Raw genomic sequence first — 72,089 nt, 5'->3', positions numbered from 1 at the left:
AGATTTCGGTATTGCGATGCATTACATGCATTACTCATTTGTAAGTAATAAACGTCACAAATCGTTACACGCGTAACTTTTTTTGGTGTTACAAAACGTTGCATGTGTTACATTTTCCAAAGGTTACGAGTCGTTACATCCGTTACTCTATTGTTAATTCTGTGTGTTACGAAGTGTTATATGTGTTACTTTTTGTAAGGTATAGGTTGAAAAAAGCGTTACAAAAGTTTTGGCATTATAATTTTAACATATTGTAGAGTGATCTACTGGAAATGTCAAAATTATTAAATGATCAGGAATGATCCTACGACGACATGGAATACACAGATCAAAAATTAGCACGAAAACATATCTTTTTTTTTTCATAAATACGATTATTTCTTAAGGCAGTTTACATAAGTTTTTTTTCGCCGTAGCATCACTTTTACATAAAATTCTTATCCTAATATAATTCTAAAATAGTTACAACGATTTAAATTTATTAAAACATATTTCTCTCATTACTCAAATATCATATTAGTTAATTCGTCATTAATTATGAATTCTATATTATTATTTGAACCAAACCTATTAACTTCTATTAATTATAAAATAAGCTGTTATTTTCAGACATTTTGTTGATAATTTCATAACTATTTCGAGCTTGTTTGTATTTTGCTACATAATTTCTATTCTAATCTAACCAATAGCTAGGTTGAACTCATGGACGCAGCTGGAATCCGAACTAAGTCTTAAAAGGGCCATTTATTAAATTGAAACTCCAATTGTCTTTATGAAATGATAAAGAAGTTTCATGTATGGAAGGCGACGACAAGCAAGAATGTCTTGAACTGGAACATTGGATAGTCTACCTTGGGTACGCAAAGAATTTATTAGTAGAGATCTGACATCACGATACTCCACGCATATCTAAACGACATGATCAATATCCCGATATCCTTCACCACAAGCACAATGATTAGTCTCGGAAAGTCCATTTCGAAGGAGATGTGCGTCTAACGTGCAGTGATTGGACATGAGTCTGGACATCATACGAATGAAATCCCTACTTACATCCAGTCCTCTGAACCATGCCTTCGTGGATATTTCGGGATAATTGAGTCCATCCACCGACCCAGATCATCTCTATCCCAAGAAGCTTGCTAGCTGGCTAGTATTCTTTGGCGAAATGCGCTATAGAATTCGTTGAAAGCAATCGGTAGCTCATAAATATCACCCTCAATAGCACCACACTTGGCTAAAATATCGACTCTTTCATTGCCAGGAATGGATCAATGAGCCGGGACGCAGACTATAGTGATTTGATAATTATTGTTCAATATGTCGTTCAGTCACTGTTTAATTTTGCCCAAAAAAAAACGGTTCATTCTTGCCAGTCATGATTGAGCGAATGGCTTCAATAGCACTCAGAGAAAACATATCTTAACGAGATTAAAAATTGTATCTAGCATAATTAGTTTTTTTCTTGATTGTTTCATTTTTATTAGTGCTGGAACAAAACCTAGTGATCAATAATAGTATAAAAAATATTAACGAGCAAGTTCTAACCAAGTAAATAATTCTAACACATTGTCAGCCATTTTGATGAATTTGAAGAGTTTTTATTTATGTTATTATTCCCTAATAATTTTTAAAATAGCAAGTCATTTCCTGTCCAATTTATATTATTAAGTTAAACCTTTGAAGTATGAATATAACATTCTATGACCCAAAGTACTTCACTATAATTACCCTTTAATTATTCATCCATACGAGAAAGAATTCCAGTACTTTCAATAAAAAAGCCATAATCCTCAAAATAGTCGAACCTATGAACCAGACTTGCAGGCATCTGCGTCATTCACCGCTCATTAGCCGTTTAATTAGTAATCCTCCGAATGTCTCATTAAAGTCGAATCTTGCCACCATCGGAAACTAGACCAAGCGGGGCGAAAGTCAGAAAGCATTTGTCACCGAAAAAAGCAGGCGACGGACCACTGTTTCATCGTGTGCGTAATTAATTACAGGCCTACTAAATTCAAACTCCTTTGCATAGCTCAGAGCATAGAGAGCCGACCCCTTCACCGGTGCAGCATTCATCTTGTTAACCGGGAAGTTTGGTGGTTGGTATCGTCGTTGAGATTCACTCGTTTAGCGGAATAAAAAATATCATATCGTCGGCTTCCTTTGAGTACGCCACGGTGAAAGAAAGGAGACATCTGCCACAATGCGTTAGCGGAATAAATTCCGAAAAACCACATCAGCGCGGTACGATACCAACCGGCCTCAGACGATTTCCTTCACGGAACGTCGCGATCGTTGATGGTTCCACCGGGGACAGAAACCTACCTTTAGATACCGAAAGCCGCGCGTGGCCTTTTCGCGTTGGGTCGATTGTGTAGCAGCCGTCCGTCAAAGGGAAAATCCCGGTGCCCGCGTACACACTCATTCATGCCGGTTTAAATTTAATTCCTGGGTAATTAATAAAGCCGACGCACTCGTTTCCTTCAAGATCAGCGTTGGCCTACGCTGTCACATTTGTCTGGTTTAATGGTAAGTACTTTAATGGCAACGGGAGATAAAAGAAAACAGCGGTTTTAACGCAAATACACAGAGAGAGAGAGAGAGAGAGAGAGAACTATTCGCTGGTGGCGGTGAATCACACTCGATTAGTTTTGAATGGACGAGCAAAGGTCGAGATTTGGTGCAGGTAATTGCGGATGCAGCATGATTCGTTTCATGATACTGAGGATGGTTCATTCATGCTCCGCGAACATTTACGAATAAGGTACGAACAGTTTAAATAATATAAAAATATAACTTCTAGTAGGGCAATTGTACCGATAATCATCTCATTAGAAGTCACCATGTTATTTTACCGATTATTCTACTTTCAATCAATGAATTGTGATAAAGTCGAATACAATTTCTTTGATTAGGCATTAAGAAGCAATATCGTAGAAAAAAAAGTTCGAAAATTGATCAATACTGTTGTTATAGCGACACAAAAACTCGAATCCAATGCTCTTAATTTTATATTACTCTTGAAGTCAATCTATCGAACAGATCTCTCTCTAACTAATGGTTTTCGTATATGAACTGGCTAATGAAGCTGAGATGAATAGGGGTACCGTTGCCCTATTATACCGCGAGATAGGATATTTTTGTATTTTGTTTTTTTTTTTGTGATAAAAAATAGCCGAATTACATAAAGCTTTGAAGATGTTATCTACGAAAATCTTTGAAGCCCTAAATGCTCAGCACAACTAAGTAATTCTTTAGCTATTCTCATCATGATTTAAAAAAAAATAAACAGAAATCAAGAATTTTTTAGAAGCCTTCAATGCAATGTTATTATGAATAATAATAATGTTACGAACTATCGATTATTGGGTGGCCGCAAGTAGACGTGTTCTATAAAATTTTCGAATTTGCTCTTCAATTCAAATGACATCGGAGCAAGATGAGTAACGGGTCAAAATTTTGCTCTCTCTTCGCGACTTCAAACAGTTGCTTCTTTCTGATCATTATACAGCAACTGGAAGAGGGAAGGTAGAAAAATGATCAAACGCATTATTTCACTAAAAAGTAGCTTGAAGAGCAACATTTAAATCGTAACCAGAGTCGTCAACCAAAAACGTTATGTTCTCCTGTGCTGGAAAAACATCGATTGCTCTTATTAAAATAGCACAACTGTTCCGTTGTGGTAGGTTTTGGCATCTTGCTATTAGAAAAAAAGACATAAAGTGCAATGTCTCAAAAACACCTGGAGGTGTTCACGTACATAATTAGTCACCTTCAAGTGGAGCTTCAAAAATACCATAAAACAATTATCAGCGAGATGCAGTTCATTGAAATAGACCGTATGAAGACAGAAGAAAGTATGAAGAAGGAAAAAGGAAGACAAAAGTAGGAAGAAAGAAGCATGAAAAAAGGCAAAAGGCAAAGTGTAGAATGCAGAAGGCAGAAAGCAGAAGGCAAAAGGTAGAACGCAGGAGGTAGAATGCATATGGCAAAATTCAGGAGCCAGAAGGCAGAAAGAAACAAACTGAAGGCAAAAGGTAGAACGCAGAAGGCAAAATGCAGGAGTCTGACGGCAGAAGTCAAAAGGCAAAAGGCAAAAGACAGAAGACAGAAGGTAGAAGGCAGAAAGCAGAAGACAGAAATCAGAAGGCAGCCTACAGAAGGCCAAAGGCAGAAGGCAAAAGGTAGAACGCAGTAGGTAGAAGGCAGAAGTCAAAATGCAGGAACCAGAAAGCAGAAATCAGAAGGTAGAGAACAGAAGTTGGAAGGTAGAAAGAAGAGAACAGAATGCAGAAGGTAGAGAACAGAATGAAGAAGGAAGAAGGCAGAAGGCAAAAAGTAGAAGGCGAAAAGCAGAAGGCAGGAGGCAAAACGCAGGAGGTAGAAGGCTGCTGTTAGAAGTTAGAAGGCAAAAGGCAGAATTCAGAAGGCATAAAGCAGAAGGCAAAAGGTTGAATGCGGAAGGAAAAATGCAGGAGCCTGAAGGAAGAAGGAAAAAGGCAGAAAGTAGAAACCAGAAGCAGAAGACAGACAGCAGAAGGTAGAGAGCATAAGTCGGAAGGCAGAAGGTAGAAGGCTAAAAGCAGAAGGCAGAAGTCAGTAGTAGGGGGTAGATGACAGAATACAGAAGACAGAAGGAAAAAGTCAGAAGGCATAAGGTAGAGAGCGGTAGACAGAAGGAAGAGGGAAGTAGGAAGAAGAATCAAGCAAGAAGCAAGAAGCAAGATATAATAAAGAAATTTAACCTGATATTCAACTATATCACTAACATTAATGTATAAACCAAAACCCATTTATTGATAACAATAGGAAATTATTTCTGTTGAATCGATTACAGTAACAAACGTGAATTTGAATAAAGATTTGGCAACGTTTTCTTGAGGTAACAAATGAGATAAGTTTGCAACCTTTGCATATTAGGAAATTTCGTAGAAATTAAATAAATCTGTCATTCCTAAGACAGAAATCATATACTCACTTCCGGGATAACTGCCTACCATAAAAAGTGAATAATTTATTTTCTAACTCATCTCGACTTCTTAATATTTACCATATTATTCCAAACACCGGTAGGATGTCCACTTCCCATTCGAAATTCTCCATCGTCGTACAAACTATCCATACTTAAACTGCTACTATTCCCACATCGCTCTCCGCCAACTTAATAATTCATTCACAGTCCGGCAATCAATCAATAATGGCGAAAAGTGGCTGAAAAATAGCGTTTGCATGCTAATATACCATCACATCCTCCCACGACCTCGCGAAGGTGCCCGTCACCGCGGTGTCGAGAGAGAGCTTCGCTCCAAGGAATGCCAAATGAAGTTTTACCCGGACCAACGATGGCTTATTAGCGATTGTTGGTAGACAATTTGATTTATCGTTGTCTTGTTATGCTGTTCAAAACGACGTACCACCGGCGGTATCGCCATTTGGGGTGACACCTTGAATCGCGTCGACGTCGTGGCTGGTTTCTAGATCGTGGCACCCCAACAACTTTCGGCAAGAAACTAAGCCGGTAAGATTGTAAGCAGAACAACAACCACGACGGCGACGACGACGACAATAAACTAATTAGAAATTCCCAGATTGAAAGTTTAGCATAATAACATTCAAGTGACACTAATTGAGTAGATGATTGCGTCCGCGACCGACAGAGAACAACAAAATGATGTTTTAATGATTGTCCACAAGGTATACGTATTTCAAACTATAGTAGAATGTTTGTTAAGAGCCGGTTGAGAACCATTCTGAAAGAGCTTATAGACGTATCGTTCAAAATGACGTAACCAGCTCTTTCGTATTGACCTTCACATATTGGAATAACGAAAACCATTGCAAATTATAATCATGAAATTTTAAAGTAATAACAAATCATCGAACTTGAGTTTGGCCAATCAAGCTCTCCGTTGGATTTGATTTTAATCACATCTAGGTCCCATTCAACTGCTGCCCGCATGAATGGCTGGTATGCTCATAGTGCTTCATTTATTTCGCCTCTCATTATCTGCTCTGTCAACCGCCAAAAACATGAACGAGGTTCACCGAGATGACAATGGTGAGTCGGTTGCCTGGTTGTCATTTCAATTAAAAATTCAAATTAGTTGTGATTGATAGTGTTTTAATTTCGAGTTCAACAACATACGAACACGATTCCAGATGGACGCCACGCGGTCGGCACGGTCGAACAGCATTGATGGCCTCATTATTGGCAACGACACTGTTTGCAGAGTGTGAAAATTAAGCAATGGTTGCACCCTCATTTGCACCGAAAGAGCACAACGAACAAATAACCAGAAATCGGCTCTTTTACATCAGTTTTGGGTGTTTTGATGGTTTGTGAAACTTCATGCCTGACTGAGTGCCAACAGTTGGCATCAATGGTTTCATGTATTTAACGTCGTTTTTTTCAATTGCTATTTGAGAATAAATACTATTAAATTGTATTCTATGAATGGTACGAATATTTTATGCATCATAATCGAAACGCAAATATACGAAATCGGAGAGAAATACATAACTCGAGGAGCATGATAGACAAACATGGTACTCGTTGATAGAAATTGATTATCAGTATCTCAGTTCTTTTAATATAATATATTTTATCATATTAATGTTTTTATGTACACACTTGGAAAATTTCACAGAATTCGATAATTTTTTACCGAATTTTCAACAGCTGAACGTTCGGTAATCAGTTCGATAATTAAATTGATTACCGATCGTTCGGTAATTGCTGAACTGTCATACAACTACCGTAAACTGTAAACCAAATGAATCTAACTGATTGTTCGGTAATTTTTTGTTTCTTTGTTTTCCTTTGGTTAAAATTCTGGATTTTCGGATTGAAAAAAAAAATACAAATTCACAAAAACGAATGAAGAAAATTCCAACCTGTTGTGGCTATGGTTTTATTCCACGAAAAATAGGGTCAAATGTTCCGGCTGACCGGAATTATGAGCGCCTTCCTAAACACTGCATAATCCGTCGAGTCCACCGGAAATTACCCTCGAACGATTTGTGTAGTCAGCAAGTGGACAAGTGATACGAAAAAGTTTTTCTGCCTATAAGTAAACAAAAACTTCTAGTGGTTCAAATATTTTTAAAATTTTAGCACCTGTATCTCAATCCATTCGATGAACTCTTCAAAAATTTTTTCGTTTGGTTAATAAAAAAGACACTGAATATTTTAATTGTTTTACAGTTAGTTTCACGACAATCAGTTTTCACAGAAGTTAGGTTATTGGAAGATAATTTTACCATACGGACGGTATGGTTTTTACCGTACTCGGCAACTATTCAGATTTTCCGTATGAATTGTATATCTATTTTCAGAATTCTGTAATAAAATTGCCCGGGTTGGCGGTTCAATGCATAGGACGCTGGTCTTACAAGCCAGTTGTCGTATGTTCGAGCCCCGACCTGGAAGGATTCTTAGTGTCAGTAGGATTCATTGTACTAGCCATGCAATGATTCTGTACAACTAGGGTCGGCTGCGAAGTCTGTTGAAACAGAAAGGCCAAATTCCACAAAAGGAATGTTAATGCCAAAACTTTGCTTTTTGTAATAAAAACTTGCGTAAAACTGATTGATTACCGAAAGTTTTCGTCAAAAAAATTACCGAACAACGGAATCAAATCTTAGTGTGTAGGTTTGCACGTTTTAAATGTGGCTTGACACAATGGCTGAGATGCTTGACTTTCTCTTCAGGTGGATTTGGAAGATTTATTCGACCCTAGAGACATATGACCACATCTCAAGTAGCAAACGGAACTCATCGAAATTTCAAGACGTTGTACAACTGTTCTAGAATTATTATTTATGTTGTATATGATCAGAAAGATTTTAAAACATATTAAAATCGGTTGTGCAACTTATCATTGTAAAGTTTCAAAATACTACCAAAAATCACTGTAGAACAACTTTAAGTACGCCTGAAACAATTGTGCAGCAAATCACCAACTTGCCCTTGTTGCACTAGCAGTTGTAGAAGTTCTGCAAAAATTTTCACATCGTCGTGTAAAAATGAAGCAGCTATAACATTTGTGCAACTTATAAAATATTTTCCAAATGTCTTTCATAATTGTCATAATGGTATTGGACACAATATATGTCGAAGTGGCTATTAATCTCTTGAAAAATTATTAAATCGAGGCCCTCCTCAAGGTTGAAATTGATCAACCGAATTATAACCTTTTTGTGAATGAAAAATTTCTGCATAGTCTGCATAGTTTTCGCTCACTTTTGAAATTTTGGGTCAGTGTGAGTAGTTTTTTTCATTTTTAGAAAAACAACGATATGAAATTCAAAACTTACAAGAAAGTTGTGCAAGATTTATCTGTTTGAACTAAGTCTAAAACTAAACTAAACAAAACTCAATCAGAAAACTTGTCTTTGGTTTCATCTTGCTGAAATAATAAGCAAATCTGACATCACTTTTGAACGAAAGTTACTCTCATATTACCGCTTGGTCAACTTGTTTGTACAACTGCAGTACAAGGGCTTGCCAAAATAATACCTACAGTGCGTATCACAAATGCCGGACCCGTTGAGAATCACTATACTTATTGGTGTTTAATTCAAATAGTTCGAAAAAATAAAAACAAAACTAGAATATTTTTTCTGAAATATTTACATGTTAACGTTTCCCGTTATTTAGATAATATAAATCATTATGTTGCGTGAACCATTTCCTAACCAACCCACTGTTACTGTCGATGCTATATTAAAAAAATCTTGTAGCTCTTTTGAGTGTTACATCAGAAATCCCGAATGAAAAATTGAATTCTGTAAATGAATTATCAGTACCGTAGTGAGGTTGAGGCGACCGCCTCGGGCTCTAGATCGGACTCAAATCGCGTAGTTTCGCTCTGAAAATTTTCTCGGGTCGCACCACGCATCCATGCGAGTTTGTTTATTTTTTCTTTTTTATATGAGTTGTTGTGTAGGGCGCGTACCACGTGTTCGTTTTACTCGGAGTCAGAGTCGCCCGTGTGTAGGATCTAAAACGAAAACGGTATTACATTCCCGTATCAACGAAAATTTGTGTTGAATCGACTTGCATTCTGTGCGATTCGTTTGTGCCGTAGAAAAAGATTCTATGCTCATCAGATTTCTGTGGGTTTTCAATGCACTTGTTGTCTTTTTTTCTAGTTCTTGAAGTTTAAGATATTTTAAAGACATTCGCATCAAAAAAGAGAATTTTCGACTTCGAAAATCTCAAAATTCCAGTTTCGGAAATCTCAAAATTCAAAGTTCCAGAAAATCGATTTTAAAAATAATTTTGTTTTATATTACACTAGATCTCGACGTTTCATGCAATTCAAAGACATTTTCCATAAAAAGATATTTAGATTTCTGAAATTTCAAAGCTACCTTCAAATTATTTTCGAGATGAAACTAGATCTCGATGTTTCTTGCGATTTTATTACATTTGGCATGAACATAATTACTTCAACCTCAACCAGTCACCGGCTGACAATCTCTTTAATAAATAAAACTAACTAACTAACTACTTCAACCTCAACATTTTTCCAACATTTGGAGTCAATTTTGAAATTTTAGTTCTCGATTCAGGAAAAAAAAAATCTTTTTTCAATTTTAGTTCCCTAAGTTTCAAATTCTAAGACATTTGGCATAACAAATACCATATCGTTCTAAGATTTTATCCAGAATCATAGCATGCTTCGGGAAGCATGAACGAATAAAAATAAAACGAAAAAAATATTTTCTAAAACTTTTGGTCCTGGTTCAGATTTCAGCTCTGAAACTCAGGTTCAGAATCCAGTTCCCGAATTCGGGTTTAGTATCTAGGTTCCAGATTTCATTCCCAGAACCTAGGTACAGATTCAAAATGCAGAATTCTGGTTCATAATCCATGTCCAAAATTCATTTCCAGAATCCTAGTATAGGGTGAAAATCTAAAATTTATGTTCAAAATCCAGTCCTATTATTCAAATCCAGAACCCAGTTCCCGAATGCTGGTCCAAATTCTAGGTTAAAAATTCAAGTCCAGAATTCGGATACAGAGTCCAGGTTCTGAATTAACATTCAGTAGTCAAGTCCAGAACTCCGGATTCTAGAACCTGAATCCAAGTTCAAAATCCAGTTCTTAATCCAGAGTCCAGATCCAAAATTTATTTACAAAATCCAATTCCAGAACAGATTAATGATTCATGTCCAGAGTTCAGATACAGAATCCAGTTATAGAATTCTGGTCTAGAATCAAGGTACCGAAATCAGATCCAGATTTATTTTTAAGATCTAGAATTCAAGTCCAGAATCCAGAACTCTGGTCCAAAATCCAAGTCCACACACTTAAAACCGATCCTCGAGCTAGACATATTGAAATGCCGAATTAGACAGGCAACACGACAATTTACTGATTCTTTAGTAATTCACATGCTCTTTTTCGAAATTCGTTAAAGTAATATACTGATATCTCGGTAAAGCGCATTCTTTTGCCGAAGTTAGACATAATACTATGCTGAGCTTGTCAGTAAACAACAAATATACCGAAATCAGCAAATTCATTTTCCGAGATTTCGAACAGTTAGCTTTTACGGAAACTCGGTGAGGCACTTATCATCTAATGTCTCTTTTCGATTTTCCAAAGCACCACGTCGCCGTTGCTCGTGGAGCTAGAAAAATTGGAGTGAGGAAATAGATTTGTACATTTCGTGCAAAGATAAGTGAAATAAAAAACTACCTACAATGCATATATACTTATAAATACTTGTGTGCAAGAATCAAGATTCAGGATCCAGAGTTAATGTTCAGAATTAAGATCCACAATTCATTTCCAAAATCGAAGTGCAGAGTTAAATTTCACAATTCATGTCCGAAATCCAGTTCCAGAATTCATGTTCAAAATACATTGCCGGAATCCAAGTACTGGTGCAGAATCTAAGATTTGTGACCAAAATTCAGCTCCTGAGTTCATGTCCAGAATCCAGTTCTATAGTACCTTTCCAGAACTCTGGTCTCAATTACAGGTCCGGAAATCAGATGCAGAATCCAGGTCCTGAATTAAACCCAGGTCCAGTATTCATTCTCAGGCGCCAGAACCAGAATCCAGGTCTGAAATTCAGTTCCTGATCCAGAATTCATTTGCAGAATCCTACCCCAGAATACAGAACTAAAATTCATGTCTAGAACTCAGTTACAGAATACAGTCCTAGAATTCTGGTCCAGAACCCAGACTCCCAATTCAGGTCCATAATTCAAGTCTAGAAATCGGATGCAGAATCCAGATCCTGAATAAAAGCTCAGATCTAAGGTCCAGAATTCATTCAAAGAACCAGAATACAGCTCCAGCATACAAATTTGTAATTAAGATATCGAATCAAATTCTATAATTCAGAATCTAAAATTCAGGTCCATAATCAAAGTCCAGAATGCAGGAATAAGTCGAGAGTTCAATATTAGGGCTTAGATTCATAATTCATTTTCAGATTTCAGTTTTTCATTTGGGATTTCTGATGTAACACTAAAAAGAGCTAAGTATTTACAAAAACTGAAAATATTACTTGAGATAACCTTACAGGAAAATGAAATAATGTGTGTTCGTCTTTATGGTGTTTGTTAAAAAATTGAAGAGCGATTATTTTTGAGTTCGCCTCGGGCGCCGGAAATGTTCACTATTGCTCTGAATCAGTACTACGAACGTTTAAGCTTTTATGCGGAATTCAAATAGATGTAGCGAAAAAACTGCAGTTTAGTAAAATTTTCGTGCAACACACTAAAAACGTACGCGTGTACAAAAATCGAAAGCAATTGAATCACAAATAACAGCAGAATAAGGTGGAAAAACACGTGTACGGAAGCTCTACACCCACATTTTGACAAAACCGCATTGTCTAACTATGAATGACAGGACGTCCACAAAAGCAAACTTCCAGGACTCCTGTTTTCACCACTCATCATAAGTTTTTTATCTCAGAGCCGGTAGGTTTAATAGGCACGAATTAATAAAAAGATTCCTCCAAAAAGCGTCGACTTCCACCTCTTAGGTCACACAATGCTCCTACGCATTTCTGACCGGATTTAGCCTTGTACCATTACTCAAAAAATGTTTTGGAGTTATACAAGGCTAATTAGGTCAACTTCATTCCGAAGGACTTAAATCCCCCGAACGCGCCGCAACTATGGTCAGTTAAAAAGTACTGGGTCATCATTAGGCAGACGCTATGGAAATATCTCAAAAAAGGCGGGTGGGTAATGTCAGAGACATAACTGGACGTCGTGAATACGAAAACAACTGACATGTTCCTTAACACTTCCGAATATCAATTAGTTGATCAATTGTATGAATTATGCAAACATTCCCCTTTTCCACATTTTTCGCAAAAACAAAGAGTCTTCACTTGATCTAGATTACTGTGAATTTCACACAGCGAAAAGTGCACAAATTTAACCAAACTGTTCTAGATTTGCACTAAACTGAGGATATTTCCCTTCGATTTGCGAACAACAAATCCTAATAGTTCCTTAGAAAACTTTTAGAGTCATCAGAACGGCTGATTTTGTGTAATGCTCTCCACCGTTGCTTTTTCACCAATGCAAACAAATGACTGGCAGCTGTGACGTAATCGCTCTTGTCGGAGGCGAAACTAGCTTTGCAAACGACACAAAATACATCTGCTCGCAGTGGCGATAGAATCCAAACTGATTCAATGTTTGATAAGAGGTTTCTTTTCCCGTGATTTCGTTTGTAGCTTTTTCACTAATGGGCGGTCCTTACAGCTATAGAAATAGCAGCATATAGAATATTAATTTCGATATTTCATTTCGGATTTGTATTTCATTGAAAGAAACTCTCCGGATGCTGTACGGGGTTCATTCCTGCCTTTCAGAAGGACCAAATTGTGGAACTCACTACGATATTAAACACTGTACGGAACATTTTCTCGAAAGATTTGTTGTACAGCAGCAGATATTTTATTCTCTTCCTCAGAACGCGTTCTGATTGGTTGGTGTTGACATGGGTCAAATGAGACAGGTTTTTCAATAGTGTACTATTGAAACACTTCAATGATTTTTCTTTACACGCTTAAGTTGAAAAATTTCGATTCTATTGGTAGTTAGATTATATAAATCCTTTCACAGATAACTGAGCTATTAGCTTTAAAATACGAGATAGGCAAACGCGCCTTATGAATTATCCTCTTTGATACTCGTTTATACCAAACATTTTAGAAAAGATTAATTTTGAAATATTTGAGATTATGTCACACAACTGAATATTTTATCATAAAATTGTGATCATATTTCCGATGGCATGTAGCAAAAATTATGTTGATTCGTTAGATATAACAATAGATATTCACAATCAAAAACTTATCACTCTCTCAGCGGGTAAATTTTGAAAAGGTACCCCATAGTAAAGTAAGTCGTATTCGCGACAAAAGTAAATCGAAGATATGAAGATAAAATTGATTTAAAAAAAATATTAGTCCAAGCGTTGTACAAGACATCATAGGTAGTGCAAAGACGCATGTTCGTGTATTTGAATATGGTATTGAAACAAACATGGAAAACGTTAATTAATATCTTCGATTTGATTCCCTGAAAATTTAGAGACGATCGGTTGAATTGATGAACTTTACTGAAAAATGCTTTAATATAAATTTAGTTTATATAAGAAATAGATTTATATAATTTGACTAAATTCAGTTTAGTTTTTCAATGTTATGGTGTATATTTAAATGTCGAGCTTGAAGGCTTCAACAAGATGCAATTGCTACGTCCTACTTGATATTGATATTCCTGAAAGCTTTATAAAAAAATTGTTCATACCGAAAATTACACGTCTTACTGATCATCTTACCAACAATGAAAAGTAAAAATCATACCAAGCACCCACCATCGCTCATTATTTACGATATTGTTTCCGTACCAATATCGACAGAAATGTTTTCCACGCTTTATGTAACGACATCCAATCTAGACGACAGTAACATTTTCCACGTTGACCAACAACAACCTGGACCAAGCAAACCACAAATCGACACTGGCAACCCACCTACCATCGATGACCGCCGTTGGATGGTGAAGTAAAATATGACTTGTCTTATTGGTTTACCCTCTGATGCGATTTCTGATCATTTCACACTTCTACCGGCACCCAGAGAAGCCCTGGTCCCAGGATCCAGGATGGCTCGTTATCCCAGGGGTCACACAAATATGTGTACGTTCACCCGCGAGCCTGCGGACAGCCCGACAATCAACCGACCGACCGGTCGACCGATGGTCATTGCCAAGGCGAGATAATGAATTGTAGTCCATAAAAATGTCGCCTACACGTGTACTTGATGGTTGCTGTTTCCAGCATGGTGCAGAGGAACGCAGTCCAAAAGGGTGAAATATTTTTATGATATCTTGTTAAAGATGGTACGGCGATTAGGAGCGAAACTTGGGATATTAATGACCCCGTAGAACCAATCATTTTGTGGAAAACATTTTGCTACAAAGATAAATATGGATATGGTTTTGTCAGTAGTAAAAACATTCAATTTCCTGACCCACATTCATCTGCTAGCAGTGCCATTTGCCGAATAAGTGCTAGATTGGTCCAACCGCAAATTTCATCTCTTCTAACTTTATTTTTTTGTCTTCCACTTTTCCATTAGTACATCGAACAGCAGGAAAACCAGAAAAAGTATCGAACTTTTACTTGACGTTCAATCCTAAAGCAATTTGGCAAATTGACTTGCTTTCCTTTTAGCAGAATTAAAACCTCTTTACCACCAGTGCACTATGGGTTTAGTTCTTTCGCCGATTCCCGAGAAACCATAATGCGCTCCCCGTGCAGTTAAATAGAACTTTTAGGGAGCACTCATGTGGTACAAATTATTTACATTGGATTTTCTGCAGGATCGCATTCTTTCCTACTTCATCGGCATCAGTTTTCGATCTGCGCCATTTCCTGGAGCAATATCCGTTGGAATCCGGATGAAGCAGATGAGTCAGATCCACATAGGGGATGTTGCAGTTATTTGTGTTTCTGTTTTCATCTTCAAATTTTCAAAAAATTTTCACATGTTGTGAAATAGCATGTTTTTCAGATATTTCACTTAATCCAGCTTTTAACGGTTCTCTGCTAAAAGAAAAAAAAGCTTATCTCACCAAAATTACTAAATCCAAAATAGGGTGAGAACTGCTGTCTCTGTTCGATAGATAAGATGAAGTTTGGTGCATTTGATTCGAGTTTTCGCGTCACTATAACAGCAGTGTTGCAAAATTTTCTAACTATTTTTTCAGCGGTATTGCTTCTGGTATAGCCGAAGCAAATGTATTGTATTTAATTGTATCACAATTCGTTGATTGCAAGTCGAGGAGTCGGAAAAATAATAGGGCGACCCTACTAATGAGATGACTATTGGTGCAATACCCGATCAGATATTATTACCAAAATCATATCAAATTTTGATAATAAAGAAAAAATGTTGTTTTCAACATTTGTATCTGATTATATCTAAGATTATTTTTATGTAAAACATAATTGTTGTACCTTAACTGGTTTAGAATTTGAAATAGAATTATTTATGTACTGGAAGCAACTATTATAACGGTACATATCAATTGTATGTCTTTTTATTTTTTTCATGTACATAAAATAATATTTGTCTCATTTGCCTTCCGGTCGTCAAAGCGAGAAGAGGCATTAAACCAGTTTTCGCATCATTTGGCACTGCGAGCGGAAGATTGTTCATTATTATTGATGAAATCGATAACTTATGGATAATTTTTGTAAGCGAATTCTTCAGCATTTTGCCTCAAACAATTCGGGTCGTTTTTCCTCCATAAATATGAGACGATATATTTGACGATTTTTCTATAAAATTGCAAATACATCGTCTTTAATAGAATTAATTTTAGATACCCCAATGATTGGCAAAGAAGTTCACATCGTCTTCCTCACCCTAGAAAATTACTATGGAACGAACATCAGAAATTACTTATAACAGAGACATAATTGTTTTTTTTTAAATTTTCCAGATATGATTGAACCATCGCTACCAAAATTTTATAGTAATCTGTTGTTAATGGGGACTTTCAGTTTCATTAAAATTCCAATGAAAAAAATTTGTAACTTTCGAGAAAAGCAAAAGGTGCATTATGCCTCGAGGGTGCGTTTTACCCCATCTTCCCCTAATCGACATCAAAATTCTCTATGGTGCCATAATTTTATACCCAAAAAATTATGCGAAATTTTACTTCACTATACTGTATACGACCCATTTTTCAACCAGTTCTAGTTTATAGTAAACTTTCGGCTGATTTGCTATATAAAATGCATAGCACCGACTCACAAGCCATTTATTTCGAATTTGGCTGTCGTTGTCATCGTGTTAATTATGGTGCGATCGAGGAATCTCCAAGCGAAATACAAAGCTTGTTACCGTAAGCGAAAGAACTCCAACAGAACACATATCGGTATCGCACCCACGGACAACAGGTTAGCCTGGAAATAGATTACGGTAGTCAGCGGAAGTCAATGGTATCCATCGGACTTTGAACTCAACTCGTAACTCTCCATCACGAACGCCTTCATAAAAGGTTCTTTTCAGAAGCACCATTATTTTATCATAAAAAACTACCATTATTTTATCATAAAAAAGCTAAAAAACTTGTTATACTGGTAATATTTGTGTGTCAGAATGTTGTTTTTTTTTAAAGGTGAAATGCATTTATGCACGGAGTGTGGGACTCTCCACAGGACTACCCAACTGTTGATTGGAACTACCCACTAAAACACCTTGGATCTCCAACCCTACCTCCCCGGCACCACCGCTAGGTATTACTTCGGGGTGGAAGGCTATTGGTGCTCACAGCACCCTCCCCATATTTATGCAGAATGGGGATCAGCATCCTGCTCTCGAGGGATCGACCAGTTGGATGACGAGGTCGATCCAGTGATGCCGATTGGAGGGTAACTTTCGGTTCACTGGCGCCTCGACGACCCTAAACTGATGCTACGTCGCGGAACTACTCGACTAGTCTCCGCCTAAAGATCTAGTCTACACCGACGGAGGGTTCCCCGACGAGGGAAGTCCTCCCGAACCGACGCTTACGGTACGCGTCTACGACCCGACCGAAAGGATGCCTAAGTCGATCCAATGATTCCGGTTGGAGCGTGACTTCCGGTTCACTGGCGCTCAGACGATCCTAGCGGTACCACGCGACGATCTACTCATCTAGTCTCCGACGGAGAGTTCCCCGGCGAAGGAGAATCTCCCGAGTCTCTTACACCACACGGGGCACCCGATGGAGTGCCGAGGTCAGTCCCGCGATTCCGGTTGGAGCATGGCTTCCGGTTCGCTGGCGCCTCGACGACTCGAATCGGTGTTGTGACGGCTACTCGACTAGCCCCCGCCGAAGGATCTAGCCTACACCGACGGAGAGTTCTCCGACGAAGGAGGCCCTCCCGAAACCGACGCTTTCGATACCCGGCAACGTCCGACCGAGAGGATGCCTGGGTCGATCCAGTGATTCCGGTTGGAGGATAGCTTCCGGTTCACTGGCGCCCCGACGATCCTAGCAGTTTTACATACTACTCGTCTAGTCCCCGACGATGGATCTAGACTACTCCGACGATAGATCCCTGTGATACTCCAACCGTGATTGGAGTGTTACGTGTGCCTTCGTCGGTCTCGTAGAGTAATACTCGGTTCTGGAAGTAGCTTTCCAGAATCTTGTACAGCCCTTCCGGTACTCCCAGTCGAAGTAGGGAATCAGCAATGTCTGCCCAACAAGTACTATTGAACGCGTTCTTAACGACTAGCATAACTATCGCATAGTAGCGGATTCCTCGTCGTTTGCGCTGGATATCTACCTCTGCCGTGGTTACCATTGATGTTATGGCGTCCGCCGTCGACCTGCCTCTGCGAAACCCGTACTGCTGGCTGGACAGTCCTCTGCCTCCTCTATGAAGGGGGATAGCCTGTTGAGGATGATTGTCTCAAGAAGCTTTCCCACAGTGTCTATCAGACAGATTGGTCTATACGCCGAGGGGCCCCCGGGGGTTTCCCAGGTTTCGGTAATAGTACCAACCTCTGCCTTTCCCAAATGTCTGGGAACATACGCTCATCCAGACATCTCTGCATGACCTCCATGAACATGTCCGGTTTTGTCATTATAGCCGCCTTTAGAGCCACGTTCGGGATACCGTCTGGCCCCGGGGCTTTCTTTGTATCGAGCGTTCTCGCCGTAGTGAGCAACTCCTCGTTCGTTACCTTTTCAACTTCGTTCGCTGGTAGCGGGGCTGACTGCCAGGAGGACGTGTCGTGGTGGGGAAAGAGAACCGTTATAATTTCCGTCAACCTCGCTGGACTACGTTCAGGGGGTGCTAGCGCCCCTCTCGTTTTGGCCATTACCATCCTGTAGGCATCGCCCCATGGGTTGGAGTTTGCTTCCTCACATAGCTGGTCGAAACAGGCTCTTTTGCTTGCGCTGATGGCCTTGTTTAGTGCTTAGTCGCCGTTTTGAATACCGTGTGCCTATCCATCCTCATCTCCGCTGATCAAGCTCTTTGCATCCTTCTTCTAGCCCTGAGGAAGGATGCGCGAAAGCGTGCAATTTGCTCGTTCCACCAGTAGACCGGTGGTCTGTTGGTCCTCGGTTGGGCCTTTCTAGGCATGGACGCGTCACACGCCCGTGACAAGATAGCGACCAACTCGTCCCTTCTCAGGTTCGCGTTGTGCTCCTCCAATTCAAGGGCGGCGCAAAACGTTTCGCGGTCGAAGTTAGCAACCTTCCACGCTAGAGTTTTGGGAATATTACTCCTCCTTGTGCTTCTCGCCAAGTGACCGATCGTGTAGCGAATGGCTAGATGGTCGCTGTGGGTGTAGCCATCATCAACTCTTCAATTAAGATCTCCGGCTAGGCCGGGACTACAGAAAGTCAGATCGATAAACGACTCGACTCCGCTCCGCTGGAAGGTACTTTTTAGTCCAACATTCGCTAACACGACGTCTAACTTGGCGAGGGCCTCCAGTAACGTCTGTCCTCTCCTATTGGTATAGCGGCTGCCTCAAGCCGTTGCCCAGGCGTTGAAGTCTCCGGCTATCACCACCGGCTTCCGACCCAGCAGGTCTGCGGTCAACCTGTCGACCATCCCACATGTCTTTCACATGCATACGCCTTGTGCCCCTCGCCGCCGCAACGCTTGCAGAGGTTGCTCCGGTCTGGGCAGTCCCACGACTTGTGGCCAGGTTCGAAACACCTGAAGCACATGTCAACCGCCGGCGGTTGGTAAGCGTTCACTGGGCATATCGACCATCCGACCTTTAGCCTGCCAACTTGTTGGATGTCCTTGTTAGCATCCGTGGCCGATAGCTTGAATGTAGCTATCTGGGTACCCTATGGTCCTTTCCTCATACGGATGGATTCCCGTGGGACATTCACACCTCCTTGTTCCTTGATGGCCATGGCCAGTTCTTCTGCGGTGGCGATTTCATCCAACCGTTTGCCCTGGAGTGCAACCTCGCTACGCAAGGCTCTAACTTCGGCCGTGTCGCCCAGGACTTGTAGGGCCAACGCAACAAGCTCCGTTCCGCCCACCTGTGCTCCCTTTTTTAGCTCGAGCAGCATCTCTCCCGTTTTCGTGCGACGGATGCTGCGAACCTCTTTGCCAAGCTCGGCTAGCTTCGCCTCACTCCGAATGGCCTTGAGCACATCGACGTACTCTTCTTTGTCGGCCTTAACCAACAAAGCCTCGCCTTTGTCCCTAGTCCTCCTCCCGGGAATGGGCCCAGCATCTTTTGGGACCCTTTTCATCTTGGCGACCTTCACCAAGTAGTCGCTATCATGATCCCATGGTTACCTATGCGGTGCAGTGAGGCCATGCGAGGGTTGGCTTCACGCTCAGAGCCGGATCAGCGCAAATCAGGAAAAGGGCATCTGAACCTACTTCCACCCAGTCATCCCAACCAGGTGGCTGAAAGTGAGACGGCGTGCCATAAGGCCTGCCACGGTTTTATAGGACGGAAGGCAGCTGCTTTAGTAGGACTTGCTTGCGGATACATGCAGCTTTTCATAGGGGATTAGCAGAGCCCACTGCCGAACCCCACCACATCCTAGGCAAGTCCTACAATTCGCAGTTGCCGGGGGAGGGCTCGTCAAGCCCTTAGACATAGTCCCTGCTGCCCCCACACCCCCCTCCCTGTGTCAGAGTGTTTAATGTAACTAATATGTACTGTAGTTTAGGTGTATCGTGTAATTTTAGTACTGTAAAAGGGCAAAACTTGCACTGTGTGAATTCAGTTGATCGATATATTGATAATTGATATTCGGTAGTATAAAGAAAGAGTGTCAGTTTTATTCGTATTCACGACATCCAGTTATGTCTTTGACATTACACACCTGTACTTTTTGTCAGCCAGACGATATTGTTTTCGTTCTTCGATTCGTTGTTTACGTTTTGAGTTATAACAAGTTTTATGTCAATATCTGTCTTACAAAATCAAACCCGGGTGGTGGTTCAATGCGTACAGCCCTGGTCTCACAAGCCAGTTGTCATATGTTCGAGCCCCGACCTGGAAGGATTCATAGTGTCAGTAGGATCATAGTACTAGCCATGGAATGATTCTGCACGCTAAGAATCGGCTGCGAAGTCTTTTGAAACAAAAAGGTCAAATTCCACGAAAGGAATGTAATGCCAAGACTCTGCTTTGATCTATCTCAATTGAACTCGAAAATAAAGCAGATTCCAAAATTTAGGTTCCTCGTTGTAATACCATTCAAACAAGTCCATAATTTGTTGATGAAAACCTTCTATTGAATATTTTTGAGATAAGATGGTTACTTTTCAGGTTATTTATGTTAGATATGCAAGGAAACATGAAAGTCGGTTGTGCAATTTTTCACAGTTAAGTTGTACAATGCAACCGAAAAAATCATTGTAGAACAACTTTGAGTGCATCTAAAATAATTTTGCAGCGAATCACCAACTTGTCCATGTTGCACTAGCATTTATAGAAGTTTTTTAAATATTTACACATCGTCATATTAAAAACAAGTAACTATAACGATTGTAGCCTTGGTATTACATTCCTGTAGTGAAATTTGACCTTCTGTTTCAACAGACTTCGCAGCCGATTCAGAGTGTGCAGAACCATTGCATGGCTAGGTGCTACGACGATTCGACTGACCCTACGAATCCTTCCAGGTCGGGGTTCGAACATACGACAACTGGTTTGTAAGACCAGTGTCCTATGCATTGAACCGCCAACCCGGGACATCTATAACTTATAAAAAAAATCATGGCATTCAAAATTTTATTGGACATAATATATGCCAATATATGGCTTTAAATGCTATTGTTATATATGTGAAAACTATGATACTCTCTGCTTGGTAAAAAATGATAAACCGGATTGAGAGCCATGCTGTAAAGAATATTTTTCTGCTGAGTCTGCATAGTTTTGGTTGCCTCATGAAACAAACAAACAAACAAACAATAAAAAAAACTTGTGCAAGATTTATTGGTTTGAAATGAGCGCAAAACTTGCGAACATGAGAACAGTATTATAAAAGTAATACAGTATTACATTCGCAATGGAAACAAAACTCGATCAGAAAATGTATATATTTTTTGCATTTGCTCAAATAATGAGCAAACTAGACATCACTTTTGAAAAATATTGAACGAAAAGTTGAGTTTATCAAAGCTACCTTTGTAGGTATAAGACAATTGTATGTGCAACTCCAAGACACGGACTTACCGAAATTAATACCTACAGTTCGTATCACAAATATAGGGTGAAAAGAGATGAATCAACATACTGAATTGTAGTTAACCAAGTTTGATAAAAAATAAAACGTAAGGCATTTCTTGTTGCAAACGTCTTTTTTCCCAAATATTTCATTATTTATTTATTTTATTCAGGGACCCTTTTTTGTGCTATGGACACTGACGAGTCGAAGACAAAACGTAAAGAATAGTAGCACATAATAATGTTTCTTGTTATTTAGATGATATTCAACACTGCGTTGTATGAACCCATTTTTATTGACGCATTGTAACGATCAATACCTCATTCAGGGAACGGATATAGCGTGATGGGTTAGTCGATACCTTTCACGCAGCTCACCTGGGTTCGATCTCCAACCCCGCAAATAGGGTCAGAAACCTTTTCAAGCCAGAAAAGGCGAATGACCTTAAGATTAATTGAAACAAAAAAACTACATATTGAAAATATTTTCTGTATTTTTCCATTCAATTACCAATTTGATCAAAATGATCTGAAATTTTGTAAGAATATTTGAAAATTTTCAAATGCATATCTTAAACTTCATTCTCATTACAAAAAATAGAATTGCTTGTAATTTTTACAAAAATCGGTGCAAAACCATCAAAACACATTTATTCGAAGGCGCTTAAAACTTTCAGGTGTACACATTCATGTTTCACCATAAAAACGTAATTCGTTTTCAATTTTTTTATTCACAAATAGACGAACGATCAATATATGTAGAATTATCATTTATTAATATAAAGCATGTTTCTTCATAATTCATGTTCGAGAAATGAGCAGTTGTTTTGTAAATCAAATGTGCACAAATTTTTTAGTGCAATGAAGATTGACATTTCTTTATTTTTTATTCGTTCAGAAACAGATTTGTTGTCTTGGAATTAAGTTTTTTCAGCATTCAGTAAAAACACATCGATTTAATAATAATTGAAGAATCGATAACGATTTTTATAGAAGGGGAAAATATTTTCGAGGATTTTATTCAGTCATTTTTCTCCATAACTCTCCATGAAACGCCAATTAGGCAAGGCAATGATGATATCAATTCGTTCATAGCGCTGATAATTCAATTCAAAAAATCACGGATAGAACCTTGAGGACCTAACCTCGCACACCGAAGTCAGAAGAAACCATCTTCTCCTATGACTTGCAGATTGACTGAAACGCTTCACCAGCTGTAATGGTGCAGTACCTTTTCGACCCTGTGGGGAAAGAATGTGTGAAAGACAGGATTTTCCGTTCCAGTATCCACCGTCCTTGGTGCTCGCCAGCATGTACTGAATCACACGAACTTGGCTACGTGATGTAATGAAATCTGCAAAGTTACACGTCCCGCTGGTGGCGTAAAGTGAGTTTGCATTTTTCCTTTTTGCAATATATTCTGCTCAAAAATGAAAAATGCATTAGTGAAGGTGGGTTAGCAGTGAAATTGACTCGTAAACAGGGGACTATCGGTTTTGTCAAATGGACGTATCTTTGTACTATTGATTCAATTTCTTAGCTCATACTTCACCAACAATGTCGGGGAATAAATACTATTACAGTGAGAATTTAATTTTATTCTGTTTCACCAAAATTTTAAGTCAATTTAATCGTATCGAACTCTTATTCCTTCCCTTCCTCAGTAGCACAGTCTTTGGTCGTGACATGTGTCGTGATTGACAATTTATTGAAAAGCTTTGAATGAATATGTATGCACAGTAAAAATGATTTGATTCTCCTAAGCCACTTTTTCCAGGTTCATTATGCATTTCGATTCATTCGGTCAAACACGAAGTGCAGCTACAGGCGTTCTACTTCAGATCAGCTCAAAAATATTAGTTAAATTTAGGTTTTCTGTATCAATTTAAGTGATCTATAAGATTTGTTTGGAACAATCATTTTAATTGGGAACAAAATAGAGTTCGATTGCACCATTGATCATTAATATGTTTCATACGTTGCTTGTTTCTTTTGAACGATAAATAATCCACAAAATAAACGAAAACTTTCTGTATAGTTGTCCGATCTCCTCCAAGAATAGGTCCCCGTATTTCCTGCTACCATTTTCTGGGAGGCTACAAAAAAAATTATTTTCTTACTTTATTTATTAAGTTTAAAGTGTTTTATATAAACGACTTCTGCAGTTTTGCTGCCAACTGTCGGAATTTAACTTTCAAAACATATCTATCAAAAGTGATCATTGTATTTTAGTGGTGCAACTTGAACCGTAGAACGGTTGAACGGTTTTTCATTTCCTAGGTAACAAAATCGGTCGCAAATCGAGGTCCGATTGACCCTCACATCTGCGCTGAAAGCTGTTTTGTCCGGTTGGTTAAAAAAAAGCATTTCCTGTGAACCATTTGGCATGGTTTCGTGCTTACGGGAACAACATCGAAACGAACCTGTTGTTCTGATAATACTAACCTGACGCAACCATTGGAAACTGATTGTTGACCGAAACGAACCAAACCACTTAGTGCATTCCTAATCCACTCTCCGCCATTAGGTTAGTGTCAGACCAAATTTTCCCTCTCCATTTCATCGGCCATCTTCACGTCTCACAATCCGGGTCAATGACGGATTAGGCATCAGCGACCGGTTGGATGGTTCATCCGTTTGACGCAGCATATCTTTTGGAAGAATTCGAAAACACAGATTTATGTGAGTGGGAGTTATTTCCACTTGTTTATACTTTCACTCTTGCACATGTATTTAGCAGTTTCGTGTTCGGATCGAATATTTGTCATTTAATTACGATCTAAACAAAGGTTACATATCAACCAGTTCAAAATTATTTACAAACCATTGTAGATATAACAGGGATGGCATGTAAAAAATCATGTCGAGTTTTTTTACGTAGAATACCTACGTTATAATATCTATTCAAAACAAGTAATATACGTGTATTTGTAGAACACTATGAAATAATTATTTAGAATAAATACATTAAGAATCAATGCAAACTCCAATCGATGCCTGATTTAAAAATACGACATATGATTTTTTTGTCGTGAATATGACCTGCTTCACTATGGGAAGTCTTTTCAAAATGTATCCCATGAGAGAAGGATAAGTTTTTGGTCGTGAATATCACTTGTTGTATCCGACGTATCAACATAGTTTTTGTTACGTGCCATCCAAAATACGATCACCAGTTTATGTTAACATTTTCAATTATATTGCATAATCACAAAAAATTCAAAATTAAAGTTTTCAGAAATGGTTGATATCAACGAATAGCAAAGAAGAAAAGTCATGACGTCTTTTTTGTACCCAAACCAATGGTTTTTATTGTAGTAAGCGACATTTCATTTCTGCATTACTTACTGGATATAGAAAACTAATACTTGACATATTTCATTCATTCTACCCTGCGCGGTTGACTGAGTAGGGAGTAAAGCAAGTGAATCATTCCGGTTTGTTCAGGTCCAGAGCTCAATTTCAGTTTCAGAGTCAAAAGTTCAATTCAGTATTGAATCAATCTGCACAGGAAGAAGTTCTGCTGCGGGATGTTCGCAGTGCGAGTTTCGCTTAAAACAAGAGCGATTGTGTCATCCAGCTGCTGGTTGTTTGCATATGACCAGAAACAACTAAAAGTGAGCAACGATGGGGAACATTCTACTAAGCCCTTCAGTTCGTGCTCGCATCTCATCCGACACAGTCAAAAATTTCTTATGGTCGAGACGACAGAAACAAAGACATTACAGTGCAGTGAACAAAAGAGTGTACGAAATGGGCAAATACGATTTAACAAAGCCTGAAACTTGGCCTACAAGATCAAATTTAATTTGTATTGATTTCAAGCGCTGCTAAGTAAGACCAGCAGCAACCGAAATTGAATCTTGCCTAAGGAACGAATGCATCTAAACGTTAATGATGTAAGTGAGATTCAATTCAACAAGGCTTCTAACTGTGTGTACATTATGTTCAAACGTGAAAGAGATGCAATTGCATTTGCTTCGGTTAATAACTAACTAGATTCGCTCGCCTAAATTAACCTGGTCGTAATTTCCTCTTTTTCTGTCTTTCACCATCCATTTTGATCACTTATTAGATCTACATGTCGATTCTAACCTCGTCGTTTTTTTTCTATCTTCAACCTTCTTTTTGATAACTAATTAGATGAACCGGGGGTAAATAAACGATATAAAAAAAAACTAATTAGATCTACATGCTGATTTCAACCCCGTCGTTCGTTTTCGCTCGTTTAGCACCCCCTCCACCAACCCTTGTTTTCAATTTACCCAACCACTTTTCTCCTCTCTCTCACCTTCTAAGTAAGAGTACTAATACTGTTATGCTTGATGTCATCAACTAGTTATAGTGTTATAAATTTAGTTTTAAATGTTAGTTTTAATTGTATCTGTTGGATCATTGTAATCTGTTGATACAAATGATGAGGAGGTTTTATGCCTGTTGGAGAGAGAGATTGATAAATTTCATCTCCACCCGGCTTTTCCCTGCTCCAAATAAATAAATAACGGGGTGCGCAGTGTTCATCAAGACAATGTTAAATTTAAAATCCCTGTGTACATGGTGGACAATGCCATAGAAGTACGCGTGCAGACCAGCGATCAGTTCGTTCGGGAAAGTATGTCGCAGTACGGTGAAGTTCTTTCCATCGAAAGGGAAGTATGGCGGAATTTTTTCCCGGGTATCCGGAATGGCGTGCGAGTGGTACGTATGCAACTACGTAAAGCAATTCCATCTTACATCATTCGTGATCACGACGGGATACATCCGTGTAAAACGCTGACTACGTATGAAAATCAACTGGTTACATGTTTTGTGAATAACCTGCACACTACGGCGAACCTTGCACTGAAACTGTGAAAACAAATAAAGCAAACAAAAACAAGGACAACCACTCAACAACGGAAACTAGTGAATGCAGTATTCCTGTTTCAAAAACATCTTCACCATTTAACCAACTATCCACTGCAATCAATGTACAAAGAGCATCTACAGCAACTACCAATGAACCCAAGACTGCGATCAACAATGAAAACAAGGAAACGGAAACCACTCACAACTCCAACGATGTAGCAATGGATGATATGAGCCACGGACAAAGTGACCTCCAATCTTCGCTAGAAGGAAATGGAAGCTCCTTTCCCCCTAGAAGAAGGGTGGCAACGAGATCCACTTTTCTCAGTGTGAGATTCGCACCAAATGAGTGCCAATAAAGCCAGCATTTGACAGCTTTGCGTTCGGAAAATATGCTGCGAACAATGTTTAATATCGTAAAGAATTACATAATTCGACCCTTTCTGAAAGCCAGAGATGGAACCCGTATAGCATTGTTAGTTTTTTTTACTGAATTATGCAATTCCGAAAAAGCGAAAACAAAGAGAAAAAGCTGCAAACGAAATCACTTAAAAGGAAAGTCCTTTTACAAAACTTGCTTCAGTATTGAATCAATCCGCGTAGGAAGCAGTTCTGCAGCATTATTATTATTATTTAATATTAATTTATTCATCAAACAAATGTAGATTACAGACACAAAAAAGTTACAATAATTTCGTATCTACAATTCATTATATCTACGATTTGATTACAATTTTTTTTTTCATTTGTTCCCTGGACATAGCGCATACAGTAGAAATCGTTTTTGGACAGATTTGATTCGTTCTTTGTGTGCAGGAATGCCTGGGTTCCATACTATGCTGCAGTGTTTCAAAATTTGCCTGACAAAAGTTGTATATAATAATTTTATTGTGTTAGGCTCGGACGCTTATTGTGATCCAATGATTTTCGTTTCCAATCGTAGACAGTATTATTTTTTGTTGTCAATGAAATAAGAAATTGAATTTCCAGCTAAGTAATTTTCAACTACACTTAAACCTCAATTTACGCAAACTTAAATTACGCGAATCCAATCATGAAATTTTTTGAAATTGTTTGGTTTCATAGAATTTAGTTAAGATCGTGGGTATCCAAGAATTATATGAAAAAAATCAGTATATGAACGCGTGACTGGTGACTTCTGTATGACTTTTGAGTGCATTATATACTCGTAGTACTGGCCCTTATTACGGGTATCACTACACGGTGAAAACCAAGTGAAGTGATTTTTACCTTATTATCGGTATCACCTCACGGTGAAAACCAAGTAAAGTGAATGTAGGTCTTTATCACGAAAGTCACTTCAGAGAAAAAAGCAATTACATAGATGAGCTTGTTGTTATTACGAACATCGAATCACCAAAATTTTGTAGGAAAAAGTATTTTTTCCACTTCAGTGATTACTTCACTGAGCGTGATACTGATAATAGGTAAAATCATGTGAAGTGACATGTAAGTGAAGTGAATGTGAAAGTGGAAGTGAGAACGGTAATAAGGGCCACTATATTAAGAAAACTGCCATACTGTGATAGTGTCTGCGGAAATTCTTGACCATCCAAAACCTCCTTGGAATATAGACCTTGAGGTCTACCAACGAAACCGATGACACTAGTGAATTTCTTTTTTGTAGTCCATACTCGTGGTATCACATTCAATTAATTGGATTATTGTGATAAGTTATGAGAAAATGCTTGTTCATCCAAAAAGTACTTGGAGTATAGGTCTTCAGATCTACCAGCGTAACCAATTGAACTATCAAGATCATTGTATACGGTCCATGCTCGTGATACCACATGCAAATCATTTGCTTATTGTGAATGTTTTAAGTCATCTAAAACTACCTGTAGCACAGGCCTTACGATCTACCAGCGTAATCAAGGTTTATACTTGTGATACCACTTACAATTAAGAGATTTATTGCAGATGCTCTGAGTTATCCAAAACTTACCATTAGATCAGGCCTCAAGAATTATTACCATAGGGAACTGCGTTGATGAACTTTTGTCGTGAATACGACTTACTTTACTATGGGGTGCCTTTTCAAAATTAGCCATATGGAAGAATGGGCAGAACTTAATCGTGAATATCTCGACTTGTATTAATGGCAGCAACATAATTTTTTCACTATTTCATCAAAAATATGATCAGGAATTTAGGATAATATTTTGAACAGTGTGAGATAACCACAAACAACTCAAATATTAAGTTTTTTCAAACTTTGAAAACAACGCGGAAAACTCTTTACTTTTGCTTGGCTTTTTCGCGCAAGGACGACGATTTTGAGGTAGTCAGGCACATATCTTCAACTGACTGCGTATAAAAGGGGAACCGTGGTCGAAATTTGATCATTTCTTCTTGTGCGTTGGATGCAACCAGACGTCGTGGGACCAGCAGCTTCGGAGAGTGCACCTTCTGCGTGGTTAAAAACCTCAAACGCTAAGGTCGCAACTCTCATTTAGACTTCAGTGGGCAATGAAAGCATACCTTTTGCGTGGTATAAAGCCTCAAACGCTTAGGTCGTGCTTTCATTTGGACTTCAATCGTCGGGAGCAGCGGTCGTTAATAATGAGAGCAGACCTTTTGCGTGGTGCCAAACCTCAAACGCTTAGGTCGTGCTCTCATTTGGACTTAAATCGTCAGGTGGAGCAGTCGTCGTTGAAAGCAGACCTTTGCGTGGTGCCAAACCTCAAACGCTTAGGTCGTGCTTTCATTTGGACTTCAATCGTCGGGAGCAGCGGTCGTCAATAATGAGAGTTTAAGTTTTAGAATTGCAACTGATCTCTGAATCTGTTCTGGGTTCTAAATTTAGTTCTTGAACTCATTCCGGAATTGATTTCAGTTTCGAAATTGTAGTTCTAGAACTAAAATCCAACTGAATTATGTGTCTGTTCTAAGTTCTGAATTTAGTTCTTGAACTCAGGTCCAGTTCCTAATTCCAGAATTCTTCAAATAGATTATTTTTGTCGTCAATACGACTTACTTTACTATGAGGCGCTTTTTCAAAATTTGCCATATGGAAGAATGGGCAGAACTTAATCGTAAATATCTCGACTTTTATCAATGACAGCAACATAATTCTTTCTCTATTTCATCAAAAATATGATCAGGAATTTAGGATAATATTTTGAATAGTGTGAGATAACCACAAACAAACTAAATTTTCTGAAAATTTCAAAACCAACGCGGAAAACTCTACTTTTGCTTGGGTTTTTCGCACAAGGACGACGATTTCGAGGTAGTCAGGCACATATCTACATCTGAATGCGTATAACCAGTTTCGCATCATTTGGCACTGCGTGCGGATGTGTCGGTTTGTACGCAAAGCTAGTTTCAATTCAAGCAAGAACGATTGCATCCGCTGCTGGTGCTTTGCATTGGAGAGAAAAAGAACAAGAAACGAAAAGTGGACAACAAATGTTATCTAAAGAACTATTAAGATTACTTCTTTGAAATTCGAAGGTATAAATCATAAGTATAGAAATTTAGTGAAAATCCAAAATAATTTGATTTGGTTCGTGCACTTTTCGTTGTGGGAAAATCGTTCGAGATAAATGTTTCGAGCTGTGCTAAATATCGTAGAGAACTTCACAATTTGGTCCTTCTAAAAGTCAGAAATGAATCCTGTACAACATCTTGATAATTTCTTTCAATGAAATATGCAAATCCGAAATGAGATAATCGACGTCAAAACTCGTTGAAAATTTTAGTAGTGAAAAGAGGGAAAGTTTCGCAATTCACACAATCGATCAACTATCAATTCGAATTCGAAAGTGTAAAGAAATGGTGTCAGTTTTATTCGTATTCACGACATCCAGTTATGTCTCTGACTTTACACACCCGTACTTTTTGTCCTCGGCAAATACTAGTGTAATCGTCCCGGGTTGCCGGTTCAATGCATAGGACGCTGGTCTTACAAGCCAGTTGTCGTATGTTTGAGCCCCGACCTGGAAGGGTTCTTAGTATCAGTAGGATCCATAGTACTAGCCATGCAATGATTCTGTACACTAAGAATCGGCTGCGAAGTCTGTTGAAACAGAAAGGCCAAATTCCACAAAAGGAATGGAATGCCAAGACTTTGACTTTAAATACTAGTGATACCATATGCAATTAAAAGGTCCAATTTGAATGTTCTCGCCATTCAAAAACTCAGACCGCATGATCTACCAGAATAACAAACTTAATTTTCACGGTTCTTACTCGTGATTCACGGAAGTCCTTGGATGACTGAAAATATTCTTGAAACAGATCAGAATAGACAAGTAAGCAATATGTAGTTCCATTGCTATGAGCAGCATTGAAAAATTATACATAATCTGCGGATTGCCAGTACAGATATTAAGATCTGTTTTCACTGAAGTTTTTGGACTACTGAGAACATAGCTGAGCAGCTATAAATAGACAAGTAAGCAATGTGTAGGTCTAAAAATAAGAACGATAAACACAAAATAGACATTAGTTATTGTAGATCTTACTGTGGCACAGTGTAGTCTATAAGGACAATATTCCAAGTAGTTCTGGGATCTTGGAATATCTAACGAAATTTCTGTAAATTCAGAATATACTCAGATGGTCATCGATGCTTTTGCATATGAACGTAGTAAGATTTTATATGATATTTACACTAAAATCGAATGGAATTGAAAAAAAATACTTTTTTCACACGATGAAAACCTTCTGGAGTTTTTTTTTTGTTTTATTTAATTTACACACCCCCGACTTTGCGCGTAAATTGAGGTTCCAGTGTATAACGTTATATTTCATTATGGTTGCCTTTTGGGTATTGTTAAAAATATTACCGATTACCAAGTATTACCGAAGTTATCACATGAATGCGCTGTCAGACACTTTATTTCCTCGTTGTGGAAATACTCACATCAAACTAATGACTGAATTATAACCCACAAATGTTTCAATAAGTGTTGATCACTACGCAGTCCATGCTTCATGGTTTTAGTTTACTATTAGAGAGATTTTCATTTAATTATTGTTGAGAGCACAAATGCTACCCTCCGGTATTTCAGTTTTTGCTTTTATCCTTCGGCAAAACTCTAGACTAATTTTCGCACGAAGACCACCATAATCTCTATTGAATTTGGCAAACATTCAAATTACTTATTATTATAAGCTAGCAGGAAAAAGCACTGCAACGTACAGCGACTAAAAAGCAAACCTTTTTACTGGTCCCATCATAAAAGCGTGCATAGTAGATACGGAACACGTCAAAAGATACAACACAAACTTCCACCCAGTTTCATCATCCCACCCGGCCTCGTCATTTGAGCCGGGATTCCGTAGAACTGTATCTCCTCTATATATGCATACCAACCGGCGGCGTGTCGTTCGTTGCGTCGTCGCACTGGTCGGGGCGAGGACTTGTTCGGTATCCCAACTTGGTTATGGTACTTGCCTGGCATAAAAACATAATTTATTATACGAAGCTATAGTTTTTACGTGAAGCGTGAGTTTTGTGCCGCCGGAGATGCGGTGTATCTGTGCTTGCCGCTCCCGTTCAGCTCCTTAAAATAGCTTCTACGCCGGTAGGATCCTCACCTTTTTGTGGCCCATACACGGCAGAACGATGTCTCGGTCGACCGGACGGAAGCAGAGATAGTGGTTTTCTCCCAGGGAGGTTGTGATTGCAGCTGAAACAGATGGTGGTTCAAGTTTGCCGTCGGTTATGTAAAAGTTGTAGTTTGTTCGGTAGTAATTAACTGCTGGCTGCACAATGCAGTATGTTTTGTATAGAGTTTGAAGAGGTCCCGAAGGATAATGGATGATTCATTACAGGGTTAGGTAGTGCAGTATGTCTGAAAGAAAAAAGAATAACTTCAACCGACTAGCAAATCAAGTAAAAATATTGAAACCCATCGGAATGAGTCAATCCCTAAGCCATTCCTTGTGAATCTGATCCAGACGCTCATCCGATCATCCGTCCGATTCATATCTGCCCCATCACACTGTCCCCCTCCCACAATAGGGTCATAAACAAAGAAAAACATGTTCCCTGGCAGAGTCGTCCGCCAGGCTGTCTCGACTATAGATTGACACATTTCCAATCGAATCATTCCATCTTGGGCTGATTAAGCTGACATCTAATCTCTTATTTGTACGGGTGTGCGTCTACCAAATCGGTTGGGACATTATTCTAGCAGATTAGTTTCCTCCTTGCTACACCCGACCACCGACTGATTCTGTCCTCGGGGATGCTTTCGCCTGCCAAAATCAATGCGTGTAATTTTTACTCATCCTCACAGAATCTTGTTCGAAACTACGACTTCCATTCGAAGCATCATTGGCTATGCCGTACGGTTCATTTCGACATTTGACCATCTCAAACGAAGTCTTCGGTGACTGACATGACGAACGGACAGCGACGACGACGACGACGAAGACGACGACTGAACAAGTTGCTACCAGATACAGTAGCATTAGGGAGCAAGGCAATGCGATGATTTAATTAATTATGGAAGTCAGTCAGCAGGTCTGCCAGTCGCTGACAAATCGTTCATGGAATGTTAATTTGGACTTGACCAAAAAAATAAGAGAGAATGTGTTTTGGTCGTGTCAAACCCTAAACCTCGAACCGGATTCGTGGGTGCATTGGAGTTCTAGTAGACTGCCTACAAGTATGATGGTAGAAAATAGTGCCTTTGTGTAAACATTTTCACAGTGTACTAGTTTCAACATGTACGTGTATCATACGGATAACGTTGGCCTTATTTGTGCTTAAGGCACATAACCGATCTCGATAAATTTACGTTTCGTCTTCAACTCGGTACGTAACAGTTTATGTTAAACTTGATCGTTCTGAAATTGATTTGACCACATGCGCAAATCTCCTGCCAGATGAGAAACTTCTAACAAAGCTAAAGAAATTACTTACTAAATTATGTAGGGAATGGTTTCGACGTTTCAAGAATGCAAATTTCAACGTTGAAGATAGGCCTCGCTCTGGAAAACCAAAACCAATTCGTAGACAAACAGTTGGAGGCATTATTCGATGAAGAGTCAAATACTAGAGTAGTTTGAAAAATCATTGGAAAAGACTCAACAAGTGTGTGTGTGTGTGTGTGTGTGTGTGTGTTAATTGCGCTGCACTGCCGACAAGTTGAGATAAAGATGAATACATATTTCGGAAATAATTGACTTTTTTCTGCTACTATGATGATTGATCCGTGAATTTATTGAATCACATAGACAGATTACATTATAAATCTTTCATCTGGAATGAAAAGATGGGACTCATATGCGAGTATTTTTGTTAACGAACGAAAAGATACTCACATACCGGTCCCATCTTAACATGCTATGCTTCTCTCGCACGTAGTAAAACTTCTAACTATGATTTTCCATTTGGGTAATAGTTTTAATCGTTCAATATGATTAAGTTTGTGATATCATGTCAACTCTTATGCAATTTAATTGTATGGTGGCGACTTTTCCACGGGAAACGTGACTTTAAATGTTTTAACTAGAGATGGGCAATCCGTTCGCGAACGTTACAAGTGAGTGATCAATAGTTCTTTGTTGAAGAACGGTATTTTTTAATAAAAGTGCGACATCATGAAACCTCATTCGAGTGACCTTTTTCTTTGTTTTTATCTCGCCAAACCTAAGCTCTCGTGTAGTCTTTGCAGAAACATACAAAGAACGAACGAAAGAACTAGTTCTTTAGATTGAACTTTCCAGTTCTGAACGGTTCTTTCAAAATGAACGGTTCTGCTCATCACTAGTTTCAATGCCACCAACACCCGAGAAAAACATTCTGAAATCTCTCGTTCAGCACAGTACGTCCGAGATAATTCCAATTTAAAATATTGGCATATGCCTACATCTGATTTTGGTCAAAGTTATGGCAAGAAAGCCGATTTATTGTTATTGGTTCGGGGGATGAAATTGTGAGTATAAATGAGTGCAACAAATTTGATTCTTAAGGAAGCTATTTTGGTGAGGAACTGAGAACGAAACTCAAAATATCCAGAAAGAAATATCGTATCGGTTACATCCAAAGATGGATTCAACTTCCCCTTTTCAGGCCTGGAAAACATTCTGGTCCTATGTGCCATCGCCGTTTCAGTGACAGTTGTTCTTGTTTTCATACTATTCACGCTCGAAAATGCCTGTTTATGTGCCCAATTCTCGCCATTTGCGGGAAGTTTTACTTTTCTGTTACAATTCGAAAAAAATGCAGCTGAAGCGCATCGAATGTTCTCCGAAACTTACGGTGATGCTGCTCTGAGTAAAAGAACGTGTCGGGTCGTTTTAAACATGGTGATTTCGATGTCGAAGACAAACATGGTGGTGGAAGAGAAAAAACATTCAAAGATGAACAACTAGAAGCATTGCCTAATGAACATTCATGCAAAACCCAAGAAGAGCTTGCCGAATCGTTGGGAGTGAGTCAATAAGCCATTTCGAAACGTCTCAAGGCCCTGGGCATGATTCAGAAAGAAGGAAACTGGGTGCCGTACGAGTTGAAACTAAGGGACATCGAGCGCCGTCTATTTGTATGTTAGCAACTGCTTCAAAGACAAAATCGTAAGGGGTTTTTACATCGAATCGTAACCGGTGATGAAAAGTGGGTTTGATACGATAATCCTAAACGCAGAAAATCATGGGGAAAGCCCGGGTATGCTACTTCGTCGAAGGCAAAACCGAATTTTCATGGCGCCAAGGTTGTGATTTGCATTAATTATGGTTTCGGCTTTAGCGGTCTGTTAAATAAGAACGGCTGTTATATACTGCCCGACGTTTCGACTAATGGTTATGGTCTTTTTCAAGGGAAACTGTAAGTTTATTGGTTATAAAATATATTACAAAAATATTAAAAAACTCACTATCTTATCGTTTCTCGTCTAAAAATCGTATGCCCACGAACGGTTGTTTACATAATAACAAAGCTTCTTTCGTCACTTTTCTAAAAAATACAAAAAACATATGTGCGATCACAAAAACCTGTTCATTTACAATCATTAAAATATTTTAATTAAACTGATTTCTTACGTTGCACTAATAACGTTTGTTTTAAACATTAGCCTGTTTTACCACTATGCACTACCTAACGTCACTTTCAAAGATGATGGGTAAATGATGAGATGGTGCTGAATTCAGTGAACTTATTCGCGTGACTGAGCTTGAGCGAGAATGGTGAGATGATAATTTATCATTCTGTTGTGCTTTTGATCTAGAGATCTTAAAGTGGGTAGTTTGAACTGTGTGGAGTACGCCTGCGTATGTAGTACTTAAACCGTCTATGTCTGTGCGGTGATTGATAGTGTTAGAAGTGTTTACAATATGACACATTTCTAGTATGGGTAAAGAAGTGAATTTGAAACTACGATCTATGATTTTAGTCTGACTTAAATCAAAATTATGTTGATCTACCAGTGTGGTTTTTTCTTTTAATTTTGCTATTTCGGTATCTATGTCTCCAGGTCTGTCCGACATTAGTTTTAAGTATTTGGTTATATTTGATTTATGTCCACTGAGCCGCACTTTTAGTTGATTTGAAGTCATTCCTATGTAACATTTATCGCATGTGTTGCACGGAATGCTGTAGATGACACGTTGGAGTGTAGGAACTGGATCTTTGATCGGTGGTTGTGATTTGTTTTTGGTGGGATCAGCTCGGTGTGATTTACTACGAGCTCTTAAAACCCGGTTAAACCATCACAGGAGATCGCTACCGAACACAACTGATGCGCCTTAGTCGCGCGCTAAAAGAAAAGCGATTGATATTATATCAAGAGCGACATGACAAAGTCATTCTCTAACACGACAATGCTCCGCCTCACGTCGCAAAAGTGATCAAAAAATACCTGGAAACGCTGAAATGGGAAGTCTTGCCTCACCCGCCGTATTCCCCAGATGTTGCCCCTTCTGACTTCCACCTATTCCGTTCGATGGCACACGGCCTGGCAGGTCAACATTTTCAATCCTTCGAAGAGTTGGAAAAATGGATTGCTTCATGGATAGCGTCAAACGAGGACTCCTTTTTTCGAGTCGGGATCCGAAAATTGCCGGAAAGATGGGAGAAAGTTGTCGCTAGCGACAGACAATACTTTGAATAATACACCTGTCAGCACTTTTTCGCAATAAAGCTTTTAATTTTGGAAAAAACTACTGAAGCAAAGTTGTACAGATACTGAACTAACCCCAAATTATTTTTGGGATTTGTGAAAGTAGGGTAAAAATAGACGTTATCCGTTCACTGTTAATTTTGGTTCACCGGTGAACGATGGAGTTGCAGACAACGTTGTGTTGACAGAGTAAACTCAGAATTACCGTAATTTTAGGTGCAATTATTTCTAGATGAACATTAGATTAGATCCTAAGGAAAAGTTGACATTTTAGTCAACACGGAAGATGTTATTGAAAAATGCAGGAATATTTCCTCGCAATTAGAAGAGAAAGTTGTCATGACCTTCCATACATTAAACTTCTTGATCATTTCATAAAGACAATTGGAGTTTCTGTTTAATATTTGACCCTTTTGAGACTTAGTTCTGACTCTTACCGCGTCCATTAGTTCATCCAATAGCTAAATTTGAATAGAAATGATGTGCATGTGATGTACAAACAAACTCGAAATAGTTTATGAAATTATCAACAAAATGTATAAAAATTTCAGCTTATATTACAATTTATAGCAGTTAATCGTTTGGTTCAAATAATATGATATTTGAAAAATAAGAGGTAAATGTTTGATTAAATTCAAATCGTTGTGACTATGTTAGAATTATATCAGGATAAGAATTCTATGTAAAAGTTATGCTACGGCGAAGCAAAACTTATGTAAAATGCTTTAAGAAATGAACGTATTTATGGAAAAAAGAGAAAGTATATATAGAGAAATTGTCAGGACCTAATTCAACGATCATCGAAATTTAACGACAGGTAGGTTTGAAACCATTTAACAAGAACAAGCAAAGGAAATGTATTTGCTATTCATAATAAGTAATTGTAATAAATTGGATTAAATTAACTGATGTTTGAGTGTGTTAATCAAAACACGTCAACCAGCTTGATGAGTGCATGTCAATGATTATTTTTGTCGATACTGTTTCAAATGGGAAATGTTTTGAGCAATTTTCAAATCGAAAATGACGACTTTCTGGGTTGTCAAGCAGGGTCAAAATATACAGCATAAGCAAATGGTGCGTCATGTAGTACATATTCCTAAGGGATAAATGCAGTTCATCGAAAAGTAGATAGGTGAATTATCAAATTATGTGATTATAATAGATTTCTATTCATGAACGAAAGCGGAAGTTTGCAGTTTTAATAAAACTCAATCGCATTTTGTCACTTGACAATGATATATTATTTATTGAAGGTTCCAACATCCTGAAATCTTAACACTAAGTTTCGAATCCTAGACCGTGCTTCCTTATCATTAGTCCAGTTTTGCCTTTTTCATACAGAAAGGTTATGCAATCGCTGTGAAAATCGACTGTACAACCAAGGCCCGGAGGGCCGAGTGTCATATACCATTCGACTCAGTTCGTTGAGATCACAAAATGTCTGTGTGTGTATGTATGTATGTATGTGACAAATAATGTCACTCAATTTTCTCAGAGATGGCTGAACCGATTTTCACAAACTTATATTCAAATGAAAAGTCCTATAACCTCATACAATTCTCCTGAATTTCTTTAGGATCCGACTTCCGGTTCCGAAATTACAAGGAAATATGTGGAAATTTATGAAAGCATGCGAACTCACTTTTCTCGAATATGACGTAACCGATTTTCACAAACTAAGAAGCATATAAAGGGTCTTAAAATTCTTTAAAAACTACAAGGATCAGCCCCATGGGGTTGTTCGAGCCATTGATGTGGAACAAGGCAACCAACATTTCTGATGATCTACATTAAAACAGTTCAATCAATCGTCACACTTTTGAATACGCATTTGTACGAGAGTCTGCTTAGATTGATCTTGATTAGGAACCAATACTGAACACGCCAACCCAGAGTATAGACTCTGTTTGTTTTGATTTGTATTTGTTTTATAGCCGACGAAATTACACCAATATCCCAAATGTATGCAATTATATCTTTGTACATACATGCGATACGGATCTCGATATTTAAGCTTCTCTTCGCCAAGGTTGTGTTCAAGTTTTGTATGCAAGCAGTTATTTTTATAGCGTTAAGTTTCTCTACCATTCTGCGATTTCGGTTGAAGCGATAAACTTTTTCTCATTATCAATCGAGTTCATCTTATATAAATTAGAAATCAATCTTAACAACTCAAAATTTACTCTGAGTATTTGTCAATTTCTCATGTGAAACGACATATCATGGAATTTGATCCGAGCTTGCATGACACAAGATCAGTGCATACCAATTAAAACTTCAAATCGTTTCATGGCACTTTTTGTCTTGCTATCTAGCAACAACCTACCTCTAGCATGCTACGCGTGGGACTGAAACGTTAGCTATAATTTCGCTTCTATTTATAGATTCGCGTGCTTCCAACAGCTCCGCTTTTGCATCGATTGACCAATCAGAGCGATGCTTTCACTTTGATATATCGCTTACTGCTTCAAAACCGTCATCTATGGCAGGGAAATCCAGTATGCCGGAGAATTTTAGCAGACAAAATAGGAAACTGTTCGCTATTGAACATTAATCATATCTTTAAACGTACCTGAACAAAACTGTGGAACGTTTTAAAACATTTATTCTAGGTCTTGCCACACTGTTCAATTGAAAAAAATAGTTAAAAAAGCTTCTACGATCGCTTTTTTCATTTAAAATAAACTCACTTTTTGATTTAGGAACCACCTTCGTCTGAAGTTTAACAATTCATCATGTTTCTGAATATTTACTAATCGATTCGTCTCAAAACATGATCACTATTTCACATAATCACACCACTATTCAATGTTGGATGTTTTTATAGTTAGTAATGTTCACTTTCCACTTGTTTATTCAACGATTAAAGACTTCTGAAATTACCTGATAAGCAATAAAAGCAATGAAAAATATGAGATGAAAATTTGCACTTAATTCATTTGATTGCGCTTTGTTTTCATCTCATTTCGTATCGCAAGGTTGCCAAGTTTTCTCGTAATGTTATATATAAATAAAACTGTTTCGGATTCTAATATTACCAAATAGAGCGTGTTAAATACTAATCAAATAACCATTGTGGCAAATCTAGTAGCACTGGTTTCTTTCCGCTATACGTCACCATAACAGTGTTGAATGTGTATGTTTCATCGGCTGTGAACGGAGATGCCAGATATTTTCATAGAAAATATGTATCTGCATCTATTTTCACTAATAAAATGAATCAAATTCAAATTGGTTTTAAATTTTGATATACAGGGTGATTTTTTAAGAGCTTGAGAACTTTTTTAAACAATAAAACGCATAAAATTTGCAAAATCTCATCGGTTCTTTATTTTAAACGTTAGATTGGTACATGACATTTACTTTTTGAAGATAATTTCATTTAAATGTTGACCGCGGCTGCGTCTTAGGTGGTCCATTCGGAAAATCCGCTTTTTTATCGACAAATTTTGTTCAGCGATGAGGCTCATTTCTGGTTGAATGGCTACGTAAATAAGCAAAATTGCCGCATTTGGAGTGAAGAGCAACCAGAAGCCGTTCAAGAACTGCCCATGCATCCCGAAAAATGCACTGTTTGGTGTGGTTTGTACGCTGGTGGAATCATTGGACCGTATTTTTTCAAAGATGCTGTTGGACGCAACGTTACAGTGAATGGCGATCGCTATCGTTCGATGCTAACAAACTTTTTGTTGCCAAAAATGGAAGAACTGAACTTGGTTGACATGTGGTTTCAACAAGATGGCGCTACATGCCACACAGCTCGCGATTCTATGGCCATTTTGAGGGAAAACTTCGGAGAACAATTCATCTCAAGAAATGGACCGGTAAGTTGGCCACCAAGATCATGCGATTTGACGCCTTTAGACTATTTTTTGTGGGGCTACGTCAAGTCTAAAGTCTACAGAAATAAGCCAGTAACTATTCCAGCTTTGGAAGACAACATTTCCGAAGAAATTCGGGCTATTCCGGCCGAAATGCTCGAAAAAGTTGCCCAAAATTGGACTTTCCGAATGGACCACCTAAGACGCAGCCGCGGTCAACATTTAAATGAAATTATCTTCAAAAAGTAAATGTCATGTACCAATCTAACGTTTAAAATAAAGAACCGATGAGATTTTGCAAATTTTATGCGTTTTATTGTTTAAAAAAGTTCTCAAGCTCTTAAAAAATCACCCTATACATGTTTATCAGTGTTCATTATCAAACATTTGCACAAAAAATTTTAACATGTGATTTGTCCGTTGATTAATCAACTTTTAAAGAAGTACTGTAATAAAATACTAATAGATACTCAGAGAGAAAAGTCTAACGTTTTACTTCTTACTTTTTATGAATCTTTAAAAATCTGTATTATATTTAGAAAATCTGTAATCTGATTTCACGAACGCGAACGCAAAATTCTATACAATACAGATAAATCTGTATGAATGGCATCTCTGGTTCTACATTTTGTTTTTAGAAGAGCTAATGCCTAAATAGTAACAATTCTTTTTTGTTTTTTTTTCAATTCTCCAAATTAACTGCAGAGTACAATTTTTAATTTGACACGAAAGGTAATAAAAACGATCCAAAAAAATTTAAACGTCGAAATGATTCCAAACTATTTTTTTTAATATCGTTTGTTATGTCATAGTTGGCATTAGGCCCTTTTTAAGGAAAATTCTGACATTTTGAACCTGAGAATGTAATAGTGCAATATTTTGGTTTTGATTGCTGTCGCCATTGCTAATTATTTAATTTCCAAGGAATGTGAATCAATTCCCAATGTGGAGCAAGACGAATTAAGCTAAATCAAGTTTTTAAGGTAACGTTCTTACAAATGAGATGAAATAGGGAGCCCTTACTCTATAATTGAAAATACGTGGCTTGATACATTCAAATCGAATCTTAGATATATATAGAAAATAAAGATGTGATCCACATCAAAAGTCTTCGAAGAGTTGATCCAGATCCGACTTCCGGTTTCGGTATTACAGTGAGATTAGTTCAAATTTTCAATTTCATGAGGATTTTTTCATAAGCGATGGCGAAACGAGGTGCACATTTTTATAAAAATTACTGGTAAATTCATCTAGTTGACAGACCTTGTTAGTTGGAGGATATATAAATCTACTTTGGGACTACTAGTGCCCGGCTTTCGCTTCCGAATGCACCGGTAATAGTGAAGAAAAGCTCTAAAAACGGAACTCACTTCTCATCAACGGTTGAACTAATTTTCACAAATCGTGATTCAAATTAAAGCTCTCATAGTCGTAAAAGGTACTGTGCAATTTCATCCAGATCCGACTTCCAGTTTCGAAATTATAGAAATTATGAGTATCAAAACTTTCAAACTGTCATACAAAATGATGCAAAATCGGTACGCATCGGTACGTGCTGGTACGAAAAAAGAAGAAAACGTACCCGCCTAGCATACAGCGTGCTTTGTTCAAATTTGTATAGCGTACAGGGTTGCCACATTTAAATGTTTATTAACTTGACATAACTGTTTACAAATCGATAAGGCAATGGTAGTTTATACCGAAGAGACTTTTTTATTTTATTTAAGTTTCATTAAAGTTTCAAGTTTTTTGAAGCTTACGGGGAACATGCAAAAATCGAACACTTCATTCCAAAAAAAAAGAGAAAAAAATCCAAAAATCGTACAGGTTAAACGTTAGGCGCCATGCCATTTCTGATCATCTATATGGGGCATATTTAGAAGGTTGGAAAGTGGGTTCCTCATGATCTGAATGATAGACAGCATAAAAAGATAGGAACTGTGAGCAAAATTTCGTTTTTTCAGCACAATAAAGGATTTTTGACATCGGATAAGAAAGGAGAAATTTATTTCTCCGATTCATTCTGAGAAATTCAAGCGCAGCGAATCACGGTTCAATCTTGGCCATCAACATCAACAGTCCGTCACAATGAAATAATTTTTCTTTACCACAATGCCTCCGTGTCCCGATTCCTAATGTACCTCCATGGCATAGCAATTTTACATATTTTACAATTTTACAATTTTACATATTTTACAATTTTAAATATTTTATATTGTTACTCGATGAGTATTGCTAGTGCAACGCGAAACGATTTCACTTTTACGCAGAAGTTATTTAATGATTCTGAAATTCAATTAGCTAATATTAGATAAAAGTTAAATGTTAATTAATGTTGCCTTGAAGTTCTTGCTTTCAAAATTATTTTCATGTTAATGTTTGAATTGCTAAGGTGGCTGAATATTCACTTGTCAGTCTAGTAGAGCAGCAAAACCGTCGGGACATTGAAACAATAAGTCACATTTACTACTCAACTAGACGGACAAGCCGATATTCGCTATCTGATAACAATCACGATCGTAAAACTCCAAACATTATTTTAGATTGCTAAACTTATTGCATTTTAGAATTGTATTATTCGTTATTTGTCAATCAGCCTCATCCCAAACCGAAAAATTATATGGAAAAATCTGATGCAAAGCTGACTCTTGACTGAACTCTGAACTGCCACTTGACAGTTCGGCTCACAAGTAGGTACTTTATTTGCCGACAATGTGCAAACTATTTACCGAACGCACTCGAGCTTGAAACCCCAAATACGCAGAGCGCCACAGTCGGAGAATTCGCGAGGACCGGCCAGCTACCGAACGTGATGAAACTGTTGATGTGTTCATTAGCACACGCGACGGACAAAAAAAAAACAACACGCGTCTCGCATTCAGTCGCGGTTGCAGACTTTTTATCACACCAGTACCTATGAGCATGGGGATTATTTGTAGCGTTTGACGCTTTCGCCTCTTTTCTATGGTCTCTTGCTAAAAAGGATGGGACAGCGCCGGTAGAGATTATAAACATTTTGCCAAGTGTCGGTACCGGTTCGCCAACTCCCTCGCACTTACACAGACGGTGCGCGGACAGGCAAGTCTCGAGGGCGCATGAAAAAAAAACAACACAACGCAAATTTAAATATTTATGCAGATGGTGTTGCTTTATCTTATTGCTCATTGCTTGGCGTTAATGTGATCCGGGACTAAAATACATAGCATCGTATTTCAGCGAGGGAAGAGTGCGAAAATCTTCAACCGGTTCATAATTGTTGAGTAAATTGAGTGTATGATATCCGAGCGTAAACAACGGATGCGACATGAGTGTTTACGTTTGACACAAATGGTTTTTGGATTTTGTAACAAACGGAAACGAATTGAATCATTTCCGTGGGAATTTACTCGATGTTTGGTTTGGATTGTTAGAGTTCTGCGCTGGAAAATCGATTATTCAATACGAGTCTTAAAAGTGTCGTAATTCTTGGGAGCTCTAGAGCAGTGATTTTCAACCTTTTCAAACATGGACCCCTTTGGAACCGTAATAGTTCTCCGTGGACCCACACGCCCAAAATCAATTTTGTGCGCTGAAAATATAACACATCACTAAACCAGTCTTTGTGACTGATTGAAAAACGTGCTAAATCCACCTAGCATTGAAATGATTTTTTTTATCAATCCACATGTGTTCTCTGCATTAATATTTTTTGATGTTTTTAGTTTTCATGAAATTATTTTATTGGCCGTCGTTTTAGGTGACAGTTTGAAAGTTTCATTCACTCATTATCCTGTTATTTCAGAGATCGAGAAAAGCAATTGCATAAAATCATAATATTATTCCATTGGATCTAACCGTGTGACAAACAACTGAGCATTCCAGGAGATGTCGAAGTTTATCCTCATTATTTATGGTGCTTCTGGAACTGGTATTCAGGGACCAGCAGAACCCAAGAAGGTTGTATGGCCATGAATTAACATGACGAATACATTGGAATAGTTCTGAGTACAACGTTAAAGATTTTTTGGTATCGTAATCTTCTATGACGGCTTGAATTTTAAAAACTCAACGCCCTGTGATTCCAAAACAGGAATCGACCAAAATTAAGCAATTTTATATTAGTCCACAAGTCTTTTAGTTTGAACTTTTATTTATGAAATTCATTTTTTCCTTCTTTGAGAAAACGATTGAGCTCCAATTGAGAAATGGTAAAATATTATTCACTTATATACTGATATGCACTCCATAAACTAAATGTTTTAGTTAACATCTTACAACCTAGTTGTAATTCCGTGAAAAGATCTTGTTTGACTATTATTTAGTTAATTTAGAAAATGAAACATAGTTGGAATCGGCTAGTCATAATGCAAAAGGTTTGGATCTGTAACAAAAAATGAACAATTTATCAATAGACGAGAACATCAATTCTAAGAGCGTAATGGTTATATATTGAACATAGTTAGTGTCTATTTAAAAAGTGAACAAGCGATTTCGTAAGCCCACTGCACTGCGTATTTCTATGTGTCGGTTTTACACGATACGCTTTGTGCGATGATTCGTTCAATGCATTCGGTTGAAATTTTGCGCGCCTTATTTTGGTACTGAATTTCACCCTAATAATTATTCATAACAAACATCTAAAAAAACTTCAGTTTCGAGTTCTTTGAATGATATGATATGATATGATGATATGAAGAAAAATATATGTTGTTGCGTTATACACAAAAAGAGATATTTGCGATTAAGCTCTACTCATTCCGGGTAAATTTTGAAAAGGCGCCCCATAGTAAAGTAAGTCGTACGTTTGTGCCGTGGAGAAGGATTCTATGTTCATCAGCTTTCTGTAGATTTTTATGCGCCGTTCGCCTTGCATGGGAGGCAATGATTTTTGTCGGAGTTTTGCTGATTTTTCCCATACGAGATGCTGAACGACCTTGGTAATCAAGTGCTGGATGATTTTCATCAGGGGTTACATTATGCATTAAGCAGAATCGACTTGTTCGTACAAAGCAAAGCCAAGTCTTGGCATTACATTCCTTTTGTAAAATTTGGCCTTTCTGTTTCAACAGACTTCGCAGTCGACAGCGTACAGAATCTTTGCATCTTTGCAATACTACAATCCTACTGACACTAATAATTTTCCCAGGTCGGGGCTCAAACATACGACAACTGACATGTAAGACCAGCGCCCAATGCATTTGAACCCGCCAAGTGGTTCATTTTTAATTTAGTTATGTTGACACAACACTCATCTCATCACTAACATAAACAAACTAACGTTATTTTCCACAAAATTGAAGATTCTGAAAAAATATCGAGGTTTGTTTGATTTATGATTGTTTTGTTGATGTCTTGGAATTGTTTGAAACGTCGAGATTTAGTGCCATTTCTAAAAAAAACTGCTTTAATCCACCTAGTGGTGTAATGATGCCTTTCCCATATCAATCATACTATCATATATAATACTGTGGTATTCTTCAAAATAATTTTCTTCGATTCTTGAAAGAATAACCGAAATCGGTTTGTTTGGCCGTCAATTGGAAAAAAATTGAAATCGATTTAGATTTTTTTTTACGTTTTTTGCCCTTTTCAGGCATTTCTCGGATCCGGAAGTCGAATCCAGATTTTCATCTGGATTTTTAGGAATTTCGTATGGGACCACAGTACCTTTCATTTGAATCCCAGGTTGAAATTAGAAAACTTATTTTCATTTTTTTTTGCACATTTTACCTCATAATTCCGGAACCGGAAGTCAGATCCCAATGACATTCAGGAATATAGTTTGGGACCTCAAAAGCTTTCATTTTAATCTAAGTTTGTGAAATGTGCCATCTCCGAAAAAAGTTGGTGCACTTATTTTCACAATTTTTGCACATTTTACCACATAATTCCGGAACTGGAAGTCGGTTCCAAATAATATTCAGAAATTTTGTATGGGACCACAAGACCGTTAATTTGAATTCAAGTTTGTCAAAATCGGTTCAGCCATCTCCGAGAGAAGTTTGCGTAGACATTTTGCGTACTCGACGAACTGAGTCGAATGGTATGTGACACTCGGCCCTCCGGGTCTCGGTTCAAAAGTCGGTTTTCACAGTGATTGCATAAACTTTCTTTATAAGAAAGGCAATAATTTTTGCAAAACATCTACCACGGGAATTTCGTAAATTTATTTCTGATGCCAAACATCTTAAAATTGCCTTACACGTCGAGATAATGGCAGATCTCGATGTTCTATGCAATTCTAAGACATTTGGCATCAACAAAATTTTTGATTTCGGAGTTCCAAAGTAGATGTTTTCTAAAAAACCTGTTTTAATCCACCTAGTGGTGTAATGATGCCTTTCTCATATCAATCAAAATATCATATATAATACTGTGGTATTCTTCAAAATTATTTTTCTTCGATTCTTAAAAGAATAATCGAAATAGATTTGCTTGACCGTCTACTGATAAAAACTATCAATTGGAAAAGATTTGAGGGTCATTTAGAAAACTTTTTACGGTTTTTCGCTCTTTTCAGTGATGGTATTGAATTTTTAACACACTTTACCCTATATTTCCGGATCCGGAAGTCGGATCCTGATGAAATTCAGGAATTACGTATGGGACCACAGGACCTTTCATTTGAACCTAAGTTTGTGAAAATCGGTCAGGCCATCTATGAGAAAAGTTAGATACATATTTTCATTTTTTTTGCACATTTTACCCCATAAAGTTAGGGCAAAAAACGTTACATGCACACATACGCACATACACATACACAAACACACACACAGACATTTTGCGTACTCGATGAACTGAGTCGAATGGTATATGACACTCGGCCCTCCGGGCCTCGGTTCAAAAGTCGGTTTTCACAGTGATTGCATAACCTTTCTATATGAGAAAGGCAAAACAATTTTTAAGTGACACTAGATCTTGAAGTTTCAGGCATCGAAAAAGACAATTTTAGATTTCATAAATCTCAACGTTTTTTCTAGGTTCAGAGAGTCGATGTCAAAAATAAATATATATTTTTATATGACAATAGGTTCTCGACGTTTACCATAAACAAAATATGTCGATTTCGGAAACATCGAATTTTTTCTAAGATTCATTGAAGATTTTAGTAAATTTCATACATCCCCTCATATGATCCTTCATGACAGCTGTAATCAATTCCTTTTTTTACATGTAATTTAGAATTTTTAAGGTCATTTTTGAAGCTTTCATAAAACATTTTGTATGGTTTTTTTTTACAGCAAGAACAACTCTCCAAAAATATAATAACTATAGATAGAGAATCAAACAATTAAACATTGTTAATTCAATTCTCTAAAAAAACTACTTCCGTGTCAATGTATATTTCAAAGTAAATCGACGACACATGTGTGTTGGCTACATGATTTATTACTTTTCAGGTTAGGTGTAATTAGAATTGAGGAAAATTTCATGTTCGCCATTTTTATGTTCTACCGTTGCATTTATTGACATCAAACAAATTTCAGAATACATATAAGGAGGAAATACGATTGACTATTTCAAAGTAGCATGTTAAGTTGCTGTCCTGTATATTTCTTCTGATTGTGAAACATGTATTTGTACGCCCGAAATTTTCAAGCGCCTTTAAATTAACGTGCTTTGATGATTGTAAATGAAAACTCTCGAAATGATTTTTTCTTGAATATTTTCCAATATGGCATCGATTGTAACAGTGAGTTGAATAGAAAATGGTTCACCCAACGTAATGACATATTTATTTACATGTAATCAACAGACAATGTGTAGTCCCAATGATTAAAAACTATTCCTATTTCTAAGTATGTTTAAAAAATTTGTTTGAATTCTGCTACGCGTAATGTGAAAATCGAATCCGGCAGATACTCCATTGAAAGTTCGCTGTAGACCAATGATAGCACCGTTATATCCATAATTCGTACGGCTAAGAGGCAATCGAAGAAAGACGTTATTCCGAAGAGCTCTACTGCGTACGTTTAAAGAAATTTCGCTGAGGAGTGCAGGGCAGTCTATTTTGTTGTTCAACATGTCGGCGATCAACATAGCACGGGACAAATTACGTCGAATGCCAAGGGTGTCGAGTCCAATCAATAATCCACGGTTTTCGTAGCTAGGCAACTCGTTGGGGTTATTCCAAGGTAGCTGTCGAAGAGCAAAACGGACGAATCTGCGCTGTATTGATTCTATTCGGTAGGAGCCGTTAAGGTAATATGGGTTCCATATCGTACAGCAGTACTCGAGCGTTGTACGAATGAGTGAGCAATATAGAGACTTTAAACAGTAAATGTCTGTGAAATGTTTTGCTATTCTCATTACAAATCCTAAACTACGAGATGCCTTTGCTACAATAAAGTTGATATGCTGCTTGAAAGACGCACGTGGTTCTGTTGATCACTACTTCATCAAGGCAGTAGTTGTATCTTATAGGATTTTTTTTGCGTGTGAACGTGATGATTGAGCATTAGGGTGGGACAAAATATTGATTTCAGCTCCACTAAACTTTTCGTGTTCCTTTTGGGTCCCATAAGCACCATGCAAAATTTTAGCTCGATAGGAGAAACTATATTTTCGCGCCCGCGGTTCAAAGTTTGTATGGGATTTAGTATGGGAAAACTAACTTTTAACAAAAAAATCATCTGGAGGTCACCCTATATACTCAAAAAATCAGCGGGCATGTAATTTTTGTAGGAAATTTAATGAGGAAGAAAACCTTCGAAGACTGTAACATATTCCGACATCTGTAAAAAATGTTACTAAAAAAAACCGACACAAGGTCCGAACGATGGCTCATTCCTTAATGTATCTAGCACCACTGCTGCTAGTGGTGGTAATGTGAGTTTGTTTTTTTTTATTATGCTACAACGGTTGATCTGAGTTGTTTGATGTCTTCACAAGAGTTGCTCGGTGTAGTTTGAAGATTTTTTTTAAATTAAAAACCATGTTCCAAAACTCACTGTAAAGACACACAAAAAACTAACTTTTTTATTTGAAGAAATACAATTTTGAAATCTTCCACAATATTGTTGATAAACTCAAATACTATAACTTTGTCGAAGACATAAACCATCTGTCTCTTAAGGTTTAGAAGATATGGACGATGGAAAAATAAGAAAAAGAAAAACTTGGAATCAATGTTTTTTTCATAGTATTAAATGAAATCATCCACATCTTCTAAACCTTATGAGACAGATGGTTTATGTCTTCGACAAAGTTATAGTATTTGATTTTATCAACAATATTGTGGAAGATTTCAAAATTGTATTTCCTCAAATAAAAAAGTTAGTTTTTTGTGTGTCTTTACAGTGAGTTTTGGAACATGGTTTTTAAGTTTAAAAAAATCTTCAAACTACACCGAGCAACTCTTGTGAAGACATCAAACAACTCAGATCAACCGTTGTAGCATAATAGAAAAAAAATTCTCATCACCACCACTAGCAGCAGTGGTGCTAGATACATTAATGAATCAGCCATCTTTCCCACCTTGTGTCGGTTTTTCTTTAATAACATTTTTTACAGATGTCGGATGATGTTACAGTCTTCGAAGGTTTTCTTCGTCATTAAATTTCCTACAAAAATTACATGCCCGCTGATTTTTTGAGTATATAGGGTAACCTCCAGATGATTTTTTTGTTAAAAGTTAGTTTTCCCATACTAAATCCCATACAAACTTTGAACCGCGGGCGCGAAAATATAGTTTCTCCTATCGAGCTAAAATTTTGCATAGTTTATATGGGACCCGAAAGGAACACGAAAAGTTTGGTGGAGCGAGAAAATAATTTTTCCCATACAGCCTTGTCCCACCCTATTGAGCATTTATCAATGTTCAAAGCCATTCGATTTACCTCACACCACTTTGAAAAAATTTCAAGTTGGTGTTGGAGGAAAACAGCATATATTATCTAAATAACAGGAAACATTAACATGTTAATATTTCGCAAAGAAATTCTCTACGTTTTGTTTTTAATCAGTTTTAATCTTCTAGTTGAATTAAACAGCAATACAGTGTAGTCATTTATCTTAGAGGGCCCGACTTTTGTGATACGCACTGTAGGTATTATTTTGGCAAGTCCGTGTGCTGGAGTTGCAGAAACAAGTTGCACAAGCGGTAATATATAACTATGGGAGTAACTATGATGAAATTAACATTTCGTTCAATATCTTTGAAAAGTGATGTCAGGTCTGCTTATTTTTTTTTCGCTAGATGAAAACCGCATACAAATTATCTGATTGATTTTTGTGTTCATTGTGTATATAACGCTGTATTCCTGCTACTTTTATGATAATAATCGCATGTCAGCAAGTTTTACGTTCAATTATAACATCATGCACAACTTTTTTGCAAGTTTTGAATTTTATATCAATGTTTTTCTAAAACTGAAGAAAACCGCACACACTGATCTAAAAATTCATGAGGCAACAAAAACAATCAGCCTTTTTTGCCTTCCGGAGAGCATCAATCATTTCACTAATTTGTTCTTCCACAAGAGATTTATAGCAATTTCGACGTATATTGTATTCGGTACAATTAGCCGTTTGGAAAGTTTTTGATAAGTTGCACAATTGTTATAGTTACTTCCGTTTTACATGACGATGTGGATTTTTTTGTAGAGCTTCTAGTGAAATATTAAAAAGTTGGTGATTTACTGCACAATTGTTTTAGATGTACTTAAAGTTGTTCTACCGGTGTTTTTCGGTAGTATTACGTGATACGTTGCACAACCAATTTTAATTTATATTTCTAAACATATCTAACATAAATAACATTTCTAAATCAATTGAAAAACATTTTCAAAGTACAATAAGTAGCAAATGTTACTTGGATTATGAGTCGTTTGCACTAGTTTTAACGCAACGTAGCTGTTTATATGATAATGACGATAAATCGCAGAACAATATTTTTTATCAGATATAATTCTCATTTTTATCGATGCGTTCACGATAAAAATGAAAATGCATTTTTTAATCCTGAAAAAGCCTAAAAGTCGTAAATAAAATTTACAATAATCTTCCTATGGAATTCATCCGAGTAATTTTTATATTGATCGTAAAGCAGGTTCTGAAACATTCTTGAATTTTGAATCATTTCGAAACAGATTAAACGCGGAGAAGGCTAGTTCTTCGTTTTGTTTTATAAACCTTATTCACATGGCTGCAATACGATCTTATAATAGTTTTCATAAGGTATTTGTGAATCTTACAGTTTAAGTGCGAGATTTATGATGTAACACTTGAGAGAGCTAAAAATATTTACTAAAATTGAAAATGTTACTTGAAATAAGCTAACAGAACATAATAATGTGTGTTCGTATTCATCGTGTTTGTTAAAAAATTGGCGGGGCAACTATTTGTGTATGCGGGTAGACTTACAGTAGATTCGAATTTGATTATCAGATAGCTTTCATATAACTGCTGTTAAGAGGCCAAAATGGGTTCTGAGGACCCGGCGCCGTCCAGCAAGAACATCCAGCCATATAATAACGAACTTTGCTTTACCAGCTTAAACCCGCCTGATGGTTTGTTTGTTAGAAGGGTGCGTCTTACTCATTTCAGACCTTCAGGGAGAAACACAAAGTTTCCCCCGCGTGACTCAGGTTGGCAATCCACTCCACCATCCAGTCATTCACTTGTAAGATACCCTGATGCACTCTCTGCCCATCCCTGTTGTTGATATAATTAAGAATGATACAATATAATATAATATAATATAATATAATATAATATAATATAATATAATATAATATAATATAATATAATATAATATAATATAATATAAATTAATAAACAAAATATGATATAATACAATACAATATAACATAATATAATATAATATTACTACAGAGAACAGACATCCAAGCTAGTACAACCTTTTAAAAAGCTGTTTAACCGTTGTGCACTCGAAAAAAAAAACACCTTTAACCACCCGAATGGGTACCCGGGTACCCATTTTTTTAAATCGCTGTAAGTTGAGCATTTTTCAACCGATTGAAGTAATTTTAGCACTGTTGGATTCAGGAACTTAAGCTCTTTGGGATTGGTACCCATAAAGATGGACATGGTGCTCCTGGTTCCCAGGAACCCGGATATCCTAAATGAGTTCCGACATCGAGGCATTTATACACGGATTTCACGTATTTTTGTAATCTTATCTAAGAATTGCTATATGAAATCAAGTGCTATGCTGAGTTGTTATGTTTATATATTTCAGGGGGCATCCGTTATGTACGTAACATAAAATTTTGAATTTTTCTACCACTCCTTTCCCCCTTTGTCGAGCATTTCTCAATCTTTTCACCATGTATTGTCACGTATTTTTGAAACCTCTCCCCCCTAAACGCGTGACGTACTTTATGTATGTTCCCTTATATACTTCACTTTCTTATCTTCAGTTTGAAAATTATTATGTACTTCAGGCCTATTGCGAGGAGCACGCAATACAATTTTTAATTCTGGCAACAAACATTTCGAAACATCACGAAGTTACTTCCCAAACAGTTTCGTTCTCATTTATATTTCCTTTTTTTCGTTCTATGAGAGTAAGTCCAGAATAGGCCAACTACCCTTTAGATGACGTCATTTTTCTACAAAAGGTTCATTTTGGTACGGCCTTTCTCAAATAGCTGGTTTGGAAAAGTTTCAAATTAGTAAATGACATTTATGGTGGAAAACACAAGTGTCGGAACATTCTACGGAAATCCGGATTAACGGGAACCAGAAGAACCTACTACAGCAATATACACGGCCATCGAAAAGTGGATAAATTTCTGAATTTACCCGTACTGAAAAAATTCAAATCGGATGGAATTTGCCTTAGTTACAAGCATTTTTATTTGTGGGTACCCGGGTACCCATTCGGGTGTTTACGTAATAAAAAAAATTTGAGCCCCCCCATTCGACCCCCCTTACTGTAAAATGAAAAGTCAAAGCATGAGAAGTTATGGTCCAACTAGTTCTTGGAATTGACCGAATTGCAGAATCTTAGTTTAAACCTAACTCAGAAATTTCTTATTTTGAAATTCGAAAAGGTACCCGGGTACCCATTCGAGTGCATAAGGGTTAAAGCATACATGTGAAAATCCGTTAAAAATCACCGTTGCACACGACTTTGCACATATGAATGTCTGTTGGATATCTGTTCTCTGTGATATAACATGATATTAAGTAATATTATATAATATGATATAACATAAAGTAATATAATACAATATAATATGATATAATACAATGCAGTATAATACCATACAGCATAATATAACACAACAAAATATAATATATATAATATGAAGTAATATGCCATGATACAATATATAGCAGTTGATGTCGCAGTGTAAGTTATGCTCTTCTTTTGTCGAAGTACTGCAGGAAATATAATATTTCTTTTTAAATAAAAATAATAACAATAATAATAATAATAATAATAATAATAATAATAATAATAATAATAATAATAATAATAATAATAATAATAATAATAATAATAATAATAATAATAATAATAATAATAATAATAATAATAATAATAATATTAATAATAATTATAATAATAATAATAAAATTGTGCTAAAATTTTTGATAAGTCCCATACTAAATTCCTGAGTTTCATTTGGATCTGACTTCCAGTTCCGGAGTTATAGGGTAAAATGCGCAAAAAAATGAAAATATGTGTTCTAATTTTTCTTATAGATGACGTGACCGTTTTTCACAACCTGGGGTTCAAATGAAAAGTACTGTGGTCCAATACGTAATTAATAAATTTCATCTGGATCCGATTTCCGAATCCGAAAATATAGGGTGAAAAGCGTTAAAAATTTTATACCATCACTGAAAAAGGCGAAAAAGCGTAAAAAAATTCTAAATCGACCTCAAATCTTTTCCAATTAACGGCTAACAAACCGATTCCTGTTATTATTTCAAGAATCGAAGAAAATTATTTAGAAGCATACCACAGTATTATATATGATAGTATAATTGATATGTTAAAGGCATCATTACTCCACTAGGTGGATTAAAACAGGTTTTTTTCGAGATGGCACTAGATCTCGACGTTTCAAACAGATTTAGATATTTTTTCAGAATTTTTAATATTGTGAAAAACACCGTTAGGTCATCTATGTTAGTGATGAGAGGTGTTGTGTCAACATAATTAAATTAAAAACGAACCACTTTTTGTACGAGTCCTTGTACGGACAAGGGTTTGCGGTTCAATGCATTGGGCGCTGGTCTTACAAGTCAGTTGTCGTATGTTTGAGCACCGATCTGAGAAAATTATTAGTGTACGTAGGATTGTAGTACTAGCCATGCAAAGATTCTTAACGCTAAGAGTCGGCTGCGAAGTCTGTTGAAACAGAAAGGCCGAATTCTACAAAAGGAATGTAATGCCAAGACTTGGCTTTGCTTCGTACGGACAAGTCGATTCTGCTTAGATGCATAATGTAACCCCTGATGAAAATCATCCAGCACTTGATTACCATCTCGTATGGGAAAAATCAGCAAAACTCCGACAAAAATCATTGCCTCCCATGCAAGGCGAACGGCGCATAAAAATCTACAGAAAGCTGATGAACATAGAATCCTTCTCCACGGCACAACCGTACGACTTACTTTACTATGGGGCGCCTTTTCAAAATTTCCCCGGAATGAGTAGAGCTTAATCGCAAATATTTCTTTTTGTGTATAACGCAACAACATATCTTTTTCTTCATATCATCATATCATATCATATCATTCAAAGAACTCGAAACTGAAGTTTTTTTAGATGTTTGTTATGAATAATTATTAGGGTGAAATTCAGTACCAAAATAAGGCGCGCAAAATTTCAACCGAATGCATTGAACGAATCATCGCACAAAGCGTATCGTGTAAAACCGACACATAGAAATACGCAGTGCAGTGGGCTTACGACATCGCTTGTTCACTTTTTAAATAGACACTAACTATGTTCAATATATAATCATTACGCTCTTAGAATTGATGTTCTCGTCTATTGATAAATTGTTCATTGTTTGTTACAGATCCAAACCTTTTGCATTATGATTAGCCGATTTCACTAAAACTAAAACTAAACCGGAAGTCGAATCTGAATAAAAAGCAAAAGGTTTTATAGGATCTCAAGATTTTCATTTGAATCTTAGATGGCTCTTCGATTTCATTTGAACCTAAGATCGGTTTAGCCATCTACGACCAAAATAAGTTACACAATTTTAATTTTGTTTCTCAAACCAAAACCGTCGGAACCAAAAATAATTCAGGAACCTTGTTTGGGAGCATACGGCTTTTCATATGAATCTGAGTTTGTAAAAAACGGTTGAGTCATCTCCGAAAAAAAATGAGTTAAATTATTTATCACACACGCATTTGCTGATCTCGACGAACTGATTCGAATGGTATATAACTGTAATGTTTTTCCATCATTTATTGCTGTAAATAGTTTAAATCAATATAATTATGGAATTGCTTTCAACTCGTAAATTCTGCCATCATCTGGTTTACATATGTCACATTTAAAAGATTAAGTTGCCAAAAACGAACCGTGCTAAAATCGGCCCGAGGCAAAATGTCATGACAAAGGATGCTGTACACAGTCTTTTGGTACTTAGGTTTGTCAAACAGCGCTGAAAACTCCTACTAATGCAATAAGGCGAAAAGTCGCATACACATAAATATCGATATCTCCCTTAAAAACCTGTTTTAATCCATCTAGTGGTGTAATGATGCCTTTCTCAAATATAATACTGTGGTATTCTATTCAACTCTACTAGTTTTAATCAAATTTTGAAGTTTTTTGCCTTTCTCATATAGAAAGGTTATGCAATCACTTGAAAAACCGACTAGTGAAAATTGGCCCGGAGGACCAAGTGTCATATACCATTTGACTCAGTTCATCGAGCTGAGCAATGTCTGTGTGTGTGTGTGGGTGTGTGTGTGTGTGTGTGTGTGTGTGTGTGTGTGTGTGTGTGTGTGTGTGTGTGTGTGTGTGTGTGTGTGTGTGTGTGTGTGTGTGGGTGTGGGTGTGGGTGTGTGGGTGTGTGTGTATGTGTGTGTGTGTCAAATAATCTCACTAAGCTTTCTCGGAGATGGCTGAACCGATTTTGACAATCTTAGATTCAAATGAAAGGTCTCGTGGTCCCATACGGAATTCCTGAATTTCATCCGGATCCGACTTCCGGTTCCGGAGTTATAGGGTAAAGTGTGTAACATATTGTACACCGTCTCTTAAACCGGCGAAACAAAAAACGTAAAAAAATTTCTAAACTGGTCTCAAAACTACACAAATCGATAGTTATTGTCAGTAGGCGACTAAACAAACTGATTCCGGCTATCCTGGTTCTCGGTATCCGGTTCCGGAAGTACCGGAAATTGTGGTTATATATACCAAAATGGATCTCACTCACTTTTCTCAGCGATAGTTTGACCGATTTTCACAAACTTAGATTCAAATGAAAGGTCTCGTGGCCCCATACGGTATTCCTGAACATCATCCGGATCTGACTTCCAGTTCCGGAGTTATAGGGTAAAGTGTGTTACATATTGTACACCGTCACTTGAACCGGCGAAACAAAAAACGTAAAAAATATTCTAAGCTGGTCTCAGAACTACACAAATTGATAGTTGTTATCAGTAGGCAATTAAACAAACCAATTCCGGCTATCCTGGTTCCCGGTTTCCGGTTCCGGAAGTACCGGAAATAGTGGTTATATATACCAAAATGGATCTCACTTACTTTTCTCAGCGATGGTTTGACCGATTTCCACAAACTTAGATTCAAATGAAAGGTCTTCCGGTCCCATACGGATTTCCTGAATTTCATCCGGATCCGACTTTCGGTTCCGGAATTTTAGAGTAAAGTGTGTTCAATATGATACACCGTCACGTAAACTGGCGGAACAAAAACCGTGAAAAATGTTATAAACTGGACTCAAAACCGTTATTCCCAATCTAAGAGTCAAATGAAAGGTCTTATGGTCCTACCAAAAATTAATGTATATTTTAGGATACAACAAACATTACATCGTCATTTAGAGTGCGATGGCAAAATTGTATAAAATTTTCAAAATTTGAATAAAAACTAGTACAATTTGCATGTCATATTAGTTGGTGGCCGTACGAACCGACTTCGATTATACCGGGTTCCGGTGCTGGAAGTACATAAAATAGTGAATCCACTGCGTTTTCTAGTGGATGACCTAATCGATCAGAGAACTGTTTCATTCTGTACGTTATACTAGTTAATGCACAAGAAATACCTTGGTTTCTTTCAAAAATCGAAGAGAAATTTTTTGAACAGAATACCAAAATATTATACATGAGAAAGGCATCATTACACCATAAGGTGGATTAAAACAGGTTTTTACAATTTTGCCATCGTACTCTAAAAGACGGTTGAAATTTCCGTTGTATCCAAAAATATGCAATAATTTTTCGACGAACCATAAGACCTTCCATTTGACCCTAAGATTGGGAATAACGGTTTTGAGTCCAGTTTAGAACTTTTTTAAGGTCTGAGAAAACCTAGTGAGATTATTTGACACATACACACACACACACGCATACATACACACACAGACATTGCTCAGCTCGATGAACTGAGTCGAATGGTATATGACACTTGGTCCTCTGGTCCAATTTTTATTAGTAGGGTTTTCAAGTGATTGCATAACCTTTCTATATGAAACAGGCAAAATGAACAGATTAGAACAATCTATAGCTTGTTGTATAGCTATTACCTTGCGGAATCTAAGTCAAAGAACATATTCTGTTTTCAAGGTAAATTGTGACAGATATTGTCAAAAACTGAAAATTTTGAAATAAAACTTCCTATAACTCAAAAAGTAAACATCCGATCTTAAAACGCGTTCTGGGTGACGGGGAGACCTTTCATTTGCGACTAGTTTGATCAAAATCGGTCCAGTCATCTTTGAGATCTCGACCTCTTTGTTGACAACATACAGCCATTCACGGACATTTGCTCAGTGTTTCGAGCTGAATCGATTGGCATATGACACTCGACTCTAAGGGCTTCGGAAAATTTGTCTAAAGTTTGAGTGATTTTTATACCTATTTTCTATATTTATAAAAAAATGTAAAAACGATCGCTGAAAGATTCAACACCTTTTTTTCAATGGAAAAGTGTGACAAAAACTTAAATAAACATTTCAAAACATTTTACAGTTTCGTACAGGTACGTTGAAAAATATGATTCATGTTCGAAGCTATGAGATGGAAATAGAAGCTCAGATGAAATAGGGGAAAAATGTGATTTGCAATTAGCATTTAAAGGGTGATTTTTTAAGAGCTTGAGAACTTTTTTAAACAATAAAACGCATAAAATTTGCAAAATCTCATCGGTTCTTTATTTTAAACGTTAGATTGGTACATGACATTTACTTTTTGAAGATAATTTCATTTAAATGTTGACCGCGGCTGCGTCTTAGGTGGTCCATTCGGAAAGTCCAATTTTGGGCAACTTTTTCGAGCATTTCGGCCGGAATAGCCCGAATTTCTTCGGAAATGTTGTCTTCCAAAGCTGGAATAGTTACTGGCTTATTTCTGTAGACTTTAGACTTGACGTAGCCCCACAAAAAATAGTCTAAAGGCGTCAAATCGCATGATCTTGGTGGCCAACTTACCGGTCCATTTCTTGAGATGAATTGTTCTCCGAAGTTTTCCCTCAAAATGGCCATAGAATCGCGAGCTGTGTGGCATGTAGCGCCATCTTGTTGAAACCACATGTCAACCAAGTTCAGTTCTTCCATTTTTGGCAACAAAAAGTTTGTTAGCATCGAACGATAGCGATCGCCATTCACTGTAACGTTGCGTCCAACAGCATCTTTGAAAAAATACGGTCCAATGATTCCACCAGCGTACAAACCACACCAAACAGTGCATTTTTCGGGATGCATGGGCAGTTCTTGAACGGCTTCTGGTTGCTCTTCACTCCAAATGCGGCAATTTTGCTTATTTACGTAGCCATTCAACCAGAAATGAGCCTCATCGCTGAACAAAATTTGTCGATAAAAAAGCGGATTTTCCGAATGGACCACCTAAGACGCAGCCGCGGTCAACATTTAAATGAAATTATCTTCAAAAAGTAAATGTCATGTACCAATCTAACGTTTAAAATAAAGAACCGATGAGATTTTGCAAATTTTATGCGTTTTATTGTTTAAAAAAGTTCTCAAGCTCTTAAAAAATCACCCTTTAGTAACAATAGGCTCACAAACTAAAGCATCGGTTCTTTCACCATCAGCATCGCTTCTTGGTTCGGCGATGCTTGCTCGAACGATGGTATCGGAAAATTTATACTCGCGAAGGTGGTTCGCTTTTTGGTTCGGAGCGAACACGTTTTGCTTGTTCGGAATCGATGCTTTACCGCCACTGACACACACACGCATACATACACACACAGACATTGCTCAGTCGAATGGTATATGACACTTGGTCCTCTGGTCCAATTTTTATTAGTCGGTTTTTCAAGCGATTGCATAACCTTTCTATATGAGAATGGCAAAATGAACAGATTCCAACAATCTATAGCTTGTTAAATAGCTATTATCGTGCGGAATCTAAGTCTAAAAACATATTCTGTTTTCAAGGTAAATTGTGACAGATGAAAATTTTGACATAAAACTTCCTATAACTCTAAAAGTAAACATCCAATCTCGAAACCATTCAATAGCGTTCTGGGTAACATTGAGACCTTTCATTTGCGACTAGTTTGATCAAAATTGGTCCAGTCATCTTTGAGATCTTGACCTCTTTGTTGACAACTCACAGCCATACACGGACATTTGCTCATTGTTTCGAGCTGAATTGATTGTATATGACACTTGACCCTCCGGGCTTCGGAAAATTTGTCTAAAGTTTGAGTGAATTTTATAAAAAAAAAATCTGAAACCCATCGCTAAAGGATTCAAAACAATTTTTTTTCAATGGAAAAGTGTGACAAAAATTTAAATAAACAGTTTAAAACATTTTACAGTTTCGTACAGGTACGTTGAAAAATATGATTCATGTTCAAAGCTATGAGATGGAAATAGAAGCTCAGATGAAATAGGGGAAAAATGTGATTTGCAATTAGCATTTACTTTACGTCTGCTGAGCGGCTTATTTTGGACCAGCATTTTACAACATAACATCAATAAAAATCGCGTGAAATAGACACCTTGACATACATTTGATCAGAAACTGTTGACAAAAAGTTTAGTAAAATTCGTTATATTTCTAAAACTTTAGCTTTATTTTGTGAAAGAAACAGTTTCAATATGTTTGCAAAGTTTTGTGAAATTCGAAAAAGAACTTTGGTATCAGGTTTGATATACAATAAGACAAATAAATGTTTATGTGACAAAAAAAAATAATTCTGATACAAGTATTGACGCGTATTCCGACACTGGTGAAAATTCGTAGCTCTTATGATTAATAGATTAATAAAAATAATTAATATTTCAAATTATTTCAATTAGCATTTCTTTTGGAAAACCGAACTGAAAGAAAACATTTGTTATGTTACTCAAATCTAATCTAGCTCAATAAAACTGATTATATCAAATGCTGTAATCACTGGAGCCTGCGTTATGCTGGCAAAATGAATAATTCAAGCACCTAACGAAAATTGGAAACGGATTATTAATTTTTTGACCATGAGAAAATTATTAAGAAAACGATTATCAGTATCCGATTCAACAGGACGCATTACACAACGAAAGCATTCTGCCAACCGTTCACAGTCCCAGTCCCAACCCTGATGCTCTGTCAGCTCCAGCCGAAGACATTCACAAGCCATTAAGATAGACTCCATCAGATAAGACATTCCATCGTCAAGATATCGCCACACTCCCTCCGTCATCTGGAGCTTATCGGCCAAGCACAATTCAGAATCATGTTCATCGCATTTTATTATTCTTACTCTGCGCGAACGGTGCCGCGAAAGGAACTGTTTAGTAACGGAGGCGTTTTCCACGGCTCCGGCCCATCAAAAGTTACGCGCATAAATTACCGGAAAGGTTGGTGCCACCTCAGCCATCCGTGAGCAGCCGTCAAATCGTCTTCGTCGTCGTCGCATCGGTTGCTGCGCCGATCTTTGAAGCGGTCGCGCGTCGATGCGGATGAAGGTTGTGCGTTGAGTTTCGTCTGCGTTGGTGCGCACATGGAGCGCACGCTGGATTATTGAGATATGCGCAGCGAAAAGGGTAAACGAGCAATAAAACAAATCGAAATGACGCCCAAAATAGACTCCACTGTCCATGGTTCGTAAAACTGGGAGCTCGAAAAGTGGTTCTCTGGAATGTGTTACCGGATTGATTATCTGGTGGGGATGTATGGTGAATGTTGTATACCTGTTGTAGTGAAATGGGCGGGAAAGGAAAAAAACTTAAATAAAAAGCAAGTTTTCTATTCTACAGAATTCGGTGTCAAATTCAATCATGATTCCAAAAAAGTATAAGCATCACGCATTTCTTTGTAAATCATTTATTTATGGCACACGCAACTCCATCCAACAAGCACAACGCTATGAATTTCAAATCTCGGAGTTTCTTTCTCATTTCGGCATTGCATCAGATCTGAATTGATTCACTCACGACGATTCCGACGAGTCCATTAGCGAACACAAATCTCACTTCATAGCGCAGTAAATTATCTCTTTATAGTCGATGAGTTTCTTAATAGTTTTTCTATTAAATCACACTTCTGTTCACTGGGTCCAACCTTCCTAAACCCATAATGAATGTGCCAACCAAGAGGCACAAATGTCTTTTCAGTCAAACGGATATTACACCCATACTGAATCACTTCCTTTCATCCTCAAATAGAGCTTGCTCTTTGTTTGCCATTTTCTGTCTGTTTGTTAGTTCACATTAGCAAAAACGACTAGTTTTAAGAGTGCAAACATAAATAATATTTTCAAAATTGCTCCATGTGCGGTTTTTTGCAGGCGGCGTGGTCTGAAAATAAAGCAAATTCAAATAATGTCCGTTCGTCTCTTCCAACAGTCAAATTGAAGCGATATTGAGTTTGCATAAATCGATCAATCGTGCCGCCTTTTATGAGGATTTAATGAGCTGCAAACAAACGCATATGGTGCTATGGGACGAATGCACGTGCTACTTTCGTCAAATGATCATTGTGCAACGTGGTTTTCAAAAACAAAAACTAAATACCCATTAGCACATTCGTATTAGTATTATCGTTATTTATTAAATATATATTATTAATTCACGTATAATGTAATTTGTCATCATTAGAGTTCAAGTTACTCAATAGAACTTTTCAGCCCTATTATGATCATAATTTATGGTAATTACTTTCATTAGGATACAATTTGCTTCCAAAATTGTGTGGTTTTTGAGGTGGGAAAAAATGTTAACCTATTTGCCATGTGATCGGGAACAGAGGAACTTACAAACAAGTTATATGCACGGCAAAATGCAAATGTCCCATAAGTGCAACTTTGTTTGTAAAACCGTTTAAGTATTTTTGACCGAATAAAAACATTGAGTGCAAAAACCGCATACGGATCATTAAAAACATTTTCTCTGAAAGACCCGGACAGAAAAACGTAGCATGGCCGCCCGTTACAAACTAGAATCCAGGTCAGGGCTCGAACAAACGACAGCTGGCTTGTATGACCAGCCCCCTATCCATTGAACCACCAACCGGGAAAATTTTTTTCAAAACTCATGTAATTTCTAAGCCTCAACTTCTATTGTCATAGTCTTTTTTATCATTCCTTTGTGAGATTACCTTCCGGAATGTGTAATTACGACTTGTGCCGCACTTTCAATAATTTTTCTGATTTCTTTCGCAAATGTCTGGATCTATTCAATGAGGTATACAACATCGCAAAATAATAAAATACCTTTCATTTAGTACCTTCGCGATCAACTTGGAAATGACTCTTCAAAGTATTATCAAACTACGCTTTATAAGCTTCAATGTAACGCTCGTTCACTAACGTCATTCTTCTTATCAGAAAGAACAAAACAAAACCTTTCTTCCTGCAGAAGATAGTCCGTCTCTATTTACATTTTGAAGTTGACACAGAGCACAGGTGTTTTGTTTAAAACTTCTCCAGCATCTGCCTGTTCCCGACTTTTCGCAGATTTGACATGGGTTATTATGAGAATAACGTTTCCGTCACTTTTCCACTAATAATAAGATATTCGGGTGAAGGTTTGATTCACTTCGCTTGGAAGGAACTTTCTCCTTGGATTGTTTTTTATTTAAATAGAAATTTTAGACTAAACGTTAGTGTAGGAAGCATTTGAAAGACATTGTTGAGGTTCCAGAAATATGTGAAACGTTTTTAGGTAGGGGTAAATTGGGTATAATGCACCCTCTAACGAAATGTTACATGTATATCTACCTTCCGTTACCATTATTTCTCATAATTACGAACAAATACTAGCTGAATGCTTTGAAAAATCATGACGTACTTTCAGTTTCATTGAAATTTTAGTGAAATAAATTGGTAACTTCTGAGAAAAGCAAAAGGTGCATTTTGCCTCGGGAGTGCGTTTTACACCATATTCTCTTACCAGATATGTACACCGGTATGAAGTGATCGTTTTTTTTTGTTAAAATAGAACATTAATTTTGAATGGGAAAACTACAAAATATATTCAAAGCATTGAATTCCTACATATTTTAACCACCTTTTTGGCAATTAATGGATAAATACACCTTCAGAAATATCCGTCTTTTGAAGCAAACCAATTAGGCTTCTTCGTAGGAATCGAATTGCTGCTCAGCCAATGCGATGCCCATCGGTGAAAACAAATGGTAGTCAAAAAGGGCCTAGTTTGATGAATACGGCTGGTGGGGTAGGAGCTCCCAGCCAAGTGCTTTGATTGTATCCTGAACCGGTTTTGCTTTGTGTGCAGGTGCATTGCCGTGTAACAACATTACTTTGCCATGGTAACTTTGAAGGGGAAATATTTATTTTCTACCCCCAAACTTATGCAAGGTGCACAAACCCGTTTTAATTAGGTTTTACGTTTCGTCTTTGACTTATCAGTGCTTAGTAGTTTATTGTTAATGCTACTTGCAAAACACTTTTGCTGTTACACCGGAGTGTAATGTCTAAGCTGACGTAGGTGTCGGATGAAACAAGTTTCGGCTTGCTAGCCGTACAGATTGTGGATTGGAGACTACAATTGATTCATTGAACAGGTTCGTCTCACTCGCTTTCCTTCAAGATGGCCACATCGATTTTCACAAACTTATAGGTTTCAAGGAAAAGTCTTACAGTTTCATACGGAATTCCTTAATTTGTTGTGGATACTACTTTCGGTTCCAGAACTACAGGGTAAAAATAATTTGCAGAGTTTGTTAGATTAAGTTCGAACAAACTTTCCTATTTCTATTCAATGAATAGTTGTTTTTGCGAATTCCAGAGCAATATTTTTGATGTTCTATATGGGACTGATATGCAAGTATGGGCAGTATAGAAAGATATTAGAATTGCTGGAAAACCCGACTTTGAACGGAGCCTTGGAGACCCTTAGTGTTATATACCATTCGACTCAGTTCGACGAGATCGGAAAATGTCTGTGTGCACTTTTCGAAGATATTTTTAGGCGCTCAATTTTCTCAGAGAAGGCTAAACCGATTTTAACAAACTCATGCTCGTTTGAAAGCTAATGTCGGGCCATTGATCAAGTTCGAAGACCAAATGGCTGTTATTTTTAGTTCCGGAGATATAATGATATAAGTGACGTAACCGACAAAACACGTTGTTTTTTACCGCTCTAATGTATATAAGGGAGCCGATATTTTGGGATCACCTCTAATTTCGTAAAGCGCTGTTGTTCAAAAATTAAGGTATCTCTAAAAAAGTCATCATGCAAAATTTGAGCTAAATCGGTCATGGGTAAGGGGTGCTGCCCAGCGGTTAAAGTTTGAATTTTCGATCTTGTAAAAGCACCATAGGTACATGAAATTTCCGAAATCGAATTTTTTTTTTGATGCCAAAAATCTTAAAATTGCATGAAACGTCGAGATTTAGTGTTATTTAAAAAAAAATTTTTTTTTAAATCGACTTTCTGGGACTCAGTCGATTTAAAATAAAAATTCTTTTCGAAATGACACTAAGTCTCGACGTTTCATGCAATTAAAAGACTTTTAGCACAAACATTTTTTTTCGATTTCGGAAATTTCATGTACCGCCCTCTCCCCTCCTCTGGTGTTTTTTCAAGGTCTATGAAAATTCCACAAAGTGGACTAAGAAGGGTTTCTACCTTTTTTATATTTATAAAAAATAGGTATAGAATTCGCTCAAACTTTAAAAAAAATTTCCGAGGCCCGGATGGGGTACATATACTAATCGATTCAGCTCGGCGAACTGAGCAAATGTCCGTGTGTGTATATATATATATATATATGTGTGTGTGTGTGTGTATGTGTGTTGTCAACAAAGAGGTCGAGATCTCAGAGATGGCCTGTCAAACTAGTCGCTGAGTTTTTGATCAAACTGGTCGTAAATGAAATTGACCTTGAAAACAGAATATGTTTCCAGACTTAGATTCCGCAAGGTGATAGCTATCTAACAAGCCATAGATTGTTAAAATCCGTCCATTTTCAGTGGAGATATCGACATTTTTGTGCAAGCAACTTTTTCCCCTATTCCTGCAATAGAAGTTTTGAGCGCTGTTTTACAAACCAATGGTTGCGAGCAACGTGAAGCAATTCCATGATTATATTGATTTTTACTATTTACAACAATAAATTGTGGATACCATTCGAATCAGTTCGTCGAGATAAGCAAATGCGTGCGTGAAAAATTAATTTCACTTAATTTTTTCGAAGATGATTCAACCGGTTTCTACAAACTTAGATTCATATGATAAGTCCTATGCTCCCAAACAAGGTTCCTGAATTACGTTTGGTTCCGACCCCTGTTTCCGGAACTACAGAATGATATGTGAAACGTAATTAAAATTGTGTAACTCATTTTTTTTCGTACATGGCTGGACCGACCTAAGATTCAAAGGTAAAGATCTAAGATTCAAATGTAAAGTCTTTCAGTTTAAGTGGTATTAAGTTTTCGCTTCGGATTTAATTCGCACTACGGTTTCTGAAAGATCTACACTGATTTTCAAACATTTTGAAACAAATGTAAACTATACAGCAGGTGAATGTATCTGACTTCAACTACACCGACTTTCGAATTCCGGTTCCAGTATCGAATCGTTTCACAAAGCTCAATCGTATTCTCAAAAAAGGCCAAATCGAATATCGAAATTTTAAAATTCAAACAAATTTAGAAAATGACAGTTGGACTCAAAACTATTTATTCGTCATATTAATTTATGGCCATACAAATCGTTCAGGGTTATGCTGGTTAATAAATATCGGCTCTGGAAGTACCGTAAATAACCGTAAACTCTAAAGTGGAACCTACTTCGACATATCATGGAATGTTCAATCCATTATTACACGTTTAGATTCAAATTCGATCCGACTTGCAGTTTCGACACTACAGGGTAATGAGTGATTAAAACCTGAAATTTCCGATTGACACGACGGTCACTAAAATGATGTCATGAGAACTAAAACACCGAAGAATACTCAAGCAAAAAACACATGCGGATTGATAAAAAAGACGTGCTTAATCCACCTAGCAGTGAGATGATACCTTTTTTATCAATCCGCATGTGTTTGTTGCATGAATATTCTTCGGTGTTTCAGTTTTCATAACATTATTCTAATGTCCGTCGTTTTAAGTGCAATTTGAGATTTTAATCTCTCATTACTCTGTAATGTAGAAACTGCAAATCGGATCGAATTTGAAATCTAAAAATGTAACAATCGATTAAACATTCCATGATATATCGAAGTAATTTCCACTTTAGAGTTTAGGGTAATTTAAGGTACTTCCAGAGCCGGTATTCAGAAACCAGCATAACCCAAACCGATTCGTATGGTCATATGACGAATAAATTGCAATATTTTTGAGTCCAACTTTAAAGCTTTTCGGGATTGTCAGCTTCTATATCGCTTGGAATTTTAAAAATTCATCATCCTACAATTCCAGAATCGGTAGTCAGAATTTTTATAAAATAGGATTTATTTTAATTTGAACTATTGTTTCTGAAATTCGATTTGGCTTTTTTTGAGAAAACGATTGAGCTTTGAGAAACGAGTCGATACTGGAACCGGAATTCGAAATTCGGTGTAGCCAGACAAACTCAACTGAGTAGCTGTATAGTTTACATTTGTTTCAAAATGTTTGAAAATCAATGTAGACATCTTTAAGGAATCGCAGTGCGAATAAAATTTTAAGGAGCCTTCCGAAACGAAAAATGATTACAACCAAAAATGAAATAAGTTTATTTGGTTATCGACTATCCAAATCTGCTAACCCGATAAACCTGACTAATTTATGTGCAATAGACATTTTTATACTAATCACCCTGTATCTCCGAAACCGGAAGTTGGATCTAACTGAAAAACAAGATGTTTTTTTAGAATCTTAAAACTTTTCATTTGAATCTTAGATCGGCTCAGCCATCTACAAGACAAATGAGTTACACAGTTTTAATTTCGTTTCACATATCATTCTGTAGTTCCGGAACCAGAGGTCGGAACCAAACATAATTCAGGAACCTTGATTGGGATTATACGTCTTTTCATATGAATCTGAGTTTGTAGAAAACGGTTGAGTCATCTCCGAAAAAATTGAGTGAAATCATTTGTCACACACGCATTTGCTGATCTCGACGAACTGATTCGAATGGTATATGGCTGTTATGATCTTCCAGCATTTATTGCTCTAAGTAGTTCAAATCAATATAATTATGGAATTGCTTTCAACTCGAAACTTCTGCCATCATCTGGTTTACATATGGCATATTCGAACGATTATGTTGCCAAAAACGAACCGTGCTAAAATCGGTCCGAGGGAAAATATCATACTGTACACAGTCTTTGGGGTACTTAGAAACAAATGTATGTAACAGTATGAAAAATCGTGTTTTATGTTGCTCCCAAGCATTCCTTTGCCAGACAGCGCTCAAAACTTGTACTGAATAGGAATAGGGGAATAAGTCGCTTATACAAAAATGTCGATATCTCCGTTAAAAATGAACGGATTTTAACAATCTATGGCTTGTTGGATAAGTATTACCGTGCGGAATCTAAGTCTGAAAACATATTCTGTTTTCAAGGTCAATTGTGACAGATACTGTCAAAAAACTGAAAATTTTGAAATAAAACTTCGTATAACTCCAAAAGTAAACATCCGATCTCAAAACCATTCAATAGCGTTGTGGGTGACGGGGAGACCTTTCATTTGCGACTAGTTTGATCAAAATCGGTCCAGCCATCTCTGAGATCTCGACCTCTTAGTTGACAACACATATACAGACACACACACATACACACACACGGACATTTGCTGAACCGATTGGTATATGACATTCGGCCCTCCGGGGCTCGGAAAATTTTTCTAAAGTTTGAGCGAATTCTATACCTATTTTTTATATATATAAAAAAAGGGTAGATGGATTAAAACAGGTTTTTGAAGCTAGTTTCGAACCTAGTTTCAACGTTGTTGAACTGAAAATCGAGTTAGTTTCGAACCTGGTTTTTATATCAGGTTTGTTCAAACCCCCATTGCTAAGTACGAACCCAACACAGTCTCGTGAGAAGTGTTTAGTTGATGAAGCAACCCTGGGTCAGTTTCAATGTTCTCAGGCAAAAACGACATTAACACTCCAAATACCAAGCCTCAAAAAAAGTTGGAACGGTAACTTTGAGCTGTCATAGCGTAGCTGTTTTTCAACGAATCTCAATAAATTTTACACCTTCGAATTTTGTGAAGTTCGTAGATTGATTCCAAAACTTTGTAGCAGACGATTGGTAAAGGAAAACCAATGAAAATGTGATTTTTCCCGTTCCAAGTTTTTTCACGCGCCCAATATGCCCTATCTGCTTTCCAATTTTCTTTCCTTTGGCATAAACGTCGCATAGAAAATATTGAATACTTCAACTTTACCGAGTCATAACTTTGTTGTTAGTCAACCGATCTTCAAAATTTGTTCACCATTGGAAAGGTACTACTTCCACAAATAAAATGCACTGAGAAAAAACTTAAAATAGGGTTGTCTACCCAAAGTTATAATGAAAACTGTAGATAAGTGACCTAAGAAAAGATGAGACTTTTTACAATGATAGTAAATATCTCTTAATTTAAAGCGATGACCTATATATTTTCATACATCATTCGATTGCTAGTGATACCAGCTACAATTTTCGCTCAATTACCATTCCTGCACAATCAAAAGGAAACATTAAACAATCGATGAATTTTTAAATATATATGAATTTTTCATTTTTTTTTCACATGTTTGTATATTACTCAAAAATTAAAGCGATGACATGTACATTTTTTTGATTCAAAATGTTGGAATCATTACCAGAAACAATGTATTGATGATCAAAATTATATATCCGTTCAAAGAAGCTCAAGAAATTTGGTACAAATACAGAGAATTTCTATTATTGGGAAAATTTTGCCAAAAAAAAAACAAATCAAAACTTTGAAACTTTATGACATATATTTTTTTAATTATTTTAGTTGGAAATTTATTATGAACAAAATTTACAAAAAAAAACTGAAACTTGGGTTTCACTGAAAATCCTAAAAATTTTGGTAAATATACCTAAACTATAAAAATAATTGTGTTTTTGTATTGGACAAAAGATCTAACCAATTTTTATGAACAACCCAAACGGAATTGATAACTACTAAAATTAGGTTTTTTTTTTGTTTTAGGTTTTCCGTAAAATGTCAAAAAATCGGTAGAAGATCGGAAATTTCAAAATTTCTGATATATATTGCTTTCCAACGTTTCTGCAAATCAAAGTGAAAATATTGGAATCCGTTTTGATTTCATCTGTTTCAAAGAGACGTAGAATTTGTTTTTTTTATTAATAAAATAAATTTTGTGACAACACAAAAATTTCAAATTATTTCAATGGCTTTGTACAATAAGAAATAGAACGTAAAATTTTATGAATTTCAAATGAAATTATTGCTTGATTTTTGTTTTACAAGCAATTAAGAACAAAATCATATATCTTAAATTTTCCGCTATCCTATACGACATCAATTATAATCGATAGAATATTAAAATTTATATATCACAAACTTAGAATTATTTCGGAATGTATAGAACTCGAAAATTATTTGAATTTTCTATTAGAAAACAATTCAGAAAAAGTAGAATTCTGAATTTAGCACAAAAAATCACACGAAATTAAGTAAAACTTGTTTTTATCCACCTAGTTGCGTAATGATGCCTTTCTCATATCTCTCTTATTCTCATATAAAAAATGTATTCTTCAAACAGTTTTGTTTGATTTTTGAAAAACAGAACGATTTCTTCCCGAATATGCACTTGAATTAATTTGACACTTTAGAAGACAAAAATACCTTATTTTCCTATATATAGCTAATAAATGACTTACATGATACGAATATGTTTCAATGGAAAAACCCAATGTTTGAACATAATTTAAAAAAATAAAAAATGATATTTCCTCCGCCTTTTTTAATACACATGCTCGAAATATTTTCTGTCAAATACTGTCAAAATGTTTGCCTCAAAGTTAGATATAGCAGTTTAAAAATAACCTGTTTTTGAACTAGTTTTGCTCATAACTTCGGTTCAGAAAACGCTACCTGAATACGCTAGTCATTAAAGAATTGGTTTTAACAAACTCTAAAAGATGTTCAAAAATACCAATACGAAAAGAGAAAAATATAAATGCTAGAGCAAAAAATCTTATTTTTTGAGGAATACCCTAAGTTGCTCTTTAAAAATAGCTGTAACACTAAAACCGTTGCAGATACTACTATGGTGCCCTCAGCGAAGCTGCTCGATATAAGTTGCTCGATATAACTTTGCCAAAGGATGCAATCTTCTATCTCAACAAATCCGGAAATTAAGTTATAGATTACCTTAATAATAAGAGCCACCCTAATACCATGTACATCAAAATATGGCTTATCTTTCACTGATCGTTTGTTCTGAAGACATCATAGCTCTAAAGTAAAAGGTTAAGCCACAAATGTTTTTGTCCCCCTAAATTGTGGATCCGGCCCACTGTGCAATTTAACTCGGGAATTTTAAAATTTCCGATCTTTTTCCTATTTTTTGAGATTCTACGGCAAACCTACAACAAAATCAGAATTTGTTCACAATTGGAAACGTTAGTAGTTATCAATTGCGTTTGGGTTGTGCATAAAAATTGTTTAGATCTTTTGTCCAATACAAAAACATAATTATTTTTAGAGTTTAGGTATATTTACCAAAATTTTTAAAATTTTCAGTGAAATACAAGTTTCAGTTTTTCTGTAAATTTTGTAAATCATAATAAATTTCCAACTAAAATAATAAAAAAATATATGTCATAAAATTTCAAAGTTTTGATTTGTTTTTTTTTGGCAAAATTTTCCCAATAATAGAAATTCTCTGTATTTGTACAAAATTTCTTGAGCTTCTTTGAACGGATATATAATTTTGGTCATTAATTCATTATTTCTGGTAATGATTCCAATATTTTGAATCATAAAAATGTACATTTCATCGCTTTAATTTTTGAGTTATATACAAACATGTGAAAAA

The sequence above is a fragment of the Malaya genurostris genome, chromosome 3, assembly GCF_030247185.1.
Source record: "Malaya genurostris strain Urasoe2022 chromosome 3, Malgen_1.1, whole genome shotgun sequence".
Classification (NCBI taxonomy): Eukaryota; Metazoa; Arthropoda; class Insecta; order Diptera; family Culicidae; genus Malaya; species Malaya genurostris.
The sequence above is the reverse complement of the archived record's forward strand: the minus strand, read 5'-3'. Positions refer to the sequence as shown.